This window comes from Salvelinus namaycush, chromosome 18, assembly GCF_016432855.1.
Source record: "Salvelinus namaycush isolate Seneca chromosome 18, SaNama_1.0, whole genome shotgun sequence".
NCBI lineage: Eukaryota > Metazoa > Chordata > Actinopteri > Salmoniformes > Salmonidae > Salvelinus > Salvelinus namaycush.
This window is the reverse complement of record NC_052324.1, coordinates 34,530,053-34,582,973: the sequence shown is the minus strand read 5'-3', so window position 1 is coordinate 34,582,973 and position 52,921 is coordinate 34,530,053. Positions and strand designations below refer to the sequence as shown.

Below are 52,921 nucleotides of genomic sequence, written 5' to 3'. Positions count from 1 at the left end.
AAAAGTCCATTAAAATAACATAAAATTGATCAGAAATACAGTGTAGACATTGTTAATGTTGTAAATGACTATTGTAGCTGGAAACGGCAGATTTTTTATGGAATATCTACGTACATAGGCGTACAAAGGCCCATTATCAGCAACCATCACTCCTGTGTTCCAATGGCACGTCGTGTTAACTAAACCAAGTTTATCATTTTAAAAGGCTAATTGATCATTAGAAAACCCTTTGCAATTATGTTAGCACAGCTGAAAACTGTTGCTCTGATTAAAGAAGCAATAAAACTGGCCTTCTTTAAACTAGTTGAGTATCTGGAGCATCAGCATTTGTGGGTTCGATTACAAACTTGGATTAGCTAACACAATGTGCCATTGGAACACAGGAGTGATAGTTGCTGATAATGGGCCTATGTAAATATTCCATTTAAAAAATCTGTCGTTTCCAGCTACAATAGTAATTTACAACATTAACAATGTCTACACTGTATTTCTGATCAATTTTATGTTATTTTAAATGGACAAAAAAAAGTTGCTTTTCTTTCAAAAACAAGGATATTTCTAAGTGACTCCAAACTTTAAATGGTAGTGTATGTTAGAAAATAACTACATTGTATTCACTCTAAAGACAATACACAGACACTGCATCCTCCAGCCAATGCCAGCCTTAAAGATCGTGCTATGGATGAGGATGTGAGCAGAAGTTGCCCATAGGCACAGTTCTATAATCAGCGTTCCTCTCCACCAATTCTAATCTTAATTATTAGGAGGGGAGACGCAACACTGACCTAAGATCCGCATATAAGGGAAACTTCATCCTGCTCCATGGATGAGGGAGAGAGTCATACCGTGTATGGTTCACATGCAGAGATACTGCAGACTTTTCAGTTTTTTCCCCCGTTATGAATCTTGTTCTGGAGGCAGCTCTGCAGAGTGGTCACTAGCTGGCACAGCCACAAAGTCATATAATCTGATTTTAAACCTAACCACACTGCTAACCCTAACCTAAAATTGTTTTAATGAATTTTTACAATATAGCCAATTCTGACTTTGCAGCTGTTCCGTCTAGAGGAAATCGCTGAGTTCTGCCTCCAGGACAAGACTCATGACAATAAACGTCATCCTGCGCAGACTTCCTACTGCTCCACAATCACAAGACAGCCCAAGCCTGCCATACAGCATGCATATCTGGGGCCTCAGTTCTAGGGTAGAGGCCCCAATACAGCACAATACAAACCACTGAAGCCATGCCTGGTTAGCATCTCTAGCATCCACTGTGATAGCAGAGATCTATTGTACTGGAAATCCACCTATTGATTGGCCTTTGTACATAGCTAGCACTTCCTCATTGCCTAAAGGCTGCCTGTACGCCTATTACCCTCTTTTAAAGAAGAGTATTTCCCCATTTTGTATTTTTTCCCCACCTTATTTCTTAAAGTGGGATTTTTGCTTGCTACACCACACTGTCACCCTGTTAAATACTGGTGATCAATAACAAGAATACTACACTCCATAACACAATATGTATTAGGCCACAGAAGCTCATTTCAAGAAACACCCCCCTGCTGATTTCATATCTTGTCATGTTTCGCACAGATGTGCTGTAGCTAGAGCTCAGTGTTTTGGGTTTCATCAAGAGGGAGTGAGACCAGTACACATCAGCGGTAGAGAATAGGCCTATATACAAACCCAACAACACAACACACACACTCGCTAGGGGGTTTAATGGAGGATCTCATCTCTGAGTGTATGGAGAAGCTAATGCTACGGTGCAAAACCCTGATGGAGGCCCTGCAAATCTGTCCATACATTCTGGCACCCTTCTGCCTCTCTTCTTCATCCATCCACCCATCCATCCATCTCTTTTGTTTCTCTATTGTTTGGATCAGTGTGCTTTGTTAATCCCTCTCACCTCCCCTCCCGTTCATTGTCTTCTTCAGCTGGCTCAGAAGGCAGGCTCATATGTGATGCAGATGGGAAGGGGGACGTTTGGCAGAGCTCCCCCTAGGGATGAGGTGGGGTTTTACAAGATGGGGGCAGGGAAAGGAGGCATCAGCTGTCTGGTGCCAGCTGGGTCTCAATGTCCACCCTGCATATGGGGCATTTCCTACTGGTGGCCAGCCACTGGTCCACACACGCCTGGTGGAAGAGGTGCATGCAGGGTAATCTCCTGGTAGTGGAGGAAGAGGATGAAGAGTGTTAATATGAATTCCCATAGATACAGAGATCTGAAAACTGTAGTCTGTTTTGGCACCAAACGTACCATGACAATAACATTGTCATTAGCATTGTGACTAGACCCACCTGACATCCTCTCCATCCTCCAGCATTGATAGACAGATGGTACACTTCTCATCTGTATCCAATTCCTCATCCACCAGCCCTAGCTTAAGGTCCTGAGGTATCCTCTGGAAAATAAAAATATATATTTAAAAAAAAATTACAAAAAGCAATATGCATATTTTCAAATGTAACTCAATTTCATTCGCTAAGTTTCGATAGTTCACATGAAAAGAGAAAGATGCTTGAAGTCCACATATTGTAGTTCAGATACATGACTAGGTATGCACTGACAAACCCAGTTTAGCACCATCTCCCTTATATATACTGAAAATACTGCTGACACAATTAAAAAGTGTGCTTCAGGTTCCAGTCTCAATGAATCACTAAAATGTCATGCATGCCTATGATTCCTTCAGTATATTCAAATAATTCTCACAAGACTCACACAGCTTTATAATAATTTTTCCTTTCACCTGCAAGAGGAGTCATCCGTGGTCTTAAATTGGGTACACTCCAAACCATCTGACTGTTGTGTAAATAACAAGTCCATTTGGACTGCAAGGAGACAGGATTCTTTGGAGAGATTATATGGCTAAAAATGACCTAAAATGAGACAGCAATGTTCACCGGTGTCATTCTATTCTATGGCGCTTTATTCAATGTTCTGCCTCAGTACATCCGTTACAGGTACGACCTGAGGGCACATTCTTACCTTCTTGTATTTGTGAGGGTAGGTAAACCTTTCAATAGTGGTCTGGACAGCCCCCCGGTTCACACTGCCCAACCTGTCCTCCAGCTGCAGTAGCTCCTACAGGCAACACATGGGGAAAGACTGTTAAACATCTGGAACAAGCATTTGTCTCTACCTCAACAAAGTAGGATTTCAAGGGTTATTTTAGGTCGAGACACTTCATTATCAGTCCGATAAAAACAACAAATGAACAAAGCAAAATAAAACAATAGCTTTTCGATTCAGAAGCATCTGGAGAACAGAACTCGCAGAAAAGAGAAGAGCAGTCCCACATGAGGCTGTCCACAGCATTGGAGGCAGGGACAGAGGCGTGAGGACAGCCGTGTGATTACCAGAGTGTGTGTGTCGGGGTGAGAGTGTGACAGGGTTGACTGGAGTTAGCCGTGTGACTAGGATAACAGTACCTCATAGCTCTCTCTCACAGCGGATGCGTGGCGGGAGGGGTTGAGGCCCTGCAGGGCCAGCAGGTGTAACTGAGGATACGGGTAGTTTCTGATCTCATGGACAACCTGGAGAGAACATACAGAGAGACAGTAAGGGAGTAATCTGGATACATTCTCCTCAACTCTGAGAAAACATCTTGAATTTCATACAGATGCCAGCCATCCCTGAATCCAGTCTCTACAATGATCTATGGTGTAAAGACCAAATCAAACACTACGGGTGGTACAACAAATATGGATGCCATGATTGCACAGATCATTGAACATCGCTTTAATTGTAAATGTACATTCTGTTCATTTAAATATTATGGCAAAAAGAGTTGTGATGATCTCACCACTTGGGTGGAGGCATTGTTCCTGGGGAAGTGATGCATCCTGGGAGATGTCAGGTAGTGATGGTAGTGCTGGGGCAGTGGGCGGACGTGGTACTGAGGAGGAGGGAGCCCCGCGTCCACACTCAAATCCCTGACCAACCACACAACAGAGGAGAGATAAGAGAGGAACCAGTTAAACACAGACCCAACAAAAATCATTAACATTGACTGTCCTTGGATTGTCCTTGGATTCCCTACAGAGGGTAGTGCTTATGGCCCAGTACATCACTGGGGCCAAGCTTCCTGCCATCCAGAACCTATACCAGCCGGTGTCAGAGGAAGGCCCTAATAATTATCAAAGACTCCAGCCACCCTAGTCATAGACTGTTCTCTCTGCTACCGCACGGCAAGCGGTACCGGAGAGCCAAGTCTAGGTCCAAAAGGCTTCTTAACAGCTTCTACCCCCAAGCCATAAGACTCCTGAACAGCTAATCAAAGGGCTACCCAGACTATTTGCATCCCCCCCCCCCCCCCCCTCTTTTACGCTGCTGCTACTCTCTGTTTATTATCTATATATAGTCACTTTAACTCTACCTACATGTACATATTACCTCAATTACGTCGACTGACCCGCACATTGACTCTGTACCGGTAGCCCCTGTATATAGCCTTGCTACTGTGATTTTCCTGCTGCTCCTTATTTTTTACTTAAGTTACTTTTCTTAAAACTGTATTGTTGGTTAAGGGCTTGTAAGTAAGCATTTCACTGTAAGGTCTACACCTGTTGTATTCGGCGCATGTGACAAATAATACATCATGCCTGTGGGAACGGGTGACTCAAATTAGAAAATTAAGATTATCCACAGTCCAGGAGTAATGTATGAGACTTAAATGGATACCTCAGTATTTTGTCAACTTCCCCGGAGTCAGATGCACTCGTGGATGCCATTTTTATGTCTCTGTGTCCAGTGTAAAGGAAGTTAGAGGTAGTTTTGTTAACCAATGCTAACTAGAGTTAACACAATGACTGGAAGTCTATGGGCATCTGCTAGAATGCTACCTCTAACTTCCTTCGTACTGGACATAAATGGTATACAAATGGTATCCACAAGTTCATCTGACTCTTGGGAAGTAGATAAAGGGCATATTTGCCAAAATCCCAAAGTATCCCTTTAACAATGAAGCCACATTATTGTATGAGTGCAAGCTGGCGTCTTACCAGTCTGTGCCTTCAGCCAGGTAGCGAGGCTGCTGGGCCGCAGGCTGTGGGGGGATGTGGAGGGCGGGAGCAAACTCGTAACCCGGCCGCAGTCTGTGGGGCTGGTGTCTGCTGACAGAGGACAACCAAAAAAGGTTTCTGTGCACATCATATTCCATGCCATATGTTGTGTGGATCTACAGATCCAATGGAAATTTCGAGTCAACTTTAAAGCACTTTTGAGGTGTGAAAACACATGCCAAACTGAACTACACCTTTACCAGGGGCACATTAATATTATAACATTTCAAATATACTGTAGTTGTTCATACAAACCTTGACTTTTCTATAGCTTATGGAGGTACCCAAGTTACTATGGGAGTGCCGTGCATAGCCAGAAACCAGGTCCCCATACCTGGAAGGTGGCATGATGCGCCGGTGCTGGGTCTCTAGGATCTGCTGCTGGAGGAGGTACTGTTGGTGTAAGGCCTGAGGTAGGAAAGGGGGGGCAGAAAGGTCCTGGAACTGGGGTGTGGGGGGTATGGGGTTGAGGGGCGGGTGGAGCTGGGGAGAATGCTGGTGGCCAGGGGGAGCCAGGTGGGGGTTGATGCCCGACTGGGGCTGACCTGGGTGGGGCATTGGGAAGTCAATGGGCAGCTGGGCCTGGGGGCCTAGCTGGAAGTGCCGGCAAGAGGTAGCATGGCTATGCTGCTGCTGCTGCCGGTTAAAGTGTGATCCTGTGGAAACAATGAGAGGGAGTCAGAGACCTGAGAGAGAAACGGTAGGTTAGAATTTATTGTGTATGTGACATGGAGTGTGTGTTTGTGTGATGTAATTGTGTTTCTGTAGGAGGATCTTTACAAAAGCCCTAAGTCTTACCTATGGTGAAACTTACATCAGGGGATAGGGAGATATGGTGAAGTAACACATTCAAACCTGCATGGAAAATGTTAATACTTCCAAACACGGTCTATTATGGCATCATGTGACATCTGACCTTCTGGTTGGATTCTCACCTCTGGGCATCTGACTCTTCGGCAATGTGCGTGCCCAGGATTGTGCATTTAAATCGTGTAACAGAGTGCTTTTCAAATGAATCTAGTTTTAACATCTAGGGGTACCAGTAATATATCAGAATGACCTCGAAACCCTTTGATAGAAGTGCTGCCAGAAGTGTTCTGTAAAATATCGGAATGACCTCGAAACCCTTTGCTAGAAGTTCTGCCAGAAGTGTTCTGTAAAATATCAGAATGACCTCAAAACCCTTTGATAGAAGTTCTGCCAGAAGTGTTCTGTAAAATATCAGAATGACCTCAAAACCCTTTGATAGAAGTGCTGCCAGAAGTGTTCTGTAAAATATCAGAATTACCTCGAAACCCTTTGATAGAAGTGCTGCCAAAAATGTTCTCCAACTTCAAGATCTACAGTGTGACATTCAGATGAATGACATCATTGATCCACAGTGGGACAAAAGGCAGAACATCTATTCCTAAGATGTTTATTTTTTTATGACACAAACTGTTCATCCTTTATAATCACTGAGGATTTTAACAATGTGATAGCATTGCTGTGAGTGTGTCCTTTTTCTGATAACTGTTTCACTTGTTGAACTGTGGGTAACAATATATAGCACAACATCAATGATGTGTCTGTTTATACATCACTACCCAGAAATATCTAACAGCAAATGCCAAGATGTGAAATATCTATGAGCACGAGTCAAGGCCAAGGCTACATAAAGCCTACAACATATTTGTCTATCTCCTTCAAGAAATCAATTCAAATACTGCCTAGGCCTGTATCTTACTCTCACTGACACACACTGCTACCCAAACGTTTCCCATGTGTAGATTCGTTGGTGCAGAGGAAATAGCTTGACAGTACTTTTCCCCTCTTCCAACCACAGCTATCTGGCAGCTGAAGAAAACAGGCTGCTGTTGAATCAGAGACTAGTACAGTGCACCACAGTTACAGTACACTGTCTCCATACTATATAGGGCTGACAATTCTAATGGAAATAACATTGATAGGAATGGGAATGGATTGCAATTAGCATGAAGGTGGCCTAGGCTGCATTGAGACATTGATGGCAATATGACAAAATATGTTTGAAAGGGGAGAACACAATTTATAGGACGAGATTTCGTAGTCAGTGACATGTTTTCCATTGTGGTAAAATGCATTTTGGACTCGGGCAGCAAGAGAAGTCCTGGAAAAAGAACATCAAACAAATGTAAAGTGAATCTATACCCTGAGCTATACGCAGCCTAGCACAAACATTGTAGGACGAACCTATGTATAGGCCTTTGTGAAAGTCACCTTCACCTTTTCTAACATGAAGAACATGCTAAAGTGTTGGTGGTAGAGTGGATAACACATTCAGATGAAAACAGGTGAAAGCCCTACAATTGAGAAAAAGGCAAAGTCTACATTGCATTTGGGTCATTAAGTTGGAGTAGACTTGAAGGTGCAGTGCTACAAAATGCCTTGTAAAATAGTCAAGGGTCTGTAATCTTCCAGAAACATCTGAATGGGGTGGGTTATTTTTTGTCACATTCAGCTCCTAACCAGTCACTAATCAGAATGGTTAAATCCTAATAGAGAAGCATTTGATCCAAGGATCAACGATGGCACACTGCACTTTCAATTGTCGCAGTGGTACAATCACCATGAATGACAGGGGATAGACTCATTCAGGCCTTGTGATGATAAAAGCATTGAAATTGTCTATCTTTGTCACAGCGGGAGAGGTGGGTGGGGTGGAAGGGGGCAGGTAGGGACGAGGGGAGGGCTAAAGACAATAAATGGAAATCAGCAAGAAGCACACTGAAGGTTAGGAAAAAGACTATATTCTTTATTGAAAAATATTAGTTTGTGGAATTTGTGTTTTTGTAATAATGATAATATAAACACCATGCAACAAAAATAAACAACATTGACTGAAGGCAAGGCCCACCATGCTCCATATAGGGTTAATAAGAACAGAAGCAGCATCTAATGAGCAGATGTGGTTGGCTACAGCACGGTAGGGTACATCTTTACTACAGAAAGATTACATTGGAATTTACTATTCAATGTAAAAAAAAAAAAATCATATGAATCATAATGTGACCATGCATTGAAAGCACCATTACCAGAACAAAAAGGTAAAGAGAGACCACAACCAAACAATAAAATACCTTATTACTCTACTAGAAGATTTACTGTAGCAGTGCAGGAGATAAGCATCCCTGTGAAATGGATAGCATTTTGTACTTTTGTTAGTGGGGAGGCTCATTGGGAAGTGAACAACCACTTATAGCATTACGATTTGGTTTTGGCTTTGAGCAAAAGGTGAGCAAAAGGCCTGATAATTCAGTGTTTCAAAGATTTAAATTTTCAGAACAAAAGGGTTACACAAATGGAGGCGGTTATGACAGGTTGTTGGGAAGAGGTGAAGTGTACCAGTATTTATAAAATGTTGATGTGTTGTCTATTTTGAAATCACTCAGATGACCACGAGGATAATTATAATTGTGTGTGTGATCATATTCAATGAAATATGACAATGCATAAGCTTTACATGTAATTGTACATGTAAAAAGAATGCCAATTGGAGCAAAAGATACTATTACTTAGCTACCTTTGTACAATGCATTTTCCATAGGGGAAAAAAATAAGAAAATTAGCCAAATTCTGGTGTTCAGTAAAGCAATGCAGAAATAGAATCCATGCAAAATGTATCCACTTTACAGGGATTTACAGTAGGCTGTTGTCATAATCAAGACTGAATGGGAGGTACACAATGACATACATTTGATTCTCTTTAAGAGCTAAAAATGTGTTAACTCTACAACAACTTGACAAAGACAAAAAGTTATTCTATAGGTGTTAGCTATTTGTTTTAGTTTTTCCACATATACTCTATGGTTGAATGATACATTTTTGTTGTTGTTATATATACACCAATGTCGTCTTCTGATGGAAAGAGGAAATGAAGAAGGGATTCAATACAGCTAAATGCAGAGAACAGGCAGAGGCCACGCCACACCACACAGCAGCAGATGATCATTAGCTACACAATGGGAGGGACGACAAAGATCTGATAAATGCAGAATGTAGAGCCAGCCTCGAAACTATGAAACAGGAAATAAGAACAGAAATAAAAGCACAATATGAAATAATTGATGCCACTGTGTGAACTTAATACGCTACACTGTAGCCTAGACGGTTTATGCAACTTCCTAAACTAGGTGGTTCACGCCCTGAATGCTGATTGGCTGACAGCCGTGGTATATCAGACCATATACAATGGGTATGACAAAAGATTTCTTGTTAATGCTCTAATTACGATGGTAACAAGTTTATAATAGCAATAAGGTACCTCGGGGGTTTGTGGTAAATGGCCAATATACCACTGCACGGCTATGGGCTGTATCCAGGCACTCAGCGTTGCGTCACGGTTATGAACAGCCCTTAGCCGTGGTATGTTGGCCATATACCACACACCCTCGCGCCTTATTGCTTAAGTATGTTTTGATACTGAGTCAATGGGAAATGACTGTCTAAAATCAACTTGTGGATCAGCCTGGTCTCATAGACGAGACAAATCCGGGACACTTAAATTAGCATGATATGTTACGTTTGGTTAAATAATACATTCGATTACTTAAATAAAAAAACGAAAGTTTGTTGGTTGGTCGGGTGGGCGTATACCGTGAGCTCGAATCTCATCACAGACAACTAACGTTAGAATTTTAGCTACTTTGCAACTATTTAGCATATTAGCTAACCATTCCCCTAACCTAACGTTAGCTATAATTCATAACATATACGTTTGCACAAAATGCATAACATATCATACTAAATATGTATCGGATTTACTGTAAATACAGAATACGAAACGCTCAGACCAGATTGGAAAAACAACCTACATAGCTTGCTAAATTAGCTAACGTTACGTGTTTAAAGATCTTCCTGACATTTTAAAATATGACAATTTAGCCTGTTTGTTAGCTAGTAGTTGCGATATAGCAAACATTCTTTAGCTAGCTAGCTAATTGAATTAGTCATACCATCATCTTGACAAGCAGTAAAGATGATCTTCAAATGACATCCTGGGATTAAATATATGCTCCCTACAAAGAGACCGAGCTAGCACTTTGCAACCAGCTAACTAACCTTCAAAAACAAGTTTGAACGTGTTTCACGCATTTCTCTCTGTCTGACATTTCACCACTGCCATTAATTTCAATGGGTGTGCTTATAAGTATGTATTGAAATAGAGCTGACTTACTACAATATCATGTCCAAAAATAGCTTAACGTTTAAAAAGGTAGCTAGCGTTAGTTAGCTAAATAGCATCGGTCAACGTGCGTCCATATAACAATTAGATAGCTAACGTTAGTTAGCTGTCAATAGGTACCTGAAAAGGCAATATTTTTATATACGATCAGACCCATACTACCAAAATGTGTAATATGGTCGTGCAATTGTTAATACAATGTAACGAAAGCGAATGAGAACATAATAGCCTTGTATGGCAAACATACTGTTTTGTCTTAGTTGGCTATCATTAGCTTTATATAGAACGGAACAGCTGTTTGGTAGCCAACTAGCTAGGACAACAACACAGTCGCTTGCTAGTGTTGGAATGGATCCTAAAAGAGATTTTCGACCAGGTTAGCGAGCAGCTTTTGCGATATTAAGATGAACAGGGCACACGTAATTGTTAAAGATAAATATATATAAATACCTCTATTTCTTACTGAGCCAAATACAGGAAGAACCAGATATCCGACATGCACTAAAACCATTCTTGGATCCTTGTCTTGCCGCTGGGTTGATGAGAGATATAGCCCATGCAGATGGTCCGTTCCAACCTACATTCAAGCAGTTATAGCACTGAGCTGACAGGCAACTGCTTCGTTGACAAAGCGTCGATGGATCGGTATTTTCACGCTTAGGAAATATTAAGTACCACACATGGACTCTAGGTTGTGCCGAATCCCCCCAAAAAATGTCAGGCCCATTATGATCGCTAGTGGGCACTATTGTACCACTCATACATAGCAGCTGAAACGTGAACTCCGCTACAGTAGATGGCAGTAATGATTTGAAATGACAGGCTGTCATCACGGATGACATAACATGAAGAAGAACGAAGCTTTTTTTATTTTTAGGTCATTCGCATACATAGGACACCCTCTAAGTAAAACTAGCTGGTCTTTGCAGGTGGTGGAGGACAAGTCACATTCGCCCGTTAGAGATGTTATCCGTGCGAGTTGCAGCGGCTCTGGCCAGAAGCCTGCCCAGACGGGCTGGATTTGTGAGTAATGATTTGGTTGTTGAATATAAGGCAATTTGCATTGCACGAATTAAAATGTCAACGTAGTGGGTGTATGAAGGGTAGGCCTACAGGCCTCCACCTTCACACGCTCGTCTAGAACGCCATGACCCAGCAAGGCAACTCATGCCACTCGACCTGCTGTCTTGATATTTATTTGATAACGTTACATTGCTGTTTTTATTACTCATTCATTGCACATTTCACGTAGTTTTTCCCTTTCAACGAATGCACTTATGCGCACTTCAACTACACTACGGTCCCGTAAAATGGCTGTGCTAGCTAGGTAACGTTAGTTTAGCATGCTATCCGTTAGTTAGCTAGCTAAGTTCTGTGAAGGTCAGGGTCTTTTACATACAGAATGCTCCGCCTTGCACAGAACAAGTTCATACAATTATAATTAGTTAACTGCAGTGTAGTTACTTGCTTTAAAATGTTTTTGTAGTGGTGGTTTAACTGGCATTGGATTATTCAAATGCCAGCTGTCAAAAGAGAGGACATCTTGCGGACAACCTAGCTAACTAACAATGCATGGGCTAATGCCTTGGGGCATATGTTTTGATTTCAGTTCATTGTAACGCAGCTAGCGATTTCAATATACATAGTGCGATTTATTTCCCATTGCATCAGTACAATAGCACTTGTCTTGAACAATAACTGACCATGCTTTCATTCATTCTAGGTGTCCAAGAATGTTGCCGCCGCCAGTGTAGGAGTGAATCACCTCCATACACACAGACCATGTCTTGCTGCAAAGACTGGTGCGTAAAGCGAATTGTTGCTCAATGATTGACTCAACGAATGACCTTTAGTTAATGACACTTACTATTTGGGTCAGAAATCCTGTTTTGCCACAAGTACCTATTTTAATGAGCAGGGGGCATCAGGATGTAGACTTGAAGGTGCAGTGTTACACAATGCCTTGTAAAATAGTCAAGGCTCTGTAATCTTTTGGAAACATCTGTTTGGGATGGGTTCATTTTTTTAATGTCACATTCAGCTCCTAACTAGTCACTAATCAATTGCTGCTATTTCTCCCTGTACAAACATATAAAAGGGATTCCTCTATGGCTATATTATACTAACAAAAATGAGGAGTTATGTTGACTGTCAAGTTAATGTTGAGTCCATATTTTGATGAGCGGTTTCTTTCTCCCAGGCACGGCTGAGGTGTCCTCAATCTTGGAGGAGAAGATCCTGGGGGCTGACACAAGTGCTGATCTGGAGGAGACTGGCCGTGTGCTCTCCATTGGTGACGGTATTGCCAGAGTGTACGGTCTCAGGAATGTTCAGGCTGAGGAGATGGTGGAGTTCTCCTCTGGGCTCAAGGTGCAGATCTAGACAGTTTATGAATTTACCTGAACCATGTTGCATTGAAAGAGCTTCTGGTCAATCTAACCACTGTCGTCTTCATAATCTAACCACTGTCGTCTTCATAATCTAACCACTGTCGTCTTCATAATCTAACCACTGTCGTCTTCATAATCTAACCACTGTCGTCTTCATAATCTAACCACTGTCGTCTTCATAATCTAACCACTGTCGTCTTCATAATCTAACCACTGTCGTCTTCATAATCTAACCACTGTCGTCTTCATAATCTAACCACTGTCGTCTTCATAATCTAACCACTGTCGTCTTCATAATCTAACCACTGTCGTCTTCATAATCTAACCACTGTCGTCTTCATAATCTAACCACTGTCGTCTTCATAATCTAACCACTGTCGTCTTCATCAATCTAACCACTGTCGTCTTCATCAATCTAACCACTGTCGTCTTCATCAATCTAACCACTGTCGTCTTCATCAATCTAACCACTGTCGTCTTCATCAATCTAACCACTGTCGTCTTCATCAATCTAACCACTGTCGTCTTCATCAATCTAACCACTGTCGTCTTCATCAATCTAACCACTGTCGTCTTCATCAATCTAACCACTGTCGTCTTCATCAATCTAACCACTGTCGTCTTCATCAATCTAACCACTGTCGTCTTCATCAATCTAACCACTGTCGTCTTCATCAATCTAACCACTGTCGTCTTCATCAATCTAACCACTGTCGTCTTCATCAATCTAACCACTGTCGTCTTCATCAATCTAACCACTGTCGTCTTCATCAATCTAACCACTGTCGTCTTCATCAATCTAACCACTGTCGTCGTCATCAATCTAACCACTGTCGTCGTCATCAATCTAACCACTGTCGTCGTCATCAATCTAACCACTGTCGTCGTCATCAATCTAACCACTGTCGTCGTCATCAATCTAACCACTGTCGTCGTCATCAATCTAACCACTGTCGTCGTCATCAATCTAACCACTGTCGTCGTCATCAATCTAACCACTGTCGTCGTCATCAATCTAACCACTGTCGTCGTCATCAATCTAACCACTGTCGTCGTCATCAATCTAACCACTGTCGTCGTCATCAATCTAACCACTGTCGTCGTCATCAATCTAACCACTGTCGTCGTCATCAATCTAACCACTGTCGTCGTCATCAATCTAACCACTGTCGTCGTCATCAATCTAACCACTGTCGTCGTCATCAATCTAACCACTGTCGTCGTCATCAATCTAACCACTGTCGTCGTCATCAATCTAACCACTGTCGTCGTCATCAATCTAACCACTGTCGTCGTCATCAATCTAACCACTGTCGTCGTCATCAATCTAACCACTGTCGTCGTCATCAATCTAACCACTGTCGTCGTCATCAATCTAACCACTGTCGTCGTCATCAATCTAACCACTGTCGTCGTCATCAATCTAACCACTGTCGTCGTCATCAATCTAACCACTGTCGTCGTCATCAATCTAACCACTGTCGTCGTCATCAATCTAACCACTGTCGTCGTCATCAATCTAACCACTGTCGTCGTCATCAATCTAACCACTGTCGTCGTCATCAATCTAACCACTGTCGTCGTCATCAATCTAACCACTGTCGTCGTCATCAATCTAACCACTGTCGTCGTCATCAATCTAACCACTGTCGTCGTCATCAATCTAACCACTGTCGTCGTCATCAATCTAACCACTGTCGTCGTCATCAATCTAACCACTGTCGTCGTCATCAATCTAACCACTGTCGTCGTCATCAATCTAACCACTGTCGTCGTCATCAATCTAACCACTGTCGTCGTCATCAATCTAACCACTGTCGTCGTCATCAATCTAACCACTGTCGTCGTCATCAATCTAACCACTGTCGTCGTCATCAATCTAACCACTGTCGTCGTCATCAATCTAACCACTGTCGTCGTCATCAATCTAACCACTGTCGTCGTCATCAATCTAACCACTGTCGTCGTCATCAATCTAACCACTGTCGTCGTCATCAATCTAACCACTGTCGTCGTCATCAATCTAACCACTGTCGTCGTCATCAATCTAACCACTGTCGTCGTCATCAATCTAACCACTGTCGTCGTCATCAATCTAACCACTGTCGTCGTCATCAATCTAACCACTGTCGTCGTCATCAATCTAACCACTGTCGTCGTCATCATTTAAACACTGTCGTCGTCATCATTTTAACACTGTCGTCGTCATCATTTTAACACTGTCGTCGTCATCATTTTAACACGGTCGTCGTCATCATTTTAACACGGTCGTCGTCATCATTTTAACACGGTCGTCGTCATCATTTTAACACGGTCGTCTTTATCATTTTAACACGGTCGTCTTTATCATTTTAACACGGTCGTCTTTATCATTTTAACATGGTCTTCTATCCTCTTTTCTAGGGTATGTCTCTGAACTTGGAGCCTGACAATGTTGGTGTTGTGGTGTTCGGTAATGACAAGCTGATCAAAGAGGGCGACATCGTGAAGAGGACTGGTGCCATCGTGGACGTGCCAGTTGGTGAAGAGTTGCTGGGTCGCGTGGTGGATGCATTGGGCAATGCCATCGATGGAAAGGTGAGGGCAGATTTGTAAAAAATAAATTGTGAAGTTAATTGCTAGTTCTAGTTATTAGAATAGGACTTTTGTCCATTGAGAATTAATGCGAAATAGAAATGTATTTTTATACTCAAACCCCTTGAACACCACATAAGAAACAGGATCCCCTGTATGATCCTTTCGGATCTAGGCCGAGTCCTTGGGTTGTGATTAGAGGTTGACTACAGCATGTGCATATCAGAATGGCATTAACCCTTCCCTGTCCCTCAGGGTCCTCTTGGGTCTAGCATCCGTAGGCGTGTGGGTCTGAAGGCCCCTGGCATCATCCCCCGTATCTCTGTGAAGGAACCGATGCAGACTGGCATCAAGGCCGTGGACAGCCTGGTGCCCATTGGGCGTGGCCAGCGTGAGCTGATCATCGGTGACCGGCAGACTGGGTAAACACAGATGGCCAGATGCCATCTTAGAAAATGCCTCTTCCTTTAGTAGGGCTAACCTAGGATTGAGAATAGAGGTCGTCTGATTAATCGGCATGGCTGATTTTAAGTTTTCATAACAATCGGTAATCTGCCATTTTGGATGCTGATTGCACTCCGAGGAGACTGCGTGGCAGGCTTGACCACCTGTTACGAGTGCAGCAAAGTGCCAAGGTAAGTTGCTAGCTAGCATTAAACTTATCTTATAAAAAAAGCAATCTTAACATAATCACTAGTTAAATACACATGGTTGATGATATTACTAGTTTAACTAGCTTGTCCTGCGTTGCAAATGATCAATGTGGTGCTTGTTAATTTATCATCGAATCACAACCTACTTCGCCAAACGGGTGATGATTTAACAAGCGCATGGGCGAAAAAAGTACTGTCGTTGCAGCAATGTACCTAACCACAAACATCAATGCCTTTCTAAAAATCAATATACAAGTATATTTTTTTTAAACCTGCACATTTAGGTAAAACAAATTAATGTTTGCAGGCAATATTAACTAGGGAAATTGCATGCAATGAACGCAAGAGAAGTGAGAGAAAGTAAATGCAGCAGTTTGTGCCGCCTGGCTCGTTGCGAACTGTGTGAAGACCATTTTTTCCTAACAAAGACCGGAATTAATTTGCCAGAATTTCACATAATTATGACATAACATATAAGATTGTGCAATGTAACAGCAATATTTAGACTTATGGATGCCACCCGTTCAATAAAATACTGAACGGCTCTGTATTTCACTGAAAGAATAAACGTTTTGTTTTCGAAAGAATAATTTCCGGATTTGACCATATTAATGACCTACGGCTTGTATTTGTGTGTTTATTATATTATAATTAAGTCTTTGATAGAGCAGTCTGACTGAGCGGTGGTAGGCAGCATCAGGCTCGTAAGCATTCATTCAAACAGCACTTTCCTGTGTTTGCCAGCATCTATTTGCAATGCTTTAAGCACAGCGCTGTTTATGACTTCAAGCCTATCATCTCCCGAGATTAGGCTGGCAATACTCTAGTGCCTATAAGAACATCCAATAGTCAAAGGTATGTGAAATACAAATGGTATTGTTACGAATCCCTTTTGCTCTACAGTCTAGGGAGGGTGGCAACGAGACCCGTAACATAACTCATGCAAATTATAACAGTGAAAAAGTAAGTGAGAACAAATAACCACAGACAACATAAATCTACCGTCAAACACTCATGGTTTATTTGTAAACACACGGTAAATGGGGGGGGGGGGGGGGGGCAGGAAAAGGGGCTGAGCTGGAACCAAGGAAAGAAACAAATATCCAAAAACACCCCTAAGCTAGACTAGCCTACTTCAATACAGCTAACTAACCAACCAAAAATACAGTGGGTGTTCCGCCCAGTTCTAACTAGTGTTCTTAGAAAAAGTATTCCTACGGGTAGTGTATGCCCATGGGCGACTTGTCTTGGTACCCCCTTTTCCCACCATCAAACAAACAGTCAAACACCATAACAAAACAATACTCACAGGATAAAGGACAAAGTGACATGTAGTTGCTAAACCAAACAAGAGATCTACAGAGAGATGGCATGACAGAGAAATTGAGCTCCAGAGAGAACAACTGAAAGGGTTTTTAAACCAAGGGAATGTGATTGGGTAAGAGAAAAGGAGCAGGTGTCTTCTGATTAGCGACTGATTGGGGAATGATGATTGTCACCTGTGAGGGGAGAAGAAGAGAAAAGAAATACACATAGGATACACACAATATACCTGTATCCGTAACAGGTATAGAGAGAAATAGTCCTATAATAACTACAACCTAAATCTTCTTAACTGGGAATATTGAAGACTCATGTTTAAAAGGAACCACCAGCTTTCATATGTTCTCATGTTCTGAGCAAGGAACTTAAATGTTAGCTTTTTTTACATGGCACATATTGCACTTTTACTTTCTTCCCCAACACTGTTTTTGCATTATTTAAACCAAATTGAACATGCTTCATTATTTGAGACTAAATAGATTTTTATTAATGTATTATATTAAGTTAAAATAAGTGTTCGTTCAGTATTGTTGTGATTGTCATTATTACAAATATATAAAAATCGTCCGGTTAATCGTTATCGGCTTTTTTTGGTCCTCCAATAATCGGTATCGGTGTTGAAAAATCATAATCGGTCGACCTCTAATTGAGAATATGGATGTATAATAAATAAACAGTTGTGTTAAATTCTACCATGCTAATTTAATTAGCTTTTTCCATGAAGGTAGAAAACTATTTCAACTAGAGGTCAACCGATTATGATTTTTCAACAGCGATACCGATTATTGAAGGACCAAAAAAAGCCGATAACGATTAATCGGCCAATTATTTTTTCCGTGTGTGTAACAATGAGAATTAAAACAATACTCAATTACACTTATTTTAACTTATTATAATGCATAAATAAAATATGTTTAGTCTCAAATAAATAATGAAACCTGTTCAATTTGGTTTAAATAATGCAAAAGCACACTGTTGGAGAAGAAAGTAAAAGTGCAATATGTGCCATGTAAAAAAGCTAACGTTGGGTAAGTTCCATGCTCAGAATATGAAAGCTGGTGATTCAATATTCCCAGTTAAGAAGTTTTAGGTTGTAGTTTATTATAGGAATTATGACGTGTCGGCTATTTCTCTCTATACCACTTGTATTTCATATACCTTTGACTATTGGATGTTCTAATCGGCACCTTAGTATTGCCAGCCTAATCTCAGGAGTTGATAGGCTTAAAGTCATAAACAGCGCTGTGAAGCAAGCATTGCTAAGAGCTCCTGGCAAACGCAGGAAAGTTTGAATGAATGCTTACGAGCCTGCTGCTGCCTACCACCGCTCAGTCAGACTGCTCTATAAAATCATAGACCCAATTATAATAAACACAGAAATACGAGCCGTTGGTCATTAATATGGTCAAATTCGGGAACTCATTTAGAAAACAAAACATTTATTCTTTCAGTGAAACACGGAACCGTTCCGTATTTTATCGAACGGGCGGCAACCCTAAGTCTAAATATTGTGTTACATTGCACAACCTTCAATGTTAGTCATGATTATGTAAAATTCTGGCAAATTAGTTCGCAATGGGCCAGGCGGCCCAAACTGTTGCATATACCCTGACTCTGCTTGCAATGAACGCAAGAGAAGTGACACAATTTACCTAGTTAATATTGCCTGCTAACATGAATTTCTTAACTAAATATGCAGGTTTAAAAAATATACTTCTGTGTATTGATTTTAAGAAAGGCATTGATGTTTATGGTTAGGTACATTCGTGCAACGATTGTGCTTTTTTCGCAAATGCGCTTTTGTTATCATCCCCCGTTTGGCGAAGTAGGCTGTGATTCGATGATAAATTAACAGGCACCGCATTGATTACATGCAACGCAGGACAAGCTAGTTAACTACACATGGTTGACATTATTACTAGGTTAACTAGTGAAGATTGATTGATTGTTTTTTAACAAAGTTTAATGCTAGCTAGCAACTTATCTTGACTCTGTGCTGCACTCGCGTAACAGGTGGTCAGCCTGCCACGCAGTTTCCTTGTGGAATGCAATGTAATCGGCCGTAATCGGCGTCCAAAACCGATTGTTATGAAAACTTGAAATAGGCCCCAATTAATCCTTCGACTTCTAATTTCAACCAATTGCTACTGCCTTTCATTCTACTTAGAAACCATGCCTTTATAATTGCAGTAATTATTAGCTATGATATGAGTCATCTTTCCATTCTACTGCTGCCTCTTTTCAGATTTAATTCCCCAGACACTCCAGAGCACAAGTATACCAGCACAGTAATCTAATACAAATTCCTTTTCCAATCTAACAGCAAAACCGCTATTGCCATTGACACCATCATCAACCAGCGACGTTTCAACGAAGGCAAAGATGAGAAGAAGAAGCTGTACTGTATCTACGTTGCCATTGGCCAGAAGAGATCAACTGTGGCGCAGCTGGTGAAGAGGTTGACTGATGCTGATGCTATGAAGTACACCATTGTGGTTTCTGCTACAGCCTCTGATGCTGCTCCCCTGCAGTACTTGGCCCCCTACTCAGGCTGCTCCATGGGAGAATTCTTCAGGGACAACGGCAAGCATGGCCTCATCATCTATGATGATTTATCCAAGCAGGTGAGAAGGGGAAGTTGGGGCTGAGTGGAGTCTTGAGTGTGATGCTACTTCATGGAGGAAAAAAATAATGGAACTGGGCTCGCACAGTGACTTCATCCATGTTCAACAGCTGTATTCTCTTCCCTCCCTACTCTCCAGGCTGTAGCCTACCGTCAGATGTCCCTGCTGCTGCGTCGTCCCCCCGGTCGTGAGGCCTACCCCGGTGATGTGTTCTACCTGCACTCCCGTCTGCTGGAGAGGGCCGCCAAGATGCACGACAACTTTGGCGGCGGCTCCCTGACCGCTCTGCCCGTCATTGAGACCCAGGCCGGAGACGTGTCTGCTTACATCCCTACCAACGTCATCTCAATCACTGATGGACAGGTGGGTGTGATGTGGATGGATGTAATTTCCAGTCAACATGTCAAAGATTAATGTAATCCCTAAACAGAGGTGTGCTCTCTCCCCGGCAGATCTTCTTGGAGACTGAGTTGTTCTACAAAGGTATCCGCCCGGCCATCAACGTGGGTCTGTCTGTGTCCAGAGTTGGATCAGCTGCCCAGACCAAGGCCATGAAGCAGGTACGAACTGTGGTTCTGAAGGAGACTGTCTTAGAATAAATGCAGAGCAACTTCCTTGCAGTTCATCAGTTAGCCCACAGTATATATATCTTTTTTTACTTGAATCGGTCTCCTAAATCCATGATGTAATTGGTCCTTTCTGTGTAGGTGGCTGGTACCATGAAGCTGGAGCTGGCCCAGTACCGTGAGGTCGCTGCTTTCGCCCAGTTCGGCTCTGACCTGGACGCTGCCACCCAGCAACTGCTTAACAGGGGCGTCCGTCTCACCGAGCTGCTTAAGCAGGGACAGTACTGTGAGTGTCGCCACCAGTATGCTAAAAGTTTGACATTTTTGTTGTCCGCAAGGCCCACCGTTTTTATTTAAATGTATTTCTTTCCCTCCCGTAGGCCCAATGGCCATTGAGGAGCAGGTGACCGTCATCTACGCTGGTGTCAGAGGTCACTTGGACAAGCTGGACCCTTCCAAGATCACCAGGTTTGAGAAGGCCTTCCTTGGGCACATCCTCAGCCAACACCAGGACCTGCTCACCACAATCAGGTAACACACATGGGACTACCAGAATGATCTGAGTTAAGTCAACAGTGGTTGATGTTAAAATGGAAACATGCTTTGATATACACTTCATCTGAACTGATGGGATGCCCTTGTTTCTTTCCAGGACTGATGGCATGATCTCACCGACAGCTGATGCCAAACTGAAGGAGATTGTGTTGACCTTCCTCTCCAGCTTTGAATAATGTGTGAAACTGCTCCTGGTCCTTCAGTGTGCTTGCTACTTGTCTCGGCCCCCGTTGTCCTAATATTATATGTATGTGAGCTACTGAAGGCCAGAACCTCCATGTACAGATTTCTCCAAAGAAGAAATAAAATTTTACAACCCTGGAGAGCTGTGGTAAAATGTGACTTTATGGTAGGGTGTGCAGGTCCAGCATATTTTCTACTTGGAAGGGTATAAATGATCATGTGAGAAATAAAGGAGAATCCCTGCATTCTGTTCTGTTGCAGTGATGTTTCACCCACTGGGGGTCTTAATATACTAAAACTACCCTAAATACAGTATCTGAACTTCGTTCATGAATTTCACTTTCGTCTTGTCAGAATTAAAACATGGTGGTCTCAAATATATATAAATTTAACAGGACATGAATTGTCATTCTTGCGTGTCGTGAAAAAGGCAGCGCATTCAGTCAAGCATGGCACATTTCAGAATTGATTTAAATAAATCTATGGCTTTGAACCCTTGTGTGGTGTTCATGTTTTTATTTTTCACCCAATGTTGGCAGGTCTGGACCCACAACATTATTGGGTTTATAAAATGATACAGCATAATTTATGTAAAATTACTTAATGTTGACTTATCAATTACAGCAAAATAGACAGCATACATAGTTAATATTAGCTGTTCACCTCTGCTAGATCACATTTATCAATAGCACTATTTTGTTTTTGTAAACCAATCTATTATAAGTAAGACATGGGTGGAATGAATCATGTTTATCTTGAACAAATATAAATTAAATGAGGTTTTCAGCACTTGATTATTGCTTTGAACTGAACAAATTGGAAGGACAAATTTTACTTAGTATTTTATGGTAAATATTAAAGTAAATATTAAATGAGCCCCATTGAAAATACATTAAAGCTGGTATACACACATGAGGGACAGAATTTAACTGTTGCAAATCTATTTATTTCACTTGAAACATCAACAGTTAATACAGAAACTCCCGGTCTAAAATGTGAACTCAACTTGAACAGGGAACCGAGCAGAATCATTTCAGTTTGAGACAAAAAATATAGTATTTGTTATACATACAACATACTAGCCTGTGTAACACTCTAGTTGTGTTTACATTCCACACAGTATCCATTTTTTCAGATTCTAATATGCCAAACATGGCATGGAGAGTGGAATATTAGTGTCTTTCTGTCCTTGGGTTCACACACATCGCAGCGCTTCTAGTTGCTACCGGCTCCAATCTAGAATGATGAAAACACTTAGTGAGATGTTAGTAACATTCCTGAACTCACTCACATAGTTACAGCAGGCCAAGGTAGGAGAGTCAGACACACACACATACTTCCGGTATTGGAGTTGTTGCTTCTGTGGGTCGGGCGGATGGGCCACCAGCATCCTCACGATGGCTGCAGAAGCTGGGGTCCTTGGGATATGTTGCTTCCTCTGGATTTGAGGTCTTACCAATGCCTTGCCCAGCTCCTCGAGAAAGAGCCGTCTCCTCTGGAGCTTCCCTCTGTTCCAATCTGGGTTCAACGCCATCCAGATGACAAACGCGTCGTATGCCAAGATGTTGAATATCACAAGTGGCCAGTGTAGGGTTCTGCTTTTGCAGCTGTAGCCAGTCACCAGCTTATCTAAATTGTCCACCCCTCCATTTGTGGAATTGTAATCCATTATGATTTCTGTTTTTTGATGTTCCTGGCCACAGATTCTCCCATCCCTATGCAGCATACTCATGAGTACCATATTTTTGCCTTTCTTTGGCACGTAGGACACTAGGGACGTGTCGGCCGTGAACACAAACTTAGAGGAATTGATAGGCCTGTTCCGTGTATTCATCAGCTGAGGTGAGAGTTCTGGCTTGCTTTTTTGTACTGTTCCTACCATCGTCAGCTTCCTCTTGAAGAGCTTCTGTCCCAGCTTGTGCGAAGTAAAAAAGTTATTGCAGGTGATGTGACCACGGAGTCCCTGTGTAACGTCCAGAACAACCCGTATCCCTTGGTTCTTCTCAGGGTCTCCTCCATCTGGCTTCCCCGTATACACTTGCAAGTTCCATGCATATGATGAAGCAGTATCACAGGTAGCCCAGATCTTGATTTCATATTTTGTGGGTTTAGACAGTATGTACTGCCTGAAGGGGCAGCGACCCATAAATGGCATAAGCTGTAATAATAATGTTGGGCGCAGGGCTGCTGACGGGCTGGTTCTGGGTCTGGCTGAGGGTCAATCTCATCTTCTTCCAACTCACTGTCAGACTCTATTTGGAAAATTCTTCACCTCCAAAGTGGAAGACACTCCTTCCACACTAGCTTCTCTCTCTGCGAGAGGCCCTCTGAGTAGAGATTATTTTTGCCATACTGACTGATTGTGGTAAGGAGCCACACATGCAAAGCTGTTTATTTGTTGTGTCCCTACCCTATTTGCACTTGGCTGGGGTAGATTGTGGGAAAATATTGCATTTTTTACAATGTATCCAAATAATGTATTGTAGTAACATTCTGCAGGTTCCCGCAAGACATTGTGTAGTTTCACACACTACAAAGGGTAAAGAGTGCGAGAAAAGCGGGAGACAGGCAGACAGGCAGGGAGACAGACAGGTTCTTGGTGCTATGTTGAAACAGCAGGCCCAGGGAGGAGGAAGACAGAGTGAAGGCATACAGCAAACCTTTTTGTTTAATTTTTACTTGTTTTCACCTACAGACACACTTTCCCACACTTTTATTACACTCGGGTCCAGTGGACCCGAACACCACATATGTAATATAAATGTGTAGGGGGTGCACAGTGTACACTCAATGAAAATGTGTTATTTTACATGTTATTCACAGAAAATGAGCCAAGGCCAATGAGTCTCATTCATTGTATCATTTTTCTTTCAGTAAACATTGAAAATGGGTCCCACAGACCCAAACAAGGGTTAAATACAGTTGCTGCAATGTCTATTGGGTAGTTCCTGTCAGGGCTCATGTGTAAAAATGTCTGTAAAGCAGGAATGGTGGGTGTTACTTGTTTGATACAATGGAAGTAAAGGTATCCACATTTATTGTAAAACTCTTGCTATCACGTTTCCCATATCTAGTACAGCTCTTTGAACATTAATCTGGACCAATACGGCTCTGCTTTCGTTTTGATTCATTCAACATGGCAAGTCCTAGTCGGCACATTGTGAGAACTGTATTACTCTGATTTGACCTTGCATTCCAAATGTTTTGAATAGATGCAGTTTTACTCTTGGACATAGAATCTGTCAAATCCTTTGCTAACGTCATCCATTTGCCTCTCTGTAACCACCTACTGCAATGCTACTTTTCTCCACCAGAGGGTAGTAGTTAGCCTGGCTAACATTCCACTCCTTGCCAGTGCCACTCCTGTCATTTACTAAATGACAGGAGTGGAACGTTAACTAAAAAGACAGGTGGTTTTGTATTGTATTTATTAGGGATCCCCACTAGCTGCTTTTTTCAATCTGATTCTACTGCTTGAATCAGTTACCTGATGTGGAATAGAGTTCCATGTAATCATGGCTCTATGTAGTACTGTGCGCCTCCCATAGTCTGTTCTGGACTTGGGGATTGTGAAGAGACCTCTGGTGGCTTGTCTTGTGGGGTATGCATGGGTGTCCAAGCTGTGTGCTAATAGTTTAAACAGACAGCTCGGGGCATTCACCTTGTCAACACTTCTTACAAAAACAAGTAGTGATGAAGTCAATCTCTCCTCCAACTTTGAGCCATGAGAGATTGACATGCATATTATTAATGCTAGCTCTCTGTGTACATTTAAGGGCCAGCCGTGCTGCCCTGTTCTGAGACAATTGTAATTTTCCTACATCCCTCTTTGTGGCACTTGACCACATGACTGAACAGTAGTCCAGGTGCAACAAAACTAGGGCTTGTAGGACCTGCCTTGTTGATGGTGTTGTTAAGAAGGCAGAGCAGAGCTTTATTATGGTCATACTTTCCCCATCTTAGCACTCTTGTATCAACATGTAGTTGGTCTTCTGGTTGACTTCACTTCAGGAGTGCAGGCAATATCATCTATATAACAAACATGAGAAATGTCTGGTATTTTATTTTTAACTTTTGCACTCAAACTGTTCTAAACATTAAGTATTTTAGAGAATGTCCCTAGTTGATTCATTTGAACAGTTCCGTTGTAGAATGCATCACCCAAAGCATCCCTCATTGTTTGGCAAGAGGGAAAGAGCAACATGTGACAGTTTGAATGGGGCTTCTGTCAAAGAGGACTATTGTCTGGGTCAAAATAGTCTCGTTCCCAGCCGTGTGTACCACTATTATCCGGGTCAGAACAACAATGTGTGACAAAGGAAAAACCAAAAGAGGCATCCCGGTGTCAGACATTGTTGCATTTCGTACTAAGGTGATGCTGGGTATCTAATCACAATTTACCATGAGTGAGTCCAACATAAAATACAAAAAGCCAGTGGAAATGTATGTTTTTTTGCATTTAGTACCCTGCACCTGGAATTTCAATTAGTCCAGACAGACCTTATGTTTATGGTATTAAAAACAGCATATTTATACCACTTTGCACATTTCACACATACTTTATTAACCATGTAATTAATATGTTATACCATGTAATACATGGAACACTTCAAACTTAACTGGTTCATCTTCTAGAGAGATATAGTAGTGTTGTATTTTATCCTAGATCTTTCTCAGACATGCACTGAGGCATGAGATCAGCTGTTTTGACCTTCTATTAAATCAACTAAACTATACCAGCTTTTATAGTCAGTTTCCAAATGCAAAAGTCACATGAACATAAATGTATGTGTCATGTGATCATTTCACATGAACATCACACGATGAACATGACGTTTCCTTCTATTCAATATCTTAGATTTTGTATGCAGTATATTTCCCTTTGTAGTCTCATGACAACATTGAATCAGAAAAATGTAATAATATCCTTTCAATATTATTAAAATAATCTCTTTGTAAGTTGTCATTCTCTGGATAGGTCCCCAATTAATCTTTAGTATTAAGCTCTACTTTGGTGAGAGGCTGTCCTTTAGAACATCAAATATTGATTCACAGAGGAATAGAACATGCCTGGTAGGCTGGAAGGAACCAAATGGCTCCTCCTGTCACACAAAATAGAAGTGATCTTTTTTCAGACCAAAATCACAATGGAGAAAATCTGGGCCTCCATTAGGGCCCAGAGTGTTTCCTGGTCAGATCACAGGGCCAGGAAAAGTAATGGGACTTGAAAGTCATGTACAGGGTAGAGGAGAGCCCTAAAGCAGAAATCCCTCAACCCTATAACGCTCTGTAATTAGACATGGCATGGACATTGTTAAAATAGATCCCTAGCAGGTGATCATGCTGTTATCCAAACCATGCTATAATGTCCTTCTCTGAGTACCCAACAGGTAATAATTGCAGAGCAGGCCATACTGAAAGCCTATAGCTTATACAGACAGTAAAAATGGTAGTACCTCACTGCTTAAGCGGTAATTTACGTAAAACACGTTTTTACCGGACAGCAACTAAGCACCAACAGCAGATGTTAGTTAAGGTGAATTATGGTGCAAGTTACATAAAAATGTGTTTGATTTGAATGTGATTTCGTTCTCATTTGCATGCCCATAGTTTATATGTGATATCCTGACAGTTGAGGACACACTCACATTGGGAAATGGGATGAACAACTGAGAGACAGAACACAAATATTTCCAGACTTGCGGTGAGTAGCCTACGCCTCTAGTCTGTATTGTGGCTTTTGAGCAGTCATTAGGAATATGTTCCTTGTGTTCAGACCTCACCCTGCCTTCCCTCCTGAGCCTCTGCGGCCCAGAGGCCCCACTTAACTCTCATTTAAAAAAGAGACCCTTTATGTCAATGGGACATCCTGGTTAATGAAAGGTTGAATAAATAACAAAAAGCAGCCTACCCAGGCTATTTGACAGGTATGGGTTTGGCCTTTCTGTATGGGTAGTTTCTGTCTCTGATGATCTCACAAAAACAATGCACATATTTCTACAGTTTACAAAATGTGTCTCAGACACAGCACTTTTCCTCGTACCAAAGAAGCCAAATGGAATGCCATCTTCCTTTATCTCAGATCACAGATACAGTTTTTACACCAGTACTTCAAAAAAGATACAACAAACTGTAAAAAAGTTAATTTGTCTAGTTGCCATCATGATTTCTACTATTGGACACATTTGTTAGGAGTTTGCAGGGAGCTTTGAGCAAGTAGCAGCAACAATCTGGCGAAGGCAGTATTAAAAAATATACACAGTACATAGTACATAATTTCAGATTTCAATAAGTCTCCAGGCTTTCATTTAAGCTTTGGGACAGTAAGGGTTCACAGATGTAGGATTTATTATTGGCCTGGCTGCACACCAGTGGAGGCTGCTGAGGGGAGGATGGCTCATTATAATGGCTGGAATGGAGTGTAATAAATGGAATGGAGTGAAGGGTATCAAACACATGAAAACCATTCCAGCCATTATTATGAGCCTTTCTCCCCTCAGCAGCCTCCACTGCTGCACACATGGACACTCTGCTCACTGTAACAACTGGGACTTCATTCATTTCAAACAAAAGCTTCAAACCAATGCAAACACAACAGCTCCAACAAACTCAGACCTCACAGCGTAAATGCAAAGACCAGAAACCCAATCCACGGATCATTAGCTCAAGACACCCAACCAAAGGAGACAGCCTAGGCAAGATCATTGGCTCTGAGAGGGCTAGGAGCTGTCTTCAGGGCTCGAGCAAAGTGACCACCACGACAGCCAATGCCAATGAACTGCAATGCATTGAAATAAATAACCATAGTCCTCCATAGTGGATGGCAGGTAGTGGTAGCATGCTACTAGCATGCTACTAGTCCTCCATGCGTTGTCTGCTACAGTAAGTCCATGTTGTGGGCAAAGCTTCAGTCTGTGCTTCCATAGTGGTTCTCATTATCTGGGTTGTCCTGGAGACTGGTTTCGGACGTCTCCTCTTCTATCTCTACTGGATCAACAGGCCTCTTGAAGAAGTCGGACGCATAGAACACCTGTGTTGATAGAGCAGAGAACATGATTTGTTTATACAATGGAGACAGAAACTGAGAAAATGACTTATGGTGATACAACCAAGAATGTGTGTGATGTTGTCTCTAAGGGAATGAGAATAAAAGGTTTGTTTGCTAATTCCTTTATGTGTTTATCCTAATTATGCCAGTGCCCTTGGTGGTAGCATGTTCATTGATGTATTAAACCATAGCCTACAGCTAGCTACCCACCGTGAGTATTGCGACTATCGCCCCCTGCAGGAGCCCAGTAAGTACGTCACTCCAGTGGTGTTTGTAGTCAGAGATGCGTGACAGTCCCACGTAGATGGATATTGCAATCAGGAAGAACTGTATGGTGGGTCTGAGGAGCCTGGCCCACTCTGTCTGCAGTCTGGCCTGGACGTACAGCTACAAGAGGAAAAGAAGAAGGACACCATCAACATCATGAAAGGGAGCTATTGCTCAGGGACGAAGGAACTGTTGTAGCCTCCCTGTATGTACTGTATGTAACAATTATCTGCTATACTTACTGCAAGGAACAGCATACAGTACATAGAAAAAGATGAGTGACCAGAAAAGAAGGAAAGTCTGTAAAAACAAAAAGACAAAAGAGATTAGGGAAAGCTACAGCATGGCAAACACCTTTTGAGCTTGCATTTCCCAGTTAAGAGTTTTTCCATTTTGATTTTGTAGCAATGCCTTCTCTTGGGATGTATCCCAGGTTTTGAGATACAACCCTCGGAGCCCTTACTGTACCTGGCCTCATCTACCATATCCTTGTCCCCGGTACAGGTGAAGTTCTCGATGTAGCCTCCGGCCCTGCAGTTGATACGGTCCCACACAGGCTTACACACAGCCAGGAAGTGCGGCCGCAGTCGACCGATTGAGTACTTGGCAATATCCGTCAGTGATTGGCTAGCAGCAGCCCCGAATAGGAAGCTGGCCACTGCTTTATAAATGCGCGCCACGTAGTTAGTCCCCAAGGACGATTTGGTTTTGACACGAGTCATATAGACGCCAAGGCACTCACCACTGACTACCTGTAACAGCAAGAAAGCCATCTTTAACTGAGGTCAATTGAATATGTTAACATATTGTCTCATATAATTGCAGTTTTACCACAAACCTTTAAAACACACATGCCTGATATGTTGATGACATTTTGAAGAGAATATCTGAGAACAGGGCAGAGGTAATGACTTACCACAAGCAGTGTGAAAGGGATCATGACTCCCCCCAGTAACTGATAGGATATGGTGTCCTCTTTCAGGGGGTATCTGATGGACTCATCATTACAGAAGAAACCCCTTTTGAAGGGATTGTGCTGAGGGGTGAGGATCGCAAAGGGAAGTCCAACTGGAGAGAGAAAGATAATCAGCAATAGTCTCCTTGTTCAAACTATCTTTTGTAATTCTGTACAACAAGCTTTTGACCAAATGTTTTTATCAAAAGTCACAGGAGAAATGAACTTGCTAGGCAAAACCTGATACAAAACAATAACCAAATAAGACGTGCTTGTTCATGTTTTCACTTGATTTGGTTAGTCCATTTCTCTCCCTTCCGCTCACCTTACCAAATAGCCCAGCCATGGCCAAGTTAACAAATTAAGGTAAAAGTCAATATAATGGAGGAGGTAGAGTCTCCTAAATAACTAATAGAGTCCAGGATGTGAGTGGACAGCACATCAACTAACGATAACATGATTTGACAGAGTTGTCATGGAGATGCTGGCATGGATGTCTAAATGCTTCTAATAATGTCAGTCAGACTCACTCAGGCACACAGTCTAACTGACCTCTAGCAGTTAGGATCACTTTCTCACACTGCTCTGCTCTCATCTGATTTCTATCTCGCTCCTCTTATTCACTGTCCACAACATTAGGCCTTTACCAAGAGAAATATGGAAATCTAGGCCTAACTATCCAATGTGACACCAATGGGATATTACCCATTGGTAACCATTGTCAGAAGCCTGGCATTCTCAACAACACTAACAGAAAGATATAGAAGAGTCAGTGGGGGTGCTGCTGTGGCCCAGGAGTGGGGAATGCAGACAATGAAAGCAAATGCTGAAAAATAAGTTCAAAAGAGTAGCAGTAGAATTCCATGTCCTGATATCTCTTTCTGTCTCTCATGGTAAGCACTCTCTCTCTTGTATCATTCATTTGCACACTGCAGAAGGCGACATACACTAGTACGGTCCACTGTTTCCATCGCACAGCGCATTTCATCAGCTTCTATGTTTAACAGAGTTTGTTGTAAGTTCAAAGTAGGTTTGCTGTTTCTTAAAATATCCTTCTATTCCCACTTCCAAACTTCACAGATACTTAATTTGCTGTTTGAATCACGCAGGTTACACAACCAGCAATTGTTCTAAGTATTAGAGTGTACGTGAATAGGAGTGCTTCAATTAGCTATCTATTCCACCCTCTGGCCAGATTCTGGCCAGTAAGGCACATTCCACTCCGTCGCACTCCGTTGGCAGATTTCAGCCTAAATGAGATAACTAGCAGTCACAGGTCTTTGATTAGAGCTTGTCCTGTTATGTTGGGGAGTATGGACACCATATGCCATCCTTTGTAAAACATTCTGACTGCATCTAATTGATCACAAAGGGTGAAAAAAAATCCAGAACAACTCCAGCATAGAACATTGCTCAAAGGGTTTTAAAAGTGCTACACTAGCCGCTAACCAAGTCACTCGTAGGCACAGATTTACCATCCTTTTAGCTTCATTTTAAGGACCATGATGTGAAATATAGAGATTTGGCAAAAGGGTAATCACCAAAACACAGGTTTTTAGAGATTTGAGTTGTTTTGTGTTTTTGCAAATTTTTTCTGTGTAACTAAAGATGTTGCAGGATTTTGTGATTTTGTGTAACGAATGACAGCATGACACTACTATATTATGAGAGAAACAAGTTTGTTTATGTCATTGAGCAGAGATGGCCAACTATCTTAAAACATCCTAAAAATAAAGAAATGTTCTCCCTCCTGCTTCCATATTTTAAAAAGCAAGGTTCCCTGGCACTTTTGTGTTGTCTAACAACTACTTAGTCACATAACTCTGACAAGTCTTGTCAAGACATCGTACTCAGTGTTGACCACATGAGTTCAGAGACTACAAAAACAATGGTCTTCTCGAAAACCATTACATGCGACCAAGACCCTTACCCAGAGTATCAAGACCCAGATCCAAACCGAGTTTAGATCAATACCAGTTGCGGACTTACCATTAGGCGGAAGAGGCAATTGCCTCAGGCCACACATCATTAAGGGGCTTCGTGAGCTGGACATAATAAAAAATAATAAAAACATAATTTTTCCGCTTGAAGCCCACAGATGCTATGCTGGATTTAATTGTAATTTTTTTGTCAATGAACTATACAAAATACTCTGTCACGTTAAAGTGGAAGAAAAATAAATGAATGAAAAATAAAACACTAATATATCTTGATTACGTAAGTACACCTTGATTGTACAATATTTGCACATTGTTATTTTTTAAATTCTCCAAGCTCTGTCAAGATGGTTGTTGATCATTGCTAGACAGACATTCTCAAGTATTGCCATAGATTGTCAAGCCGATTTAAGTCAAAGCTGTAACTACGCCACTCAGGAACATTCAATGTCGTCTTGATAAGCAACTTCATTGTATATTTGGCCTTGTGTTTTAGGTTATTGTCCTGCTGAAAGGTGAATTTCTCTCCCAGTGTCTGTTGGAAAGCAGAGCGAACCAGGTTTTCCTCTGGGATTTTGCCTGTGCTTAGCTGTATTCCGTTTCTTTTCATCATTGAAAAAAACTCCCTTGTCCATGCCGATGACAAGCATACCCATAACATGATGCAGCCACCACCATGCTTGAAAATATGAAGAGTGGTACTCAACGATGTGTTGTGTTGGATTTGCCCCAAGGGGTCTGAATACATTCTGAAGCCACTGTAGGTCATTAAGGGGCCTGAATACTTTCTGAAGCCACTGTAGGTAAATTAAGGGGTCTGAATACTTTCTGAAGCCACTGTAGGTCATTAAGGGGTCTGAATACATTCTGAAGCCACTGTAGGTCATTAAGGGGTCTGAATACATTCTGACAATCCCTTTTGCCCTTAGAACAGGCTAAACTCGCGGGGCATTGACTCTACAGGGTATCGAAAGCATTCCACAGGGATGCTGGCCCATGTTGACTCCAATGCTTCCCACAGTTGTGTCAAGTTGGCTGGATGTCCTTTGGGTGGTGGATCATTGATGATACACACGGGAAACTTTTGACTGTGAAAAACCCAGCAGCGTTGCAGTTCTTGACACACTCAAACCAGTGCACCTGGCACCATACCATGTTCAAAGGCACTTATATATTTTGTCTTGCCCATTCACCCTCTGAATGGCACACATACACAATCCATGTCTCAATTGTCTCAAGGCTTAAAAATCCTTGTTTTTTAAAACTTTATTTAACTAGGCAAGTCAGTTAAGAACAAACTCTTATTTGCAATGACTGCCCACCAGGGAACAGTGGGTTAACTGCCTTGTTCAGGGGCAGAACGGCAGATTTTTACCTTGTCCGCTTGGGGATTCGATCCAGCAACCTTTCGGTTACAGTCCCAACACTCTAACTAGGGTACCTGTCTCCTCCCCTTCATCTACACCGACTGAAGTGGATTTAACAGGTGACATCATTAAGGGATTATATTTTTCACCTGATCAATCTATGTCATGGAAAGAGCATGACATAGCTGTTCCTAATGTTTTGTCCCCTCAGTGTATAAACTCGGGGGGGACTGATAATGGAGTGATCATTTTCTGGTTAAATAATAACTGGATAACTGGATTCAAGATTTACCCCTCTGATTCGCTTGTTTAATACACAACCAGAAGGTTATATTCAAATAAACTGTGCGGGTCTGAATGATCTCATACAATATAGGTTATAGGTATCGTTTCCCCAGAAAAACGGAGGTGGTGACTTTCCTCTGCATGCTATGTTAGGTTATAAGCTAAGTTTGAGCCTAGCTAAAACTAGAGCACAACGTTTTTTCCTGGTCAAGACATGGTAAAGAAAAACTCCTGGTTATTATATTATACAGTCTTACTGTGTGTTGTCTTGTATGCTATTATAACAGTGGTACTGACAACAGCAGTGTAGCCTATCTCTAGTGGATGAGAAATGGAATGAATCAGCAGCGAAATAGGACACCCATTCATTCAGACTTAGCAAAGCATATTTGCAATAAAGTTGTAATAAAGAGATAACTCAATGGGACTGGTGTTTAGGCTGCAGTTGGCTAGTGCAGAATAACTTCTCACAGAAAAGGGAACTATAGGCCATGACACTGCCAACAACAACTGTATAGTACGTAGGCTACATACCGAGGAAAAGACAGGTAACGTCGAGAAGGACGAGTGGGATTCTGCCAGCTTCAAACATGTTGCGTCTCGGGACTTCTGTCTGACAAATACGTAAACTCGTGAGCGTTCGGCTGCTGTCGGCTTTCTTCCGGCGAGATGAGAGACAGTCTATCTGTCGAACATGCCTGGCTATTTGTAGAAAACAATTCAAAACTTCCGTTTTTAATATTGTAGGTCTTAGCCTAAACCAAAAAAATAGGTAAACCAAACTGTTTCTGTTATCCCAGGGGAAACCGTATACAGTCTAGTTTATAAACTACTCCTAAAACCTTTACGTTTTCAATCCCTTACCCTTTAAAATTGTCACAGCCCAACTTCATAATAAACAGATTTTTCGGCGAAAGACGCTCATAATCTTCTGGCCCGTCTCGTACGATGCTCCGGAAATAACACAGACAGGCCTCCAGTTGTGGTAATGATAGGCCTCCAGCTGTTGTATTGCTAGTGAAATACAACAGCTGTCGCCCGATGCTCGACTCGCTCCATCCCCTCCCCTTTGCTATGGAAAGTTGAGGGCAACGTCACTCTTGCTATTATTGGAAACTCCACGGCTAGAGGGTGGGAAAAATGTTCAATGGAACAGCACCCAACATGATCAATTAATTTACTCTGATTATGTTGAACAATTCTTAATAGAAGGATGATGATAACAGAGGTGTACATTTTCCCATACATTTTTACAGGGGCGCAAGTTTCACTGGGGACGGGGTACATGCCCCCCCCCCACATTCTAAAATTGCATTTTTGTCCCCCCCCCCACTTTTAGCATTGGAATGTGACAGTGGCAACCCATCATTCAGGGCCCCACATTTTTTCCCTGTTTTGCATGCTATTTTGACGTTAATATGTGTCACATATCAGTTTGCAAACAATGTAAAAAAAATAAATAAAAAAAAGTTAATAAAGCTGCATACAAACTTGGTCTCTTTTTTTCTTTCTTGAGTAAGTCAACTCCAAAATGCAGGTGTTTCAGCCTAGCTCAGTGCTTTCTGTGGTGTTAGGCCAGCCAGCGGAAAATATGGAGCGTAGGTGTTGGAAATGTTCTCTGGTTGCGCCGTGATTGGCTCAGTGTTCTGTCACTCATGGGGACACTACATCACCGCCAAATCTAAGGGTAGAGCTCGAAAATTCAAGCCTATTGGGTGCTGCCATAGAGTTACATTAGAAGCGCCCATCCAAGAAGGCTCAAGGTCATTGGCCACAGCTAAAATGACATCAAATCACCTTATATCTACAGTAGCTTTGATTGGACTGTCATACTATCAAAATCTTAGCTAGCAAGCTTGCATTCATCATTATGAATCAAGTCGACAATCTACTGGCAAATGCTTTTTAATCATCATAATGAAGCGAAATTATTGATAAAACGTATCGGTGCTCATCGGCCATTGGACATAAACATTGGAAATCGCAAATTCAACAATGAGTGGTTTGCAAAGCGATCACTAGCCTGCTATACAGTGGAGTGGGTTTGTGGTTCCAAGTCTGGGTTTAAGGGTGTCTTTTCCAAGATTGAAAACATAAATATTCAACATTGGCCATGCTAAAGTCAACACAGCATGACTTCTGCTGCACTCAAAATAACTGTAAACTCACAACTGGGAAATCTGACTTCAGTGAGTTTAAGATACATGAAAACTCTGAAAAAAACTAGCTCTGACTGGGAAAATACATTTTGAACGGTCATTATTCTGCCCTTGAATTGCGTTCCCATGCAAAACTAGACAGATAGCTAACAACTAAGTCTTCAATAAAACTCCCAAGGCGTTACTTTTCTTGAATGAATATATTGAAAACGTTTATGTTGTGAAACTGCAAAATACAGAAAATAATATACTTTAGTATTGTAATAAATACCATTTAAAATAACACAAGCATATTGCTATTACATTGTTATAACTAACTTCTTTCTAAGCAGGGTTTCTCACAAACTCATAAACAGATACAGAGACCCACACACACACCCAAGGACAGAGGGCTGACGTAAACCTTTCATAAACACTGATAAGAAAAGGGTGCTTGGGTCCGCATTTCACGAGATAATAAGACACACACACACATACCCAAGGAAAGAGGGCTGACTACGCACACACAAAATCTCCTGCTTAGCTGAACATTTGATAACAAAGAACTTTTGCTATAAGACTCAGAAGGATGACGCCCAGCTCATCAGGACCAATCTGAGAAGACAACAACCTGTCCAGAACCAACCAAAGGACCAGAACTTCCAGACTCAACCTACTTTCTGTGTTGTATAAAATGTCTATGCATTCTGTTATCTGGGCTTTTTCTGGAGGTTCTCTATGAGCTAAAGGAACGAGACCGTATACGCCTGTATCAGATATCTTTACTCATAATTAAACTGTCGCTTGTCATACAATTTATCACCTTGTCTGAATCGATCCTTGACCGGCTCACCCTTCTCCATATCCAATTATCAACAGTATTCAATTCACACCGACATACTGTAGCTGTACATTATACATTTGAAGTTGCATGAATACAAAGCGCGTGCTAAGGTACCATGCATCTGGCATGATGCCAAACCTTATAGCTAATTGTTACTCATATGGTAATTGGCTAACTCCTTTAATTACTCTAATAATGTACAACCATCTCTGTAGAATAACAAAGCATATTACACTAGAAACAGTAACAAAACTACAGTATTGTATATTTTACAATTCGTTTGCATGATGCATGAGAAAAGTAATAAAGCTGACGGCATACATGAAAGGCATTGCAATTTGTGTGAGTAAATGCAACCAACCAACATTGATATGTAAGCAACTCTATCAATAACAAGATTATCATCACTAGCTAAATGCTTAAATCGAACTTACAAACAAATATTTTCCAAGGCTGAAGCGTGACAAGAAATAGTTACACAAAGACCTGCACCGTAGCGTTGTTTTTAGCTGCTTCTATGCGTGCAGAACGAATTCTCTACTTCCTGTTTGCGTACAGTCTTTCTAAGTACCAGAAATCTCCACTAGGGGGCGAATAACACCATGGAACACAATGAAAATCCATCTTAACCATTGTAATAACATTATCTGTTACCTTCTAACAGGATGGCAGCACAGTCATCCAACTCGGAGTTGCATATCTGGAACTCGGGCCTCTTTCTAGAGCTCTGACCTGAAGATCACTGACATCATCATGATTCAACCTTGTTTTTTTACGATTTTCCAGATGTCTTGAAAGCACCATAAATAGAGAGAATGCCAGACTTTGATGCCAAAATTTGCCCACGAAGGACCTCCGCGCCCCCTTCCTGCTCAAGTGAGTCCAACAATGCCTCGTATGCTGCTGCATAAATTATGTAATAAGCCAGGGAGATAGCTAAGAAATCAATACTAAGTGTATGTTATGTTGTACACTGTTAGTAGCCCATGTGCCTCACCCTAATAATTTTCCCTCTTTTCCATTAATTTTGCCTACGGTTCTGACTTGGTGGTGCACATGTAGCCTATAGCCTGTTTTAGAGAAATGTAATCATTGAATATTGTAAGAGCTTTCATTGTCTGCTTATAAACTCGGCAAAAAAATAAATGTCCTCTCACTGTCAACTGCGTTTATTTTCAGCAAACTTAACATGTGTAAATATTTGTATGAACATAACAAGATTCAACTGAGCCATAAACTGAACAAGTTCCACAGACATGTGACTAACATAAATTGAATAATGTGTCCCTGAACAAAGGGGGGGGGGGGGGGGGTCAAAATCAAAAGTAACAGTCAGTATCTGGTGTGGCCACCAGCTGCATTAAGTACTGCAGTGCATCCATCTCCTCCTCATGGACTGCACCAGATTTGCCAGTTCTTGCTGTGAAATGTTACCCCACTCTTCCACCAAGGAACCTGCAAGTTCCCGGACATTTCTGGGGGGAATAGCCCTAGCCCTCACCCTCCGGTCCAACAGGTCCCAGATGTGCTCAATGGGATTGAGATCCGGGCTCTTCGCTGGCCATAGCAGAACACTGACATTCCTGTCTTGCAGGAAATCACGCACAGAACGAGCAGTATGGCTGGTGGCATTGTCATGCTGGAGGGTTATGTCAGGATGAGCCTGCAGGAAGGATACCACATGAGGGAGGAGGATGTCTTCCCTTTAACTCACAGCGTTGAGATTGCCTGCAATGACAACAAGCTCAGTCCGATGAGGCTGTGACACGCCGCCCCAGACCACGACGGACCCTCCACCTCCAAATCAATCCCGCTCCAGAGTATAGGCTTCGGTGTATCGCTCATTCCTTCGACGATAAACGTAAATTTTACCATCACACCTGGTGAGACAAAACCGCGACTCGTCAGTGAAGAGCACTTTTTGCCAGTCCTGTCTGGTCCAGCGACGGTGGGTTTGTGCCCAAAAGGCGACGTTGTTGCCGGTGATGTCTGGTGAGGACCTGCCTTGGGCTCCTGAGCGGCGCAGTGGTCTAAGACACTGCATCCCAGTGCAAGAGGCGTCACTGCAGTACCCGGTTCGAATCCAGGCTGCATCACATCTGGCCGTGATTGGGAGTTCCATAGGGCAGCACACAATATGTCTGGGGTAGGCCGTCATTGTGAATAAGAATTTGTTCTTAACTGACCTAGTTAAATAAAGGTTAAATTAAAAATAAAATTACAACAGGCCTACAAGCCATCAGTCCAGCCTATTGAGGACAGTCTGAGCACAGATGGAGGGATTGTGCGTTCCTAGTGTAACTCGGGCAGTTGTTGTTGCCATCCTGTACCTGTCCCGCAGGTGTGATGTACTGATCCTGTGCAGGTGTTGTTACACATGGTCTGCCACTGCGAGGGCGATCAGCTGTCCGTCCTGTCTCCCTGTAGCACTGTCTTAGGCCTCTCTCTCTCTCTCTCTCTCTCTCTCTCTCTCTCTCTCTCTCTCTCTCTCTCTCTCTCTCTCTCTCTCTCTCTCGCTCTCTCTCTCTCTCTCTCTCTCTCTCTCTCTCTCTCTCTCTCTCAGATAGAGAGGAAGGAAGGAAGTGAGTTAGAAATATTGACTCTCCCAATGTTGCAATGCAAGACCAGAAAGAACACAAATATTGACATACATGCAATTGCTCATCTACTGTTGCTGTTGTAACACGTGGTCTGCCACTGCGAGGACGATCCGTCCTGTCTCCCTGTAGCGCTGTGTTAGGTGTCTCACAGTAAGGACATTGTAATTTATTGCCCTGGCCACATCTGCAGTCCTCATGCGTTCTTGCAGCATGCCTAAGGCACATTCACGCAGATGAGCAGGGACCCTGGGCATCTTTCTTTTGGTGTTTTTCAGAGTCAGTAGAAAGGCTTCTTTAGTGTCTTAAGTTTTCATAACTGTGACCTTAATTGCCTACCGTCTGTAAGCTGTTAGTGTCTTAACGACCATTCCACAGGTGCATGTTCATTAATGTTGATGGTTCATTGAACAAGCATGGGAAACAGTGTTTAAACCTTTACAATGAAGATCTGTGAAGTTATTTGGATTTTTATAAATTATCTTTGAAAGACAAGGACCTGCTGAGTTTTTGTCCCATTTTATCCTACGGTTCTGACTTGGAGTACAGGGAGAATACTGTAAGAACGGCCCATGTTCTGAATTATGTTGCTGTACATTTCAAAAATGCTGAACAAATAGTTATATTGACTATGTCCGTCCTGGCTCGCTCATTAATGTCTTAATCGAAAATACAGATTGCCTCTTATCCGCTCGTTGTCCCCTTATGCCATAGTTTGTACATCTCAATTGTCAGTAGAAACCACATTTGCTTAAGCAAGTCATCCATATCAGCTATGTTTTTTTTTAAAGGCAGTAAATTAGGCTGAATGAACTGTTTCGCTGCCAGATAAGGCTCCGCTGATAGCTAGGTGTAGCGGTGGTAACAGCTTTATGTAGGCCCTTACAGTTTGTGGGCACCATTTGTCACCGTTATAGTGCAATTAATGTATTGTTTAGTGTTGTGGTTTTTAGTTTGCCTCACAAAGATTTACATGTTAAAATTGCCACTGGAATGTGATACAAAACGAGGCAAAATAAGAACACATTTATGTCCCACCCCACTTCTAAAACACAGGTTCCAACAAAGTGTTTCTTCTGTTCTGTGTCAAAACATGCCTGACCATGAAATACTGGCAGTTGTAGGCCTCCACACCTTGTAGCTATGTCTGCACAAATAGACTCTCTCTCACACACACACACACACAGAGGGTAAGGAGGAAGGAAGAGAGAGAGAAATGGTTTTGAAATATTGACTCTCGCAATGTTGCAATGCAAGACCAGAAAGAACACAAATATTGACATACATGCAATTGCTCATCTACTCCCAAATCATGTAAAACGCTATGAAAGTGCATGCAATCAGCATTCTTTTAATTAGGCTTCTTGATCCTTCTATCCAGGTAATGGGCTCCAAGTCAGTTGGTTGGTTGAGGCATTATGATCTTGTATTATTCTAATAAATATTCAGATACAGTTATAAATACAGAGTGTTATACAAAAACATTCTTCCCTTCATTTATACAAAAATATTATTGTCATTGAGTCCATAGCAAGTTGACAGTCTCAATACAACAAAGTGTGTAAGGTTATTCTGCCCTCCCTGCTTTCACCCAGTGAGCACAAGAAGTTGAAAGACATCTTTGCAACGTCTTTTCAACCAAATGCTCATAGGACAGACTCATCAGATCATTAGGCCATCATACGTCAGCAAAATGGCAATGACGACATACAATGAGTGCATGACATCACATCAATGTTTTATTCAATAACATTTTAATCTTGTCATGACAAAGTTTATGTCTCATCCCTCTACACACCCTCCCCAGTCCTTAAGTTGAGTCTGTAGGATGATGAGATCATTGTTCTCTCAACAAAACCTCTCCAGAGGTTCTGATTTCCTCACCCTGACCACAGGTCCAGGGTCAGATATAGTTCAACCTCCTAATGGTTAAGGCTAGGATAATGGGTAGGGTATTCTGATCTTAGATCTGTGGTTATGGGGCAACCTCTACCTCAAGTGACTTGAGTCGTTCAGTAGTTTCTGCCTCTCCAGGTGCTCCTGGATCTCCTGTGTGAAGAACAGCTCCCCCAGGTGGCCGTGAGAGGCCTCGCTCATGGCCTTCGTCTGCATACACATCTTATACTTGTCTGGCTGCAGCTCGTCCGCGCATTGCTTCTCATGCCACAAGTGGAAGAGGTTACGGGAGGGAGAGCGAATCACCATCAGCTTGCTGTGCAGGTACTTTCTGTATAGGTGAACATCCTCCAAACCCCAGCCTTTGGTGTTCCGGTCAAACCCACCTGTGCAGATCAGAGATATAAATTGACAAAATCAATCAATCAAATTAACAATCAGTCAGTCATTCAATCAATGAAGAAACATATCGTTTAATTACCTATGTTGATGAAATCAGACCTATACTGGCAAGTCATGCCAAACCCAAAATCTCTCCAGAATCCAGCATCCTTCATTATCACCTGTTGCAGAAAGACACAAAGTAAAAGTATCATAAGAAAACACAATGTAATGTATAAAACCTTTTTCCTATTTCCACACACAGGTGCAACGGCAAGAAAGACTCACCAGTTGTTGTTGAATAGAAGGGAAGGGACTCTGGTTATTGTCGATAAGAGATGGATTGTACTGACTGAAGAGAACTGGGTAGAACACTTTCTTACCTAAAGTTTGAAAAACAAAGACATGCATCTTCCATTAAAACTTCCACTTCCATTGACAGACAGACACACTGACAGATTGATAGATAGTTAGTAGCTCCCGCTCCTTACCAGGCTCTGCATTGAGTCTGCAGGAAGTGAGGAAGTCTAGGGTAAAGTGGATGTCGACGTCGCAGAAGAAGAGCAGCACGTTGTGGCTCCGCCTCCAGGCCCGCGCACCCACCTCTAAGCCCCGCCCACGAGAGAATTCCTCGTTCAGTTGGATCAGCGTGAAGTTCCGGAACTGGGTTTCCCTGGGGGAGGGAAAGGTCATCTAAATCAGTGTTTAATGAGAAACGGTCATCAGTCCAACTGGAGGTCCTCAAGCCTTAGGTCAAATCTAAACAAACACAGTTGTGGCTAGAAACAGGGTTTCATCATTTGAGTGGGTCATAAGAAAATGTGGAAATTTGGAGTGATCAAATCAAAATATGGGGGGGTTTAACTTAAACACACTTCCACATATTCACATACTATAAGCTCTGTCTGTGGCCAAAAAAATGCTGCCCTTTTCATTCCAGTCCTGTTGGTTATCCTGTATATGTATGGATCTGTATATGTATGGATCTAATACAATCAGGAGATTACTCAAATTTCACTCCTTACAGTCTCCTAGCTCTGCAGAACTCCCCTGGCTCCTAATGCTTGAAAGGATGTGCTGATTAAAGAACATTAACCGTTACTGTATATCTCATTGGAGTTATATCTACACTATCTGCTATCCACCAACGACCGCAATGCAGCACAGACTCATCCCTAATTAGGAATTCCAGAGGAGCAACAATGCATTCATTAGAAGGCAATATGCTGTTGGACAGTACACTGTGGAGCTGAAACTTGAGATGAAGATTTTCAGACCTTTGAGCCCTGTTTGATGGAGTAAGCTTGCTGTAGTTTTGAACTTGTTATTACTTACAAACATGGTATAGCTGAGAAGAGTTTATTACCTGGATGTCTGATCCATGATGGCTTTGACCTCGTCAATCTGGTCCCTGCCAAAGTAGACCACAGTGAGGTGGGTCTTCCCTTCCTGCTGGATGCACACCTTTCTGAAACAGCAAGATAGCAGTTACAAGCTGACCACAACGCTCGCGTCGCGTGCGCGAGCGTTGCAAAATAAATGTAGAAATCCATGTTATTCAATTATTGCACCCACACTGCTCGCACGCGCCAACGAGCATCTGCGTTGCCAAGGGCTAAAATAGAAATCAGTTATATTTCTGATGCAGATCGTGCTGCAAGTCCTGCCTCTCCCATCTCATTGGTTTGTAGAAGGAGGTACCCACGTGCCATCTCCTCATTGGTTATACCCACGTGGGTGACGGAAAGACGATCGAGGTCAGTGGTGGTAATGCACCTAATGAAAGTTGCCAATCGCAATATAAAGTCAAGAGAAGAAAAAGCCTGGAAGGAAGAGAGATGACTAGAAACAATTCGGTTGACCGTTTTATGTGTGGATTAATTGTCGGAGTAGAGGACCTTGGGCATTTCAGGTAAAATAACAACTCAATGTTTATATCACAGGACAGATTAGCTAGCAACAGCAAGCTAGCTAAATAGGACAAATTAGCTAGCAAGTGCAAGCTAGCTAGCTAAATTTCCATAAATGTTTAATGCTTTTCGACCTGTCCCCAAATTAATGTAATTGGTTCAGAGTTTGTTTTGATATTTTAACCTGCGTGTCGTGATCGCGTTTGGTGTGGGGGGACAAAATACATTTATGCATGATGGCGCACGATGGCGCACGCGTGCAGTCGGTTTGGGTTCCGTGTTATAGTCTCCCTAGACCACAGGTGTCAAAGTCATTCCATGGGGAGCCGAGTGTCTGTGGGTTTTCGCTCCTCCCTTATACTTGATTGATGAATTAAGGTCACTAATTAGTAAGGAATTCCCCTCAGCTGGTTGTCTAGGTTTTAATTGAAAGGAAAACCCCAAAACCTGCAGACACTAGGCTCTCCATGGAATGAGTTTGACACCCCTGCCCTAAACAGATGGGCTGCCTCCTACAATGTTACCCATGTTCCAGCATACATACAGTACCAGTCAAAAGTTTGGACACACCTACTCATTCAAGGGTTTTTCTTTATTTTTACTATTCTCTACATTGTAGAATAATAGTGAAGACATCAAAACGATTTAATAACACATATGGAATCATGTAGTAACCAAAAAAGTGTTAAACCAATAAAAACACATTATATATTTGAGATTCTTCAAAGTAGCCACCCTTTGCCTTGATGACAGCTTTGCACACTCTTGGCATTCTCTCAACCAGGTAGTCACTTGGAATGCATTTCAATTAGCAGGTGTGCTTTGTTAAAAGTTAATTTGTGGAATTTATTTCGTTAATGCGTTTGAGCCAATCAGTTGTGTTGTGACAACGTAGGGGTCGTATACAGAAGATAGCCCTATTTGGCAAAATACCAAGTCCATATTATAGCAAGAACATCTCAAATAAGCAAAGAGAAACGACAGTCCATCATTACTTTAAGACATGAAGGTCAGTCAATACGGAACGTTTCAAGAACTTGATGGTCATAAACACCTGACATTACAATTGTTGATGCTGGGAGAAAAACTCTGTATATACAACGTAAATGGTTATCTTTACTTCCAAAACCGCCTGAGATTGTGGGCCATGTCGTTTCTTTTTGTTCCAACCTGAAGTTGTTGATGAACTGTCTGAATGTGTCAGCCCTCCTGGACAGTGGTACTATGATGTTGATGAGCATGTGGCGTGTGTCCACCCTCTCATTCTTCACCCTGACCACCGGGCCGAAGGGTCTGAAGAACACCAGGTGTCTGAAGTCCTGCGGCCCCTCGCCCTTAAACATCAGCTCATACACTGTTCCCTTGTCACGCTCTGTACGGGTCAGCCCTGTTAGGGATGGACGGACGGACGGACGGACGGACGGACAGACAGACAGACAGACAGACATACAGACAGACAGACGGACGGACAACAGACAAACATCAGCAAGTACAAATCATTTAACCAATCGCAAATTGTCTTCATGGCCCTCTGGAGATCTGAGAGGATTTCATACTTGTAAGCAATTTGTTGAAAAATGTCACCTTTTTCATATTAAAATTCCACCTAGACAATAGGAGGGCAAAGTCCACTTGTCTGGGCCCAACACGCTCACCCTCTATGAAGTCCGATGGTGAATATGAGCGTCGGCGGTGCTCCCCGTGTCTCCGTGGTCCGTTGAGGACCTGCAGGGCTATCTCTAGCGTACCTGCCAGCTCGTCTCTCCGGTCCTTCCTCACAGGCCTCTCCTCTGGATGACGGGTCAGCCCCATCTCGAGCTGGTACACCCTGGAAAATAACCATTCTGAGTAGCACTGCATTTATACTGTACCTCAACATGGCAACGTGCTTATGGTTATGAGTATGGTCAAGATGATCAGGTAATGTGGTTAGTGTAAAGCTCAGGGGTCTAATTATAAGGCCTTTGAAATAAATAAGGTCAAAGGTCACTTGACTGACCTGTGCAGGGTGAAGCTTTCGAAGGGAATCACAGCGTACTCACTGGGCAACTTCTCACCAGACTGGACCTCAGCCCGGCTCAATTGGGCTTTGAAGAACTCCTGCCGGAAGAGTTGACATACTGATTGATAAAGATGTACACACACACACACACACACATGCACATGCACACACTCACGCAAAAACACACACACACACACACACACACACAGACACATACACACACACACTCACCTGGAGGTCGGTGTGTGTCTGGGGCCTATGCAGGCCCTCCAGCCCCATAGGTAGAATCCCTTTGGCCCTGGCCTTTTCCAGAGACTCCTGCAGCTGCTGGGTCCTCATCTGGAGAGCCTCTTTGAGCTGGGCTATCTGCTTACTGAGACTGTTAATATAGTGCCTGTGTGTGTCCTCGCTCTCCTGCAGTAGCGCCAGGTAACCCTCTTTACTGGTGGCTCCTCCAGCCCAGACCTGGGCCTGTTCATGGCTGTAGCTGATGGGGGGTTTGCAGGCCAGCAGGTAGAGTAGAGACAGGCAGCAGCACACCACTAGTGCTATGACCCCAACACGGACCACCAGAGCTAACAGCCACCTCCGGAACATTGTGGATTCAGAGCACATTAGCGTTTACACAGCACATCTCTGGAGCATGGTAGGGGATTTCAGCTTATAGAGGTCATCCTTCCCGTTGTCTTCACTGTCCACACTCATCTCTCAAGTCACCCATGAGAGAATGGTCTTAATGTCCCATGACACTCATTCCACCAATAGATGAAGTCCATCACAGCATATTCATGCCATATTAAAGGTTAAAGGGCATTCTTCCTTGCCTGAAATGGAAAACAAATGTATTAAGTTTCTAATAGTAAATTCCAGTAAAACCTGAGTCCTGATTACAGAATCAGGCTATGGGACAGTACATATCCAAGCAAAAGTCAGGCTCCTGTTAGGCTCCTACATTCAGTAGGACAGCTGTATGACTGACAATGTGTGGACTGTGGATGAATGACATACTGTTCCAAATGAAAGAAGCAGATTATTATATTTACGTTACAGTATCAGAAAAGAAGATGATTCGATTTAGAGCAGTGGTCGGCAAAAGGCAACTGCCCACAAGTGTTTTTTTGGGGCCGAACGTTTTTAGTAAAAAATAATAATATATATTTTGGGGTGGTGGGGCATTATAGTTCTTCCAAAAAAGACTGTAAAATCACCAGGAATTTTGCTAAAAATGTGTATAATTTAGGAAATCTGATCCCAACTATTCACACAAATTAAAAAGAGGCAGATGTGATCGTGTCACACTCGTGTGCGTGTGTGTGTCGGACTCTACTAATATAAGACATAGAGAGAAACACCTGAACTTACATACTCTTGCAGAACCACAGCGCTGTAGAAGAAACTGCAGGACACAAACCTCTCTCTATATCTGTGTGTATGTGTGTAGGTGTGTTTTGTTAGTCAACGTTAACTCACAGCACAGTTAGCCCTTTATAGACCAGGTAGAGGTTGAACTCATGAAAGAGCTGCTTATGTTTCCAGGTCCACTCGAACTGTCAGAGAGGATACACATAGCCTGCAGTACACACCCGTGTGTGTGTTTCTCAGAAAGGATACAGACAGCCTACAGATGTAGAATCTTAATTTGATCACCCTGTTGCAGGATACATTTAAAAAGGGTATTGCATTTGAGGTTTAAAAAGGCTTCTGAAGTTTGTAATATCCACTTTGAAATTTCAGACTTGATTTTTCCTTACGAAAAATATGTCAACCCCTACAAAAATGTCCATTAATTATAATCCACATAATAATTGACATTTCCTGTTGCTCTAGGATTATTTTCCTGCTGTAGAAAACTGACTCAAATTAAGATCCTAGATCCTAGATCCAGTCCATACTATAGGATATTATACAGCCTGCTAATGTGTATGTGTGTGTACATGTGTGTGTGTGTGTCAGTTTTTGTCAGAAATGTGTAAAAGCTATGTTATTTTTATACTGATACTCTATAGTGCATTGCATTTCAGATTTATATTTTACTCCAGTTATTATGCTTATGCTAGCAATCTTGTCGAACTGAGCTCTGCAATGAAACATTGAGCCATCATTATAACAAATTCTAAATGAAGTGACATGGACTTTGGTCATGTTGCAGGACAGCTACCAGAGAGTTGAAATTACATACTTTTAATGAAGATACAGATCTTTATCCGATGAAGGGATCTTCACTGAAATACCATATCTACGCACATATAAGTAAACTGATACTGAGATTTATATTTAACTAACATATCTCTCTCTCTGATTCACAGTTTGACATTAACTTTCTGATTTTACTCAGAGAAACAGACAAACAAGTCTGCAATCCACATGCCCTCAATAACTAAACACTTCTTATTCAATATAAAACAATGTATACTTTACTCACCAACTGCTCTCCATCTCTCGGCATGCAACATAGCAGAGATAAGACAGATCCAACATGATTTAATAATCGCCATGCATCTCTTTTAAGAGTTAGCAAACTTACTGCACAGAGCTCTGCGCTTCCTTCATATTAGCCCACGACAGAGCTCTCTCTCTCTCTTTCTCTCTCTCCCCCTTCCTCTTACTCTGTCTCTCTCTCATTAGGACGCCTGAGAGCGAGAGAGAGCAAGAGAGAGAGAAAGAGAGAGCGAAAAAGAGAGAGGGGGTACACAGAGAGAGCTGAAATGGCCCTCTTTGGCTGAGCTCACTGCTGCTGAGTACACCCTCTGTCTCAGCCTTCCTCTTCCTCCCCCACTACTCCCTCTCCTCCCTCATTCTCACCATGAGAGCAGTGTTTGTTAGTGTGGGGTTGTATCAGTAGTATGAAGTAACTTCCTTTCCTACCCAGTTCGTTCACCTATTAGTGGTACTAAAGGAAATTATATTAGGAAAGGAGATAAGGAGATAGGACTATAAAGACTATTGGAACACAACCTGAGCTCCAGTCTCAAACTCCAAATCCTCTTCTTGAAATCCCCCCTTTTAAAACTTTCAGTCTCTTTGACAGTGAAGTTAAACTAGAAGTACGAGTGGGAACTGGCTTTAGAAGCTTTATGATGATTTGACACATGCACACTATCCTAATTTCTTACTAGATCATTGGTAGCTGTAGGATTAAGTGTGATGGAAATGTACATGCTGTATCTACATTCCAATTGAGCTCTACCAGATGAAACATATTTGTCCAAAAGTAACGTAAAGGGAGTTTAATTTTCATAATATAAGACCATTGAACAGTTTTTGCTGAGATAAGGAGATAATCAAATTCATATATTAGATGTAGACTGAGGAAGCAGCAGAATTGCATGTCTCCACGAGTATCCTTTACAGAAATAACACTTCAGATGTTACTCTTATGTTGTACATGAGGGTGGCGCCAGAGACACTATCATGCTCAGCATGCACACACACACACGCACAGACACACGAGACAAAGCAGTCAAGAAATAAACAACTTGTAAAGTAGTAAACTAAGAAGAAGGGTAAACACCTCCATTTATTCAAGTCACATTTGTGTACGCCGACTGATTTAAAAATGTGCAATGTGGCTGGTGTAGGAAAACCAAACGTCCCAGGCACATTACAGGTGCTATAGGTGGTGCTATACAGTAGTTCTCCAGTAGTTATCTTTATCCCATGGTCAGTACTGGGATGTACCTCCATGGCACAGGCAAACGTTACATACAGTACATTCGGAAAGTACTCAGACCCCTTGACTTTTTCCACATTTTGTTACGTTACAGCCTTAAAAAAATATATTTTCCTTTTTTTTTTCACCTTTATTTAACCAGGTAGGCAAGTTGAGAACAAGTTCTAATTTACAATTGTGACCTGGCCAAGATAAAGCAAAGCAGTTCGACACATACAACAACACAGAGTTACACATGGAGTAAAACAAACATACAGTCAATAATACAGCAGAAAAAAAGGTCTATATACAATGTGAGCAAATGAGGTGAGATGAGGTAAAGGCAAAAAAAGGCCATGGTGGCGAAGTATATAGCAAGTAAAACACAGGAATGGTAGATTTGCAGTGGAAGAATGTGCAAAGTAGAAATAGAAATAATGGGGTGCAAAGGAGCAAAATAAATAAATAAATACAGTAGGGGAAGAGGTAGTTGTTTGGGCTAAATTATAGATGGGCTATGTACAGGTGCAGTAATCTGTGAGCTGCTCTGACAGCTGGTGCTTAAAGCTAGTGAGGGAGATAAGTGTTTCCAGTTTCAGAGATTTTTGTCGTTCGTTCCAGTCATTGGCAGCAGAGAACTGGAAGGAGAGACGGCCAAAGGAGGAATTAGCTTTGGGGGTGACCAGAGAGATATACCTGCTGGAGCGCGTGCTACAGGTTGGTGCTGCTATGGTGACCAGCGAGCTGAGATAAGGAGGGACTTTACCTAGCAGGGTCTTGTAGATGACCTGGAGCCAGTGGGTTTGGCGACGAGTATGAAGCGAGGGCCAGCCAACGAGAGCATACAGGTCGCAGTGGTGGGTAGTATATAGGGCTTTGGTGACAAAGCGGATGGCACTGTGATAGACTGCATCCAATTTATTGAGTAGGGTATTGGAGGCTATTTTGTAAATGACATCGCCGAAGTCGAGGATCGGTAGGATGGTCAGTTTTACGAGGGTATGTTTGGCAGCATTAGTGAAGGATGCTTTGTTGCGAAATAGGAAGCCAATTCTAGATTTAACTTTGGATTGGAGATGTTTGATGTGAGTCTGGAAGGAGAGTTTACAGTCTAACCAGACACCTAGGCATTTGTAGTTGTCCACATATTCTAAGTCAGAACTGTCCAGAGTAGTGATGCTGGATGGGCGGGCAGGTGCAGGCAGCGATCGGTTGAAGAGCATGCATTTGGTTTTACTTGTATTTAAGAGCAGTTGGAGGCCACGGAAGAAGAGTTGTATTGCATTGAAGCTCGTCTGGAGGGTTGTTAACACAGTGTCCAAAGAAGGGCCAGAAGTATACAGAATGTTGTCGTCTGCGTAGAGGTGGATCAGAGACTCACCAGCAGAAAGAGCGACATCATTGATGTATACAGAGAAGAGAGTCGGCCAAAGAATTGAACCATGTGGCACCCCCATAAAGACTGCCAGAGGCCCGGACAACAGGCCCTCCGATTTGACACACTGAACTCTACCAGAGAAGTAGTTGGTGAACCAGGCGAGGCAATCATTTGAGAAACCAAGGCTATTGAGTCTGCCGATGAGGATGTGGTGATTGACAGAGTCGAAAGCCTTGGCCAGGTCGATGAATACGGCTGCACAGTATTGTTTCTTATCAATGGCAGTTAAGATATCGTTTAGGACCTTGAGCGTGGCTGAGGTGCACCCATGACCAGCTCTGAAACCAGATTGCATAGCGGAGAGGTGCGGTGGGATTCGAAATGGTCGGTAATCTGTTTGTTGACTTGGCTTTCGAAGACCTTAGAAAGGCAGGGTAGGATAGATATAGGTCTGTAGCAGTTTGGGTCAAGAGTGTCCCCCCCCCTTTGAATAACTTTTTGGAGTTTGTGTTGCAGGAAGCAAATTTCTGCTTGAAAAAGCTAGCCTTGGCTTTTCTAACTGCCTGTGTATATTGGTTTCTAACTTCCCTGAAAAGTTGCATATCACGGGGGCTGTTCGATGCTAATGCAGAACGCCACAGGATGTTTTTGTGTTGGTTAAGGGCAGTCAGGTCTGGAGAGAATCAAGGGCTATATCTGTTCCTGGTTCTAAATTTCTTGAATGGGGCATGCTTATTTAAGATGGTGAGGAAGGCATTTAAAAAAAAAAATCAGGCATCCTCTACTGACGGGATGAGGTCAATATCCTTCCCGGATACCCGGGCCAGGTCGATTAGAAAGGCCTGCTCGCTGAAGTGTTTCAGGGAGCGTTTGACAGTGATGAGTGGAGGTCGTTTGACCGCTGACCCATTACGGATGCAGGCAATGAGGCAGTGATCGCTGAGATCTTGGTTGAAAACAGCAGAGGTTTATTTTGAGGGCAAGTTGGTTAGGATGATATCTATGAGGGTGCCCGTGTTTACGGCTTTGGGGTGGTATCTGGTAGGTTCATTAATAATTTGTGTGAGATTGAGGGCATCAAGCTTAGATTGTAGGATGGCTGGAGTGTTAAGCATGTCCCAGTTTAGGTCACCTAGCAGCACGAGCTCTGAAGATAGATGGGGGGCAATCAGTTCACATATGGTGTCCAGAGCACAGCTGGGGGCAGAGGGTGGTCTATAGCAGGCGGTAACGGCGAGAGACTTGTTTTTAGAGAGGTGGATTTTTAAAAGTACAAATTGTTTGGGTACAGACCTGGATAGTAGGACAGAACTCTGCAGGCTATCTCTGCAGTAGATTGCAACACCGCCCCCTTTGGCCGTTCTATCTTTTCTGAAAATGTTGTCGTTAGGGATGGAGGTTTCAGAGTTTTTGGTGGTCTTCCTAAGCCAGGATTCAGACACGGCTAGGACATCCGGGTTGGCAGAGTGTGCCAAAGCAGTGAATAAAACAAACTTAGGGAGGAGGCATCTAATGTTAACATGCATGAAAGCAAGGCTATTACGGTTACAGAAGTCATCAAAAGAGAGCGCCTGGGGAATAGGATTGGAGCTAGGCACTGCAGGGCCTGGATTCACCTCTACATCACCAGAGGAACAGAGGAGGAGTAGGATAAGGGCACGGCTAAAAGCTATGAGAATTGGTCGTCTAGGACGTCCGGAACAGAGAGGAAAAGGAGCAGGTTTCTGTGGGCAATGAAATAGCTTCAAGGTATAATGTACAGACAAAGGTATGGTAGGATGTGAATACAGTGGAGGTAAACCTAGGCATTGAGTGATGATGAGAGAGGTATTGTCTCTAGAAACATCATTGAAACCAGGTGATCTCATCGCATGTGTAGGTGGTGGAACTGAAAGGTTGGATAAGGTATAATGAGCAGGGCTAGAGGCTCTACAGTGAAATAAGCAAATAAACACTAACCAGAACAGCAATGGACAAGGCATATTGACATTAAGGAGAGGCATGCTTAGCCGAGTGATCATAAGGGTCCAGTGAGTAGTGAGGTTGGTTGGGGTCACGGCGATTCAGACAGCTAGCCGGGCCATGGGTAGCAAGCTGGCAGAAGATGGAGGTCTGTTTTTAGCCACCTCGTGCGTTTCCGTCGGTAGATTGGTGGGGTTCCGTGTGGTAGAGGGGACCAATCCAATTGGCAAAATAGTTATAGTTATAGTGGCCCAAGAAAATTGTCCGATAGACCTATTCAGATAGCAGCCGATAAGACAGCTAACGATTAGCGGGCCGCAGATGGGTGTTCAGGTTACGTCGCGACGGAGGGGCCAGTTGGATAACTCCCTCGGGCAGATAACGTCGGTAGTGCAGTCGTGAAGGTGAGGCTCCGCATTGGCAGTAAAACGGGTCCGGATAGGTGATTGTAGCCCAGGAGTGGCTGATGGAACTCTTCAGCTGGCTAGCTCCGGAATAATTGATGTTTGCTCCGGGACCGACGTTAGCCAATAGTCACTTGGTGTGCTTTGGGTCATTGTCCTGTTGGAAGGTGAACCTTCGCCCCATTCTGAGGTCCCGAACGCTCTGGAGCAGGTTTTCATCAAGGATCTCTCTGTACTTTGCTCCATTCATCTTTCCCTTGATCCTGACTAGTCTCCCAGTCCCTGCCGCTGAAAAACATCCCCACAGGATGCTGCCACCACCATGCTTCCCCGTAGGGATGGTACCAGGCTTCCTCCAGACGTGACACTTGGCATTCAGGCCAAAGAGTTCAATCTTGGCTTCATCAGACCTAAGAATCTTGTTTCTCATGGCCTGAGAGTCCTTTAGGTGCCTTTTGGCAAACTCCAAGCGGGCTGCCATGTGCTTTTACTGAGGAGTGGCTTCCGTCTGGCCACTCTACCATAAAGCCCTGATTGCTGGAGTGCTGCAGAGATGGTTGTCCTTCCGGAATGTTCTCCCATCTCCACAGAGGAACTGTGTCAGTGACCATCGGGTTCTTGGTCACCTCCCTGACCAAGGCCCTTCTCCCCCGATTGCTCGGTTTGGCCGGTCAGCCAGCTCAAGGAAGAGTATTGGTGTGTAGCTGTGCTACTAGAGATTCCGGGTTCGAGGCCAGGCTCTGTCGCATCCAGCCGCGACCGG

General features: G+C 42.6%; 4 protein-coding genes across 7 annotated transcripts; 1 reads left to right on the top strand and 3 right to left on the bottom strand.

Annotated features, from left to right (window-relative positions):
* Positions 1–530: 530 nt before the first annotated feature.
* LOC120063391 (E3 ubiquitin-protein ligase RNF165-like) lies at positions 531–10,986 on the bottom strand. Of its 2 annotated transcripts, none has more exons than XM_039013751.1 (8): positions 10,721–10,986; positions 5,377–5,723; positions 5,008–5,108; positions 3,810–3,939; positions 3,436–3,540; positions 2,993–3,088; positions 2,302–2,405; positions 531–2,167 (listed from the first exon to the last, which is right to left on the bottom strand). In XM_039013751.1, exons 1-8 carry the CDS (start codon positions 10,779–10,781, stop codon positions 2,050–2,052), a joined length of 1,062 nt encoding a protein of 353 aa, XP_038869679.1. In that variant the 5' UTR covers positions 10,782–10,986; the 3' UTR covers positions 531–2,049. The 2 variants fall into 2 exon arrangements, with proteins under 2 accessions (XP_038869679.1, XP_038869677.1); XM_039013749.1 differs by having other exon boundaries at positions 5,008–5,115; positions 5,402–5,723.
* Positions 10,987–11,147: 161 nt separating this feature from the next.
* On the top strand, positions 11,148–21,631 carry LOC120063390 (ATP synthase subunit alpha, mitochondrial-like). Its single transcript, XM_039013748.1, has 11 exons — positions 11,148–11,293; positions 11,994–12,072; positions 12,471–12,640; positions 15,064–15,237; positions 15,490–15,656; positions 19,534–19,834; positions 19,973–20,197; positions 20,287–20,394; positions 20,542–20,686; positions 20,781–20,931; positions 21,053–21,631. Exons 1-11 carry the CDS (start codon positions 11,234–11,236, stop codon positions 21,129–21,131), a joined length of 1,659 nt encoding a protein of 552 aa, XP_038869676.1. The 5' UTR covers positions 11,148–11,233; the 3' UTR covers positions 21,132–21,631.
* Positions 21,632–25,681: 4,050 nt separating this feature from the next.
* Positions 25,682–34,063, bottom strand: LOC120063388 (phospholipid phosphatase 1-like). 3 transcript variants are annotated; one of them, XM_039013745.1, is made up of 7 exons: positions 33,862–34,063; positions 33,532–33,699; positions 29,370–29,521; positions 28,922–29,205; positions 28,696–28,753; positions 28,397–28,573; positions 25,682–28,168 (listed from the first exon to the last, which is right to left on the bottom strand). In XM_039013745.1, the coding sequence occupies exons 2-7, from the start codon at positions 33,587–33,589 to the stop codon at positions 28,046–28,048; spliced, it is 852 nt and encodes a 283-aa protein (XP_038869673.1). In that variant the 5' UTR covers positions 33,590–33,699; positions 33,862–34,063; the 3' UTR covers positions 25,682–28,045. The 3 variants fall into 3 exon arrangements, with proteins under 3 accessions (XP_038869673.1, XP_038869674.1, XP_038869675.1); XM_039013746.1 differs by having other exon boundaries at positions 33,532–33,610; XM_039013747.1 differs by having other exon boundaries at positions 33,532–33,606.
* A 5,879-nt stretch (positions 34,064–39,942) lies between these two features.
* LOC120062799 (chondroitin sulfate N-acetylgalactosaminyltransferase 1-like) lies at positions 39,943–47,372 on the bottom strand. The gene is made up of 10 exons (XM_039012871.1): positions 47,188–47,372; positions 44,997–45,589; positions 44,763–44,863; positions 44,419–44,591; positions 43,934–44,150; positions 42,220–42,321; positions 41,345–41,526; positions 41,142–41,236; positions 40,954–41,035; positions 39,943–40,858 (listed from the first exon to the last, which is right to left on the bottom strand). The coding sequence occupies exons 2-10, from the start codon at positions 45,378–45,380 to the stop codon at positions 40,566–40,568; spliced, it is 1,629 nt and encodes a 542-aa protein (XP_038868799.1). The 5' UTR covers positions 45,381–45,589; positions 47,188–47,372; the 3' UTR covers positions 39,943–40,565.
* Between the last annotated feature and the right edge of the window lie 5,549 nt (positions 47,373–52,921).

Bases quoted from the DNA above. Each gene is read 5' to 3' on its own strand.
- LOC120063391 (XM_039013751.1), bottom strand. From the start codon at position 10,781: ATGGTTTTAGTGCATGTCGGATATCTGGTTCTTCCTGTATTTGGCTCA. The intron at 5,109-5,376 runs GCACGGCACTCC...AGCAGACACCAG, and splicing joins GGGACCTGGTTTCTGGCTAT to CCCCACAGACTGCGGCCGGG. The intron at 3,089-3,435 runs GTACTGTTATCC...TGTTGCCTGTAG, and splicing joins CTGTGAGAGAGAGCTATGAG to GAGCTACTGCAGCTGGAGGA.
- LOC120063390 (XM_039013748.1), top strand. From the start codon at position 11,234: ATGTTATCCGTGCGAGTTGCAGCGGCTCTGGCCAGAAGCCTGCCCAGA. The intron at 11,294-11,993 runs GTGAGTAATGAT...CATTCATTCTAG, and splicing joins TGCCCAGACGGGCTGGATTT to GTGTCCAAGAATGTTGCCGC. The intron at 20,395-20,541 runs GTACGAACTGTG...CTTTCTGTGTAG, and splicing joins AGACCAAGGCCATGAAGCAG to GTGGCTGGTACCATGAAGCT.
- LOC120063388 (XM_039013745.1), bottom strand. From the start codon at position 33,589: ATGTTTGAAGCTGGCAGAATCCCACTCGTCCTTCTCGACGTTACCTGT. The intron at 29,206-29,369 runs GTAAGTCATTAC...TTGCTGTTACAG, and splicing joins TCCCTTTCACACTGCTTGTG to GTAGTCAGTGGTGAGTGCCT. The intron at 28,574-28,695 runs GTAAGTATAGCA...TTCCTCTTGTAG, and splicing joins ACTGTATGCTGTTCCTTGCA to CTGTACGTCCAGGCCAGACT.
- LOC120062799 (XM_039012871.1), bottom strand. From the start codon at position 45,380: ATGTGCTCTGAATCCACAATGTTCCGGAGGTGGCTGTTAGCTCTGGTG. The intron at 44,592-44,762 runs GTCAGTCAAGTG...GTTATTTTCCAG, and splicing joins GAAAGCTTCACCCTGCACAG to GGTGTACCAGCTCGAGATGG. The intron at 42,322-43,933 runs GTTGGAACAAAA...TTGCTGTTTCAG, and splicing joins CAGTTCATCAACAACTTCAG to AAAGGTGTGCATCCAGCAGG.